The sequence below is a fragment of the Neopsephotus bourkii genome, unplaced genomic scaffold (genome assembly GCF_033783945.1).
Source record: "Neopsephotus bourkii isolate Nb327-2 ecotype Australia unplaced genomic scaffold, CSIRO-AGI_Nbou_v1 NB_1615, whole genome shotgun sequence".
Classification (NCBI taxonomy): Eukaryota; Metazoa; Chordata; class Aves; order Psittaciformes; family Psittacidae; genus Neopsephotus; species Neopsephotus bourkii.
The window spans coordinates 1,735,688-1,798,930 of NW_026902090.1; the positions used below are offsets into that span (position 1 = coordinate 1,735,688).

General features: G+C 59.7%; 6 protein-coding genes across 12 annotated transcripts; 2 read left to right on the forward strand and 4 right to left on the reverse strand.

The window, feature by feature from the left end:
* Positions 1-3,102: 3,102 nt before the first annotated feature.
* Positions 3,103-7,314, reverse strand: SFXN3 (sideroflexin 3). Its single transcript, XM_061372535.1, has 10 exons — positions 7,052-7,314; positions 6,629-6,799; positions 6,393-6,491; positions 6,063-6,138; positions 5,537-5,622; positions 5,000-5,127; positions 4,848-4,897; positions 4,690-4,739; positions 4,338-4,385; positions 3,103-4,046 (listed from the first exon to the last, which is right to left on the reverse strand). The coding sequence occupies exons 1-10, from the start codon at positions 7,276-7,278 to the stop codon at positions 3,950-3,952; spliced, it is 1,032 nt and encodes a 343-aa protein (XP_061228519.1). The 5' UTR covers positions 7,279-7,314; the 3' UTR covers positions 3,103-3,949.
* A 941-nt stretch (positions 7,315-8,255) lies between these two features.
* On the forward strand, positions 8,256-15,935 carry PDZD7 (PDZ domain containing 7). Of its 2 annotated transcripts, XM_061372536.1 has the most exons (17): positions 8,256-8,566; positions 9,029-9,435; positions 9,599-9,739; positions 10,140-10,314; positions 10,637-10,813; positions 11,031-11,178; positions 11,412-11,472; positions 11,894-12,319; positions 12,701-12,904; positions 13,098-13,139; positions 13,313-13,470; positions 13,645-13,736; positions 13,878-13,969; positions 14,062-14,133; positions 14,552-15,040; positions 15,270-15,370; positions 15,473-15,935. In XM_061372536.1, exons 2-17 carry the CDS (start codon positions 9,243-9,245, stop codon positions 15,620-15,622), a joined length of 2,721 nt encoding a protein of 906 aa, XP_061228520.1. In that variant the 5' UTR covers positions 8,256-8,566; positions 9,029-9,242; the 3' UTR covers positions 15,623-15,935. The 2 variants fall into 2 exon arrangements, with proteins under 2 accessions (XP_061228520.1, XP_061228521.1); XM_061372537.1 differs by lacking the exon at positions 13,098-13,139.
* Positions 15,936-15,949: 14 nt separating this feature from the next.
* On the reverse strand, positions 15,950-23,146 carry LZTS2 (leucine zipper tumor suppressor 2). The gene is made up of 7 exons (XM_061372387.1): positions 23,049-23,146; positions 22,219-22,363; positions 20,532-20,600; positions 19,084-19,551; positions 18,246-18,761; positions 17,519-17,788; positions 15,950-17,435 (listed from the first exon to the last, which is right to left on the reverse strand). The coding sequence occupies exons 1-7, from the start codon at positions 23,144-23,146 to the stop codon at positions 16,755-16,757; spliced, it is 2,247 nt and encodes a 748-aa protein (XP_061228371.1). The 3' UTR covers positions 15,950-16,754.
* Positions 23,147-23,715: 569 nt separating this feature from the next.
* On the reverse strand, positions 23,716-28,200 carry TWNK (twinkle mtDNA helicase). The gene is made up of 5 exons (XM_061372567.1): positions 26,830-28,200; positions 26,110-26,350; positions 25,425-25,529; positions 25,015-25,156; positions 23,716-24,398 (listed from the first exon to the last, which is right to left on the reverse strand). The coding sequence occupies exons 1-5, from the start codon at positions 28,079-28,081 to the stop codon at positions 24,123-24,125; spliced, it is 2,016 nt and encodes a 671-aa protein (XP_061228551.1). The 5' UTR covers positions 28,082-28,200; the 3' UTR covers positions 23,716-24,122.
* Positions 28,201-28,234: 34 nt separating this feature from the next.
* On the forward strand, positions 28,235-30,099 carry MRPL43 (mitochondrial ribosomal protein L43). The gene is made up of 3 exons (XM_061372565.1): positions 28,235-28,416; positions 29,136-29,242; positions 29,872-30,099. The coding sequence occupies exons 1-3, from the start codon at positions 28,286-28,288 to the stop codon at positions 30,084-30,086; spliced, it is 453 nt and encodes a 150-aa protein (XP_061228549.1). The 5' UTR covers positions 28,235-28,285; the 3' UTR covers positions 30,087-30,099.
* A 49-nt stretch (positions 30,100-30,148) lies between these two features.
* On the reverse strand, positions 30,149-58,670 carry SEMA4G (semaphorin 4G). 6 transcript variants are annotated; one of them, XM_061372556.1, is made up of 17 exons: positions 58,308-58,670; positions 38,192-38,420; positions 37,056-37,204; positions 36,513-36,575; positions 36,340-36,438; positions 35,120-35,213; positions 34,773-34,886; positions 34,413-34,579; positions 34,117-34,286; positions 33,814-33,958; positions 33,514-33,736; positions 33,314-33,429; positions 32,862-33,013; positions 32,607-32,668; positions 31,271-32,524; positions 31,015-31,132; positions 30,149-30,933 (listed from the first exon to the last, which is right to left on the reverse strand). In XM_061372556.1, the coding sequence occupies exons 2-15, from the start codon at positions 38,349-38,351 to the stop codon at positions 31,665-31,667; spliced, it is 2,574 nt and encodes an 857-aa protein (XP_061228540.1). In that variant the 5' UTR covers positions 38,352-38,420; positions 58,308-58,670; the 3' UTR covers positions 30,149-30,933; positions 31,015-31,132; positions 31,271-31,664. The 6 variants fall into 6 exon arrangements, with proteins under 6 accessions (XP_061228540.1, XP_061228541.1, XP_061228543.1 ...); XM_061372557.1 differs by lacking the exon at positions 58,308-58,670 and adding an exon at positions 48,918-48,952; XM_061372559.1 differs by lacking the exon at positions 58,308-58,670 and adding an exon at positions 41,188-42,246 and having other exon boundaries at positions 31,271-32,509.
* Positions 58,671-63,243: the final 4,573 nt, after the last annotated feature.

Below are 63,243 nucleotides of genomic sequence, written 5' to 3' on the forward strand. Positions count from 1 at the left end.
CCTCTCTTGCTGTTTGGAGCAGCCTGACACAGCTGGGATCCACCAGCCCACCCCAAGCCTGTGCAGCTCTTGAGGGGTTCTCAGCCACATCCCAAGAGCCTGCTGAGGGGACAAGGTCCCTCCCAGCTTCGTGCCAGGCAGAACCCGCACTGGGAAAGAGCCAGGCTCAGGTTTCTCCAAGCTTTTCCAGAGCAAATTCCTCCCAAGAACAAACCCGTCAGCAAATTCTTAGGGAAACGGTTGCAGCTGCGTGCAGGAGGGATGGGGGGCTCTCAGCCAGCCCCGAGGAGCAGTGGTTGGGTGGCAAGGGATGCTCCAGCCCCTAGGCTGCCATGGTGTCCCCAACCACAGCCTGCCGGGCCCCTTCTCCCGCAAGAGCCAGGGTCTGGCAGGACCGGATGCTTCCCTTCTCCTTCCCTGCTGGGATTTTTCCAGCGGCCTCATCCAAGAACAGCTCGTATAACCTGGGATCGGGAACCAAACAAGCAGGGGCTGCATTCCCAGGGATGCCCCCTCTCTGCCTGGTCGCCGGCTGACATGGCTGTGTTAACTTTGACACCTCGGTTCCCACCGCCCTGCGACATGCCGGGCTCCCCCCACATCCCTGACCCGCAGCAAACGGGAGCACCTCCTAAACGTCCCTGCCTGCCCCCCTCACTGCCTGCGGGGCTGACTCGGCAGAGAGGAGAGGGCAGGAGGTGCGGGCAGGATGTGCGGGCAGGATGTGCAGGCATGCGGTGCAGGCAGCAGGCTGCGGGGTCTCTGCTGCCACCTCCAGGGCACTGCTGGCCTCGTCGCTGTCCCCTTGCCGTGACACTGACCTGGAGCAACGCACGGCCACATCAGCCCCAACTTCCTTTTATCTCCCTGCACCCTAAACCAATCCGCCCCCCCCCTCAATGAACCCATCTTGGAAGCCCCCACCGCAGTGTAGTGTCCTGAAGGGCTTAGGGGCTCTCTGCTCAGCCTGCATAGGATGAGCATAGCATGATGCATAGGATGCATACCCCCCAGGTGGGGCATTTGCTCCAGAGGATGATGCCAGTTCAGTGCTACACTGTCCCCTTCTCCACAACCCTTTTCTCACCCTCCTCTAGCGTCAGCGGGGCTGGGACACAGCCAGGGAAGGTGACCCACAGCCAGTGCCCCAGCACCCGCTGCCACCGAGGATGGGAGCTGGGGAGGGGGAGCCTGCCTACCCCTCCTGTAAGAGGCTACCCATTTCCAGGCGTCATTAAAGAGCAATTAGCTGGAAATTAAGCTGAGAACAAGTATTGATTAGCTCATTAAGGCTGGGGGAGCCGGCTGCGGCGGTAGGAATTGCTGCCGCTCGCCCTCATTATGGGCAAGGTTAAAGCTTGCGGTCAGGCAGCTCATTAAAAATGCCAGGACCAATCGATGTCCCCAGCCCAGCGCTGCCCAGCACCTCTGGGGACACCCAGCTGCTGCCTTCTGGGGACTGGCCCATGACCTCTGGGATGTGCCAGCTCAGGAAGGGACTGAGCATCCATGCTAATGGGCTCCCCCACAGAGGCAGCCGTATTGCCCTTAGGCTTGTCAGCCCCCCAAAACTCTCTGGCCAAGGGGTCATCTTCCTCTCTCTACCAGAGCTGAGTTTGTCAGGTCTCAGCTTAGCAGTGCCAGCCTGTGTGGGTTGGAGACAGACCAAAGGAGATCCCAGGGATGGGATGAAGCAGCTGGGGACATGGCCACAGACGGTGTCTCTGTTTGGCTGAGTGATGCCATGCCACCCTGCTATGCACCCCAGTCCCACAATAGTGGGAGCTACTGGGGTGAGCCCAGGTTCTGCCACTCTGAGCCTCTGTGTCTCCAGTCCAGAGTCTCTGTTCCATCCAGAGTCCTTCCCATCCCCATCTCTGCCTCGACCATGAGCCAGGGCCAGCTCCCAGCCGGTGCATGTATGGAGGATGTCCCTGCACAGGCTGGTGGTGCGGGGGGAGGCAGGTGTCATCATTATTTTTGTTTTCTTTGCACTGCCATGGATATATATTGTATTCTCAGCTAATCCCGTTCAATTACACCACAATAAAACACATAATAAAAACGTAATTCATTTTTCCCGAGCGCTCCATCTCCCTGTGTCTTGGCAAGCTATTAAAAATTTGTCTTCATTTTTCTGGCAAGAGCCTTGTACCTTTTCATCTTTAATTTATGAGAGCAGAATAGCTACTGACAAGCCCTTATTGCGTGGCGAGGGGCTGCATTATTTATAAGCCGCCAATGGCTGGCTCAGGGGAGATACTTGCAATATGCTGGGGCTGGCAGGAGGCGGGGGACAGATCCCTGATGTGCTTGTCCCAGTCCTCTCCCCCACCCTGGGTGGGTGCTGGGTGCAAATGTTCTCCTGGGGGAGCACCCACAGCCCCTGCCCATTGGGAAGCTGCGGCACAGGGTGACTCTAGGCTGCTGGTCCCCTTATGTCACCCAGCTGCTGCATCTGTCCATCTTGGGCTTTGCAGCGACTCTTCCTCCTCCATCCTTCGGCACAGGGGTCATCGGAGCATGGCTGCCTCCATCCCTCCTCTCCCTGCGTGGACATCCATCTCTCCCGACTACCCTGGCTAGGATAGTCAGGACGTGGCAAGCCTGACCCAGGTTTGCCAGGGTGCCACAACAACAGCAATGTGCTCTCTGACAGCCATGCATAGAAAGCTGGATAAAAATAACCCCGCTGGAGAGACAGGCACAGGCCCGAGGCCAGGGTTGAAGCTGAGTGTCCTGTGAGCAGGCTGAGAGAAGGGGCGGGAGCACGGGCAGAGCCAGGGGGATGCTCTGCACTCTCCAAATCAGCAGCACGCAGGGCAGCAGCTCAGCAGAGCCCTCTGTGCAGCAGCGAGGTACAAAGCTGACTGTGCTAAAAAAAGCCCTCCTGACAGCTGGATAAGCTTAAGCACACACCAAGCCTGCCCAAGCTGCTGCAAAAGCAGCAGGGTGGAAAACAGGGAGCAGAGCCCAGCCCCAGGGAGAACAGGGGCACCCTGGCAGCCCTCCTTCCCTTCCCTCCTGCTCCCATCCTCATCCCAACAGCAGCCCCTTTTCCACCACGTACAAACTGGCAAGCACCATGCTTCTCTTTGCCTCTGGTTTTGTATGAACAATCTGCCTTTATTATTTGGTACATATAGGTATATGATATGTATATAAAAAATAACTAGAGGAAACCACAGTGCACTTAAAGCTATTTGAGAAGGTCCACCTGAAAGCAAAGCACTCCAGGAACAGGTAGGGTGGCCCCTCCGGGGGAGCCCAGCCCTGAACAGAGATGGCATTAAAATGAGAATAAAAAGAGGGACTTTCTGCTGGGATTAAAATGTGCCATTTGTTCTGGGGATGGAAGGAGCAGAAATCCAGATTAAATCCCTGGAGCAGCCAGGAAGAGAGCAGAGGGTGAGCTGAGAGCACAAAGGGGTTTGAGCCACTGCGTGCACTCGAAATCACTCACCCACGGCTATTTTGGGAATAGGGAGCTTTCCTCTCCCAACACTGCTCTGCCATTCCCCAGGCATCAGCTGCTGAACCGCTGGGCAATGCGGGGTGCCTGCAGAAGGATTCAGCCCCCAATGGCTGTAATTGTCTGCTGCCTCCTAAAGCTGGGGAGCACCTTTTTCTTCTCCACTCCACATCCCTGCTTACAAGGTGCAGCTGCCTATGTTACCCCATGTACCACACAGAGCTATGGGCATACACAGGGTGAGCATGGGAGCAGCACACCAGGGTGACAACCAGGAGATCTCCAAAGCAGCGCTAAGCCTGGCTATGGGAATAGGGTTCAGTCCAGTGCTGTGGGCACCCCAGGAAGCAGGGACCTATGGACACGCGATGGACAAGGGAAAGCAGCTTTGGCCCCAAAGGGATCTGAAGGGTGAAGCTCAGCAATGCCCTGGCCTGGCAGCTCCATGGCACATCTCAGACACCCTGGGACCCTGGTTCAGAGCCCTTTGTTGAAATAGACGGTCTCCAGCTGTGGGTCTTTCTCCCGTATCTGAGCTTGGACTTCAGGCTCCAGGCGACTCACTGGCATCGAGCTGCCAAAAAGACATGGATACAGAGGACTGAGGGGGGATATCCATCAGTGGCCTCAAACTGGGGAGCTGCAGCACCCCATGGGGACATTCCCATGGCCCAGCACAGACCTTTGGGTCTGCACCACTGTGTGCACAGGGACATGTGTGGACACGGTTTCAAGCCTCCGACTGCTCAAAGGAGCAAAAACATCTCTTGGGAGTCAGAGAGCACAAGGAGATCACAAACCCTCTGCCCGCACCCCATGCCCTGCCCCATGGGAGCCACACACACAGGCAAGGTGCTGACCTTACCTTTTCTGAGGGAACAGTGCACAGCACAGGGGGGTCGCGAACACCAAGCTGCAAGGGAAACACACCGAGAGAAGAGGGGCTGTGTAAATCACCTGCAAAGCCTGTCCCCATCAGTGTGGGAGAACAGCAATACTGAGCAGGAGCCCATGGCAGGCTTGAGAGACACTGAGATGGAGCAAAACAGCTCTCAGCCCTCGGACCTTGTATCCCATCCCATCTGTCTCAGGGGCACCACCTTGGCATTTCCCTGAGGAGCTTCGTGGTGGCTCTCACCTCCCTTGCCAAGCAGCACTGCCCCCAAAACCATGCTCAGTCTATGGGCAGCAATGCCCATCAGCAGAGGATGACTTACCAGAATCCCACCAGGCCAACCTGCAGCGGAGCGTTCAGGTACGGGTACCGCTGCCAGGGACAGGGAGAGGCTGTGTCAGTGGGGTGGACAGGGTGCCAGCACTGCGACAAGCCAGGGGTGCCCCCTGCCCACCCTCCCGTCCCAGGGCCACCGGGTACCTTCAGGAAAGCTCTCTTCTCCAGCGCGTTCATGATCACCGGGGGGATGGCTGAGGCAGAGGGGAAGAAGATGAGCTCCAGTGCTCAAAGCCTTCCCATGCTGCCAGGGGCTGGTTGCAGCTTCCAGACACAGGTAGAGAGAGGGCACTCACCCATGGCCGGGGCTGCCATGCCGACCCGGGACACCACCACCTGGAAAATGGCCTTCTGGGCTGCGGCCGTGGACTCGCCCAGGCGGTTCCCGTTCTCATCCGTGACTGGGATCCCCAGCTTGAGCTCCCTGCAGGGACAGAGGGATTGAGTGAAGCCCAGTGTACATGGGTGGGGGATCAAGGGACAGGGCAGGGATGCAGCACGTCTCCAAGGAGAGGTTGACATCCTCTTGTATTCCCCATTCCCTGCCTGCATAGGAAGCAGGGAGGGCCTCAGCTGATCCCACATTCCCACTTGAGGGGTCCTCAACAGGGCTGGATGGGGATGGGGAATTCACAGCCAGCTCAGCCAATAACCCCTTGCGATGCAACTGACTGCTTCCATCCTCAAACCAATGCCCCAAGGTGAGGGATGCCAGCAGGAACAGAAAGATGGGGTGCCCCTGCAAGCTCAGGGCACTGCTTCCCACATCCTCCACCAGTGCCTGGTGAACCCCAATGTGAGCCCAAGCACCCCATCCCAGCCCAGGGGCTCACCTCTGCCTCATCAGTGGGATGTTGATGCAGTTGGCAGCAGCCACAGCTGCAAAAGGCACGTACCGCCCGATGATGGCTGGCAAGTGCTGGGGGGGGCAAACAGGGAGCATGTCACATATGCTGGTCTGGGGGCAGAGCTGGCTGTCCCCAGGTCTGCCACCATCCCCCTGCAAGACCAGTGGAGAAAACCGTTCCCTCCTCCCCTGCAAGTCCCAGATGGTGAAAGCTGCACAGCTCAGGGGTTCCAGGATGTCCCATGTCCCCTCCCAGCCCTGGAGGGAAGCCAAGCGATGAAAGAAGCCTGCAGAGACCCCACTGGGGATGAAGAGGGGTTGGAGGAACAGGCCACCTCCAGAGTCATTGCTGAGATGGGCTCCCTTGTGTGGATGCCCCCAGGAAACACCTTTCCTACATATTCTCCCCTGCCCCATGTGCTGGAGTGAATCCCTGCTCAGCTCAGAGCTCAGAGAGACCCCACAGGGAGGGTCCCAGTGCCCCAGCCAGGGATGGCCAAGGGCCACCTTACCTTGGTGAGGGATTTGAGCCCCAGCGCTGTGACAACTGCCCCCGTGGTCGCACTCACATAGGCTGTCCCCAGCTGGCTGCAAGAGCAGGAGGTGACACTGACGAGCCAGGGTCCCCACATCCCAGGTATAACCCCCCCCCACAGAGGAAGGGACAGCATGCCCTTCAACAGCATCTGTACACCACTAACCCTGGCAGCCCCAGTGGTGTCCATCTCTGGCTGTGCCAGGTCCCCATCATCCCATCTCACAACTCCCCACCATTCAAGAAGCTATTCAAGAAGCTATGTCATTTTGGGGTGCCCCAAGGCACTGCTCAGAGAGATGCTTACCTGGGGGTGATGGGTGCATCCCCACTGCGGTTGGTGTAATTGACAACAGCATTGAAGGACTGGTTGACCCACTGCCAGAACAGCACGGCCGGCGTGGTTCTACCAGAGAGAGGAGGGTGCTGGTGGCACTGGAGGATACCACCCATGCTCCTACAGCATGGATGTGCTGTGGGGTAGGGGATGTGTGTCCCCATCTCACCCCAGGGCTAGGGGTGGGGGGAACCCCTCCACCCTACCTGTAGAAGGTCAACATGCATCCAGTAATGGTCATGTTCATGGGGACCTGGGCAGACATGCGTCCCACGAGGAGCATCTTCTCGCCCGTGTCCGGGTGGAAAGCTGAGTCGTAGATGTACTTTGCCTTCCAAAGCTGGTCCTCTGTCAGCCCTGGGGGTATCCTGCCCGCCCTGCCAGGTAAGGGTAGCACCTGTTGGGAGACGCTCTGCCAGCACCCATGTCCTGCCTGCCTTCCTGCCCCAGGTGGGGCAGCTGGGAGATGCCTTAGGGACCAGTCAGGCAACCTGGGGAGCTGGCTTTGGAAAGGGCAGGACAGCACCACTCCCGTTCCCACCCCGAGGAACAGCCCCAGGGCTGTATTCTTTCAAGGAGCCTGGGAGTGGTGTGGGGGGTACGCGTGGGTCATAGCCCCCATTTGGTACCTGTAGTCCTCCACCACCCGGCGGGCCTCCTCCAGCGTGGCCCCCGAGAGCAGCAGGTTTCGGGGGTCGGTCACCATGAAGAAGTGCTTGGCCCGGCCCTGGAAGGTGCTCTGGTCCCAGCGGGGCTCACGGATGTTGATGGTGGCAGGCAAGGACGGTGACATCTGGGGGTGGGAGGGGCAGCGCTTATGTGGGACGTGGTGCCCATGTGTGTTCCCCCAGTGCATTCCTACCGTAGCTCCGCCAACCCGCGGGGACACGGGGCAGGGAATGGAGACCCGCTTTGCAGTGGGAACCGCCCCCAGCACCCGGAGCAGCTCGTTGGTGCGGTGACCCCATCATGCACCGCCCTCACCCTGCAACCCGGCAGTGGGGACCCCCCCAGCTCCGCGCACACCACCCAGCCCGGGACTCCCCCACTCCACCAGGGCCCCCGGGCCACGGGTGAGGGACGGGGACCCACCGCTGCCAGTCGCGGGGGCGCTCGGAAGGGCTCGGGAAGGAGAAGCACCCCCACAGAAGGCACCAAACACCGCTCGGCCCCATTTCCACGCCCTTCCCCGCGACAAGCGGGGCTCTGCTCCCACCCCCCCGGCCGAGCATCCCTCCCTTCACGCACCCCCCCCCCCAACAGAGCGACCCGGGCCAGGGACCCCCCCCCCCCATAACCACTCACGGCTTTCCGGGAGGCGCCCGCCGTGCCCGCGCCGCCGCCGCCCCGCTCCCGCCCGGCGCGCTGACGTCCGCACCCGTCACGGGATGGGGAGGGCGGCCCCGCGGCGGGGATCGGCGGGGGTTACGCTGGACCGGGGCAGCCGCGGGATGGGTGGGGGGGAACCGGTACGTGCCCGGGCACACGCGGCATCTGCCCCCCCCCGCAGCTCCCCAGTGCCGGTGTACCCCGGGGGGGGGCCGTGGGGAGGGACCTGTCCCCGTAGGTTGGAGGGGGGGGCTCCCCCCGTCCCGGTCCCCGCCTCCCCTCCTCCTGCCACAGCGCATCACCTGAAACCGCCGCGGTGTCGGGTTCGCGCCGGCGGCGCCGGGCCCGGGTGGGGGGTCAAGGGCAGCCCAGGGTGGGCGCGATGACCCCCGGAGAGGGGGGCACGGGGGGACATCGGCTTGAGTAGCGGGGGTGAGCAGGAGGGGCGACCCGTCGTGTATGTGTGTCCCCTCCCCGGCTGTGCCTCAGTTTTTCCCCGTGTGCCTCGGGATGCAGAAGGGTCTCGGGGGGGCACCGCGTCCTGCGCCCCACAACAGCATCGCGGGGGATGCACCTCCGGACCTCCCCACGTCGTCCCCGCTGGGGGAGACACGCACGGGGCTCCCCCGCCCCGTTGCGAGGCCAGCCCTTGCCGCCCTTGATTGACAGCTCCCGCTCCCGATGGCCGCACCGGTCCCGCAGGGACAGCCAATCCCGGCGGGCGGGGGGCGGGAAGCCGTGCTGTCTCCCCCCCCCGTCCTCTCCGTTCCCCCCGCCGGCAGGTGTCTCTTTCACCGGTGGCACCATGGGGACAGGTGAGGAGGGCACGGGGCGGGGGGACAGGCGGCCGTGGCGGGGTCCGCAGCCCCTCTCCGGGGAGGGTCAGTGCCGGATGGTGCTGGGGAAAGGGGACAGCGGCGGGGTCGCCTTCGGGGGCTGGCAGGCGGCGGGGACACCGACGTATCCCCCTGGCCGGGCCATCACTTATTTATTGAGGTCAGGCTGGGGCGAGCAGGGGACGGAGCGGGGAGGACGGTGGAGGGGCCGTGGTGGAGTTTCTTCCACCCCACGCCTGGAAAATCCCCTCGGGAGCAGCATCCCCTTCCCCGCGGCAGCTCAGGGATGCGATTCCCCCTCCCCTGCTCCTGCTGCAACCCCTCCGCAGGGAGGGCGGTCCTTGCCCCATCGATGGCGGTACCCAGGAGCCCTGCAGCAGGGTCCTGGGGCGGGAGAGGACAAGGCTGGAGAGGGGGTCACGAAGCTCCTTGTCTCCCCAGGCTGTGCCGCTGCTCCCGGGACAGGTCCTGCCAGCTCCGGGCACCCACGCCAGCCGTCCCCGCTGTCGCGCTGCTAGGAGGGAGCAGTCCCGAGCCCGGGCATGTGCTGCTGGAATATGCCATGTCCCTCCCCGGCCGGCGGGCAGCCCCAGCCCCGTGAGGACACAGCCAGCCCCGAGCCGAACACCGGGACACCGGGGTGCCCAGCGCCGCCATGGCCCAGGGCTGGGATGCGGAACTGTCGGGGATGACGGCAGGCAGCCTGTCATGGAGCTCCAGCAGCGAGGCCAGCCTGGCGCCCCGCTACCTCCTTAGCAAGCAGAGCCGCCTGCTCAACGGGACCAGCCGGGGCAGCCGCACCGCCTCCCCCATGGGCCGTGTCATCCTCATCAACACCCCCATCGAAGGTGAGGCAGGTATCCAAGCCCTCTGCCCACTGTATGGCCAGAGGGTCTGGACGCCTGGGGTCCTGGGTCTGTGGGCAGGGAAAGGTGACCTGGGATTGGGGACACCCCCAGCAAGAGAAACCCCCTCCTGCTGCTGCTTGGGTGACCCATCCTGTCCCCACAGCCAGCAGCAATGAGAGCGACATCATCAACGCCATCACGGTGGAGAAGAGTGTGGATGGGAAGCTCGGCTTCAGCGTGCGGGGTGGCTCCGAGCACGGGCTGGGCATCTTTGTCAGCAAAGTGGAGGAGGGCAGCGCTGCTGGTAAGCAGGACAGGGTGAGGGGCACCAGTGGGGACAGGTATGTGCCAGCAGGACCCTCCTAGGGAGCTCCCAGGGACATGGTGCCACAGCAGTGATGCCACCCTTCACAGTGACAAGCCACTGTTTAGCCCTGCTGCCCCTGCCCATGGGATTTTCAGGCTTCCCACAGGGAACAGGACAGGAGAGAGCAGCACCATACTGATGGCTTTGAACTCCATCCCTGAGCCACAGCAAGGTGATAGTCCCTCATGCCTACCATGGCCTCAGTGTAATTGACAGGCATCCCCAACTCTGTTCTCTTGGGGTCCGGATCAGGTTTGGGACACATTTAGGGAGAGAACACCAAACAGGGGCATCTGCGTGGGGTCAGGTGCCCAGCTGAGCTGTGTGTCCCTCACAGAGCAGGCTGGGCTGTGCGTTGGTGACAAGATCACAGAGGTGAACAGCGTGAGCCTGGAGAACATCACCATGAGCAGTGCCGTCAAGGTCCTTACTGGCAACAACCGCCTCCGTATGGTGGTCCGGCGGATGGGCCGTGTGCCAGGCATCAAGTTCTCCAAGGAGAAGACGGCGTGGTGAGTAAGGCATCCCCCATGCCAGCAATCCAAAGCCCAGCCCCATGGAGGGCATCATGGGGAGGCTTGATGGTGGGGGACAGGGAGGATCACAGAGCTGGGGGACCCTCAGGGTGGGAGGGCATTGAAAGTATCTGACAAAGGTGGAGATAGCCCAGGGTGAGGGACAGGATGGGATAGAAAGGTCTGGAGCAGGCAGGGGAGGTGCAAGCCCCATCCTTAACATCACCCTCCTCCACTGGGTGATACCAATGCACCCATCCTGCTGGAGGACAAGAGCCTGTCCCCTGAGCTCCCACACAACACTGTGCCCATGCTCCAGGGTGGATGTGGTGAACAGGCGCCTGGTGGTGGAGAAAAGTGGCTCAACTCCATCGGAGAGTGGCTCCGAGGACGGGCTGCGGCGCATCGTCCACCTCTACACCACCTCCGATGACTACTGCCTGGGCTTCAACATCCGCGGGGGCAGGGAATTCGGCCTCGGCATCTACGTCTCCAAGTACGGCCACCCTGGAGGGCACAAGGGGGATGTGGTGCTCTGTTCCCCACTGTACCCATCCTGGGGCTCTGCCCCCCTCCCTGGCTACCACAGCCATCCTCGTAGGACTGTGGGTATCACCTCCGTGGGTGTTGAAGCATGGAGCCTGGAGGTGTGGGACAGGAGCGGGGCTCCTGTGAGGGCTTGGACCCATCCTGTCCCCCCTTCACTGCCCTAGGGTGGACCCTGGGGGGCTTGCAGAGCAGAATGGCATTCGGGTGGGAGACCAAGTCCTTGCAGCCAATGGAGTCAAGTTTGAAGACATAAGCCATAGCAAGGCAGTGGAGGTGCTCAAGGGGCAGACCCACATCATGCTAACCATCAAGGTACCTCTGCCTGGCCCCATGGGACCCCCAGGTGAGGTGGGGGGTTGGTGTGTCCCCATGCTGGCACGGCCCCAGCTCAGCCAGGCGCCTGTGGGGCTGGTGTGGCTGCCAGCTGGTTGGGTTTCAGGCGGGTGGGAAGGCAGGGGGATGCATTATTCATGGCTGGCACCAGATCGGGTTTGCCCGGGATGGCTGGTGTGTGCTGACCCCTCGTCCTCTCCCCCTGTGCCTAGGAGACAGGCCGGTTCCCTGCCTACAAGGAGTTGGTGGCCGAGTACTGCTGGCTCAGTCGCTGTAAGCACAACGCTGTGTGGGTACTGGCATGGGTACCGGACTGGGGGCCCCATACAAGTGGCATCTAGCCCCCATGGGGAGGGAGAAGGCCCACATGCCATGGGGTCCCACAGCCTTGGAGGGGGCATGAAGCTCCCTGTGGTATGGTTAGCATCCCACACTCCTCATGGGCTTGCAGGGGCCCTGTCCCCACTCCATGTGGACAGCAACCCCGTGGTCCTGGTGATCCTTCAGGGTCCTACACGTTCCCTGTGCCTGGAGCCTGCTGGTTCCCATAGCTCTGTGGGATTCCACATGTCCATTGTAGGGGTCCCAGGAGTCCCTGTGGCCCTACAGGTCCCCACATACCCGCTGTGCTGGGATGCAGAGCTCCCTGTGACCCCCCAACACGTCACCCCATGTCCCTGCTGTGCCTCCGCAGTGACCAACGGGCAGCTGCAGCAGCTCTCTCAGACCTCAGAGACCAGCTCCTCCATCTCTTCCTACTCCTCGGGGCCAGTGCCAGGGGTGGTGAACGGGCTGGGGACGGCCGCCCCGGGGCCCCCTGCCCGCACCGTGGACGTGGCCATCTCCACGGAGGACGGCCCGCGGCGGAGCTGGGTGCGGGACCGTGCCGAGCGGGCCATGCAGACCGAGCCGGCCGCCGAGGCGCTGCCAGAGATGCGGCGCACGGTGCGGCCCCCCGAGCTGCTGCGGGACACGGCCATCCGGGGCCAGGGCGCCCGCGAGCTCCCCGGCACCCACCCACGACGGACCTTTGCCCACTCGCCCAAGACAGCCCTGCTGCTGGCGCTGAGCCGGCCCCGGCAGCCCATCACACGCTCACAGAGCGATCTCACCGTCGCTGGTAGGTGCCAGGCCATGGCCCTATCTAAGGGTCTTGCCCCTAGCTGGGGTCCCCTCCAACCACAGCCTTGGGAGTCCCACAGCTCAGACCCTGTTCCTGCTCGACCATCCTATAACCCCTGACACACAGGCTCCTGGGCACTCAATAGCTCCCCCAGCCCATACTGATCTCTAGCCACCCCATAGTCCTGAGTAGCCCCAGCGCTGCCCTGAGGCTTGTCAGTCCGGACCCATAGCCCCTGAAGACCCCCTGCACCCCACAGCAGGTCTCTCTTCCAGTCAGTGCCCCCAGTAGCCCCTCCAGACATCCTCCCCAAGTTCCCATTAGGGGTGGGTGGCATCCCCTGGCCTCCCTATTCCATCCCTCTTTGTCTGTTCCCAGAGGAGAAGCGGAAAAAGGAGAAGCCAGAGGGACAAGGGGCCCGGGCAGGTGCTCCGGGGCTGCACCGCTCCAAAACCCTCGTCAACCTCTTCTTCAAGGGGGGCCGTGCCACCAGCCAGAGCTGGGCCCCCCCCAGCCAGGAGCCCCCCGCCTCCGAACGCAGGGCACGCACCAAGTCCCCGGGGCGCTCCGACGGGGACAGAGGTACCAGACTGGGGGACAGGATGGAAAGGGACCCGACCTTGGACTGGTTCCCCCTTCTGTGGGCACTGTGGCCTTACTGTGGTACCCCAGGCACGGAGGGGGGCATGGGGAGGATATGTCCATTCATGCAGCTTTGGCAATGGGCAGCGATGCTGCTCCCCCCAGCACTCACCCCTCTCCGTCTCCCTTGCAGTAGGCGCTGTGCAGAAGTTTGTCATCCGGAGCCTGAAGCGGGGTAACGGGGTGCCCGTGTGCTCAGGGGGTGCTGTGGGGCAGGCTCTGCATGTGCCTGCCCCTGTGCTGCATGTGCCTGACTGGTGTGGAGCAAGCCATTGGGGTGGGGGGCTTTGTGGGGTGACAGGGTGGTCCCTGCCCCTCTGGCCATCCCTCTTTGCTGTGCCCCCTTAGAGAAAAGCCGCCGTGCCAGCATCCTAGGCCCCACAGGCATTGCTGCCCTGCAGCCCAATGGCAGCGACCCCGAGGCACGACTCACGCACATCCAGGACACTGCAGCACGCCTCCTGAGCCCTGACGAGGTGACAGCCGTGCTTCGCCACTGCTCCAGGGTATGGCACCGCAGGCAGAACGAGCAGGGCAGTGCCAGAATGCCGGGATCATCCCCAGGCAGCTCCTGCATCCCAGGGGCATTGCCATCAGCACTGTGTGCCCATGTTAAGCTGTTAAACTGAAGCATGGGGGGGGTGGGCACCTGTCTGCTGACACCCCTCCTGCACCCACAGTACCTGCATGAGGGCAGCGTGGAGGATTTGGTGCGGCCACTGCTGGCTATCCTGGATCGGCCTGAGAAGGTCCTGCTGCTGCGGGATGTGAGGTGGGTGTGCTGGGGGTGTATCCTGGGGTACCCCAGTGCTTCCAGCTGGGTGGATTGACCCGGTTTCACATCCACTCCAGCCCTGCTCACACCCCATCCGAGAGGTTCCCACAACCTGTCCCCCCCTCTTTACCCCGGCAGGAGTGTGGTGGCTCCCACAGACCTGGGCCGGTTTGACAGCATGGTGATGCCCCTGGAGCTGGAAGCCTTTGATGCCCTGAAGAGCCGCTCAGGTACAGCCCGGTCCCCAAGGGACCTTGGCGGGGGGCAGCAGGCAGGGGTGGGTACCACTGTGGATGTGACCGGTGTCTCTCCTTGAGTGCAGTGCGCTCGCCTGCCCTGCGCCCGGCTCACCACGATGTCCCTCCCAGGAGACACCTCATTACACCAGTGCCTGGTGAGTGCCACCCCATGGGGGCTGCCTGGCCTGTGGTGGGGGTACAGGGGCAGTCTGCGGTGGGAGAAAGGGAGCTGGGGTGCTTGAGTGCAGGGGGTTGCAGGGGAGAGGGCATTTGGTGTCCCTAGATGGGAGGCCCCAGAGTAGCAGGACCTCTGGTTCCTGGGTACCAGGGGGAAGGAGACACAGTCCCTGGAGAGAGATGGGGTGCCTGGGGGCTCTGAGGTGTCAGAGGTCCTAGGGAGGGGAACTGGGGTGTCTGAATGTCCCTGGAGGAGGAAGATCTGGGGCGCTTTACACCAAGGAGGTCCATAGGTGGCAGAGGTCCCCAGGCTTTGGGGTTCGCAAGGGATGGCAGGGGTCCCAAAAAGCTGGTCTATGGGGTCCGGGGGGGACGTCTGAGCCCCTCTCATTGCAGACTATCGCGGCGGGTTCCTGCTGAAGCCAGTGGGGGCCCCAGATCTGGAGGGAGCCGAGGGGCTACAGGCGAGCCCGGGCCGGCCACGGGCTTCTGCCAGCCCCCGCCGGCTTCACCCGAGCACCTACACCCCGCTCCCTGATGTGCCAGTGGATGCCTACGCCAGCACCAGCCGCCCCCCGGCCCCTGCCGCCCCCCGGCCCCCCAACTGGCTGCTGGCTGAGGCCCCCCCGGGCAAGGGACACAGGCACTCACACAGCTCCCGGCACAAGGAGCCCTCCGGGATGGTGCCCGATGGGGGGCCCGGGGTGCTGGGGAAGGCTCGGAGAGCACGGCCCCCCCTTGCCCCTCTCTTTGGGGGGCCAGGGGGTGAGGCGGGAGCTGGGGCAGCCACCAATGGCCCTGGGGATGCTGGCAGAGAGGAAGAGGAGGAAGAGGAGGAGTATCACCTGCTTACAGTCACTCTCTCCAAGCTGAAGCACTCGCTGGGTAGGTGGCACATGGGTAGGAGCCTAGGGGTGGGACTCTCCTCCTGGTACCAGCATCACTGCCTTGTGGGGTACCCCATTTAGGGGGCAAAGCCCCAAGCCCTCCTCCAAAATAGAAGGTGAGGAGGTGCCTCTGCCCCAGCCCCTCATTCGTGCCCAGGGGAGGGTGTCCCATGCCTGGGCATGGATCACAGCCTACCTGGTGTGAGGGCCTCTTGGCTCCTTTGCAGGGATCAGCATCTCTGGAGGCATCGAGTCACGGGCGCAGCCGGTAGTGAAGATTGAGAAGATCTTCCCTGGAGGAGCTGCCTTCCTCAGTGGCATCCTCAAGGTATGGGGGGCACTTGAGAGCACCCAAACACCCCCATCCCATGGCACTGGCACTCCAAAAGCAGCTGTGCTTCACTCCACTGCCTCTCCTTATGGGGTCCAGGCCGGTCAGGAGCTGGTGTCAGTGGATGGACAGAGCCTGCAGAACGTCACCCACCAGCGGGCTGTGGACATCATCCGCCAGGCCTACCGCAACAAGGCCAAGGAGCCCATGGAGCTGGTGGTGCGGGTGCCTGGAGGTGCCCCAGAGTGATGCTGTACATATCCCCCTCTTCAAGAAACCATCCTGTGCTCCAGAGGAGCTGGATGGATCCTTTCTGCACTGAGCTGTGGCCAGTCTCAATGCAGCCAGAGGGTGCAAGAGCAAGACCTGCCCCACAGGCATGGGGAAGCTGCTCGCAGCAGGACCTGAGGTGGGGCACAAGTGGTGACGTGGAAGGAGGACAAAGAGCCCCTGACCCTGCTCTGGACACACAGACACAGCCCTGAAAAAAACACAGCCAGGGGCTTGCTTTTAATCAGCGTTTCTGGGTGGTACACGGGTGAGGAACAGCACACTGCTGAAATAAAGAACAACACCCCCCTGGAGCAGGGGGCGACCAAGCCAGAGCTGGGCACAGCCAGGCTTTTCCTTTGGTTTGACCCTGCTGGGTCCCCCACCTCTGCCCACCCTGGCACTGTGCCCCTCTCCCTGGCAAGCTGGGCATCACAGGGGCATGGGCCCAGCTTATTCTGGGGGGAGGAGGAACAGGGGGATGCTGGGGGTGAGGGTATGGGAAAGGCACTGAGGGCAAGGTTCCCTGTGGCAGGGGTGATGAGGGCACAGACAGGTGGGGTGTGAGCTAGGAGAGGGTGATATGTTTTGGTAGGGCCTATAAAAATAGAGTTATTTCAAATGGCACAGAAATGAATCCCCTGACACACACACACACACGGGAGGTGAGGGGGAGGCTGGCATGGGCAGGGATGGGGCACACACCATCTCCTCTGGAAGTGGCTGGATGGCAGTGCTAGTAGGGATGAGAGGGAGGGAACAAGTCAGCCCTCCCTCTGCCCAAGGTGACCCTGGCTGAAGCCAGCGCTGCTAATCCCTGTGCACTAAGAGGATCAGCATGAAACAGCTCTGGATGGCCCCAGTGCCAGGACTCGGCACCCACCTGGTTTCACATCTCACGAGCACCCCCTCAATGCAGTGGGTGCCAACCCACCCTCACCCCAACACCTCCATGCAGGAAGGGGGCAGCTCCTTCAGTCCCCTCTGCCCCCTCCCAGTACCAGCAGTCTCTGCAGAGCCAGAGGGAGAGCAGGGATCACCCAAGCTCCTCAAATCCCAGGAGCTGGAGCCCCCTCACCCCTCCGAGCACGGGGTGAGGGCAGGCAGTGTCTCAAATCTCTGTGGCCGTGATCTCCTCAAAGGGTGGGTCAGGGCCAGGAGGGTCACAGTGCTCAGGTGGGGGTTCTTCCCCCTGGAGCCGGAGATGCTGGAGCCGCTGCTCGAGCCGCCGGTTGCGGCGGTACATCTGGATGTAGCTGTACTGCAGCTGCTTCTGGTAGCGGATAACCCGCTCCTTCTCACCCTGCCATGTACCGCGCTCCTGCTCGAAGGCATCCCGCTGCTCCTGCCCGCGCCTCCGCTCCAGGGCCACCTCTGCCCGCAGCCGCTCCAGCTGCTGCCGCAGCCCCGTGCTGCCCCAGGGCTCCTCACCAGGCTGGGGACACCCCTCAGCGGGCGGTGGGCACCCCTCGCCGGGTGGAGGGCACCTCGCGTGGGCAGCTTCCCGCAGCCCCGCCAGCTCCTGCTCCAGCCGCCCGGCTTTGGCGCGGAAGAGGTCGGCCTCGCTCTTGCGGCGCTGCAGTTCGTTGGCGCACACCTCCAGCTCCAGCGCCTTGAGGCGGGCGGCCTCCTGCAGCCCCTGCGCCCGCCGCTCGCCAGCCTGCAGCTGCGCCCGCGCCTCCCGCAGCTGCGCCCGCAGCCCCAGCAGCTCCGTGCCGCGCTGAGCCAGCTCCGCCTGCGCCTCCTTCAGCTGCTGCTTCAGCAGGGAGATCTCCCCTGACTTCTGGCACACCTGCAGGGGGACAACGGGGCTCAGGTGCCGGCTGGGACCCCCACGCCCGCACCCCTGGCTTGCCCGGCTGTGAGGCAGCTCACCTCCCACTTGGTCTCCTCCAGCCGGGGTGCCAGCTCGGTGCGCTCGCGCTGGAAGGATGCGCAGCGGCGCTCCAGCAGCTCCCGCTCCTGCAGCAGCTGGGCCAAGTCCTCCTGCAGCTGCTTCTTCTCCTGCTGCAGCTGCAGCACCTGGAGCTGCAGGACCTGCTGTCCCCGCTGCGCCGCCTGGGCCGCCTGCCGCGCCTGGGCCGCACAGCGCTGCCGGAGACCCTCCAGCTCCTGCTCACAGCGCCGCTGCTTCTCCTCATACACCTGGGGGGGGACATGGGACACATGCACAACATTCAGCTTCCGCCTGCTGCAGGATGGGCACCCCACTCCATACAGCGCATGCCCCCAAATGGAGGAGGGGTACAGGAAAGGTGCAATGTGGTGATGCCCCCCACTTCAGGCTCTCCCACATCCCTCTTGCATGCTGGCTCCCCCATGTCAGCACCCCCAGAATCTATAGGGCTCCTCCAGCTCCACCACAAGCAGGGAGAAGCTGCAGGTCTCGGGCACATTCAAAAAGGGCACCCCAAGATGAGGCATCCCAGTCTGTACAACTGATCCCCAACAACCCAGGGACTACATAAGACTACCCACCATTAGGGAAAAGCCACCAACACACAGAAAAAAGCATCCTCATATAAGGGTCTGGAGAGGGTTCCCAAAGGGTGTCCCTGCCTTCCACCCGAGGGAGGAGGCCAGGGGGACACCAGAGGCATACCTGGCAGATGGCCACCTCATTCTCATCCAGGCTGTCACGCAGGAGCTGCAGCTCGGCCTCCCTCTCCCGCAGCTTGTCCTCCAGCTCCCGCACCAGCATGGCCTCCTCGCCGGGCAGGGGCGAGCGCCCGCAGGAGCCGCTCTCGGAGGAGGGCCGGCCCCGGCCGCTCAGCGAGCCCGTGCTCTTGCTGGAGGATGAGCGCCCGCTGTCCGAGTTGGAGGGGCGGCAGCCCCCCGCCGGGTCAGGGGGACCATGGGGGGTGGGTGGCAGGGCTCCCACCTCGGGGTGCTGGCTGCAGCCCGTGCTGTAGGTGGGCAGGCTGGAGAGGGAGTTGCGCCCCGAGTCCGAGAGGGTGCTGGCACGGCAGCTCAGGGAGCCGGGCTTCTCGGCACCCAGCAAGTGGGTGAGGCTCACCTGGCTCTCTGAGAGCCCAGGGCGCACCACTGTCTGCGCGCTCCGGAGCTTGGGCACCACCGGCTTGAAGGCCATGGGGCGGATCAGGGTCTTCTCCACGTTCTGCCAAGGAAGAGGGGAAGAGTGAGGGGGGGCTGGGGAGGACCCATCACTCTCCCATGGGGGGGCCACGATGCCTTCCCACCTCAGACAAGGACCAGCTGCTGTCTGCTCCATCCCCCCTTCATGGGGTACCCAGGTGGGCTCCCACTCACACAACCCTTACGCGAAAGAAGGAACATCATGGGCATGGGACCACCACCTGCCCAGGGACACCAAATAGGTAGCAACACGGCCCCAGTTAGCCGACAGTCCCAGTGTGGCATAGGGAGCGAAGCCAAGATCCTGCGCACACCCACCCACCCCGCTGCTCCCCCCTTCCTACCTCCTCCAGCTTGCCAGAGACAGGGACAAGCTTAGGGGGGGGCCCCCGGAGGTGACCACTTGGGGCTTGATCATCGCGGGGCTCATCCGAGTCACTGCAGGGGCTGGTGGGAGACGGGACGTCGAGCCAGTCACCGCAGAAGCCTCCATTGGCATAGGCATGGGTGACACCAGGTACGGCCGGGTGGGACTCCTCGGGAGATGGGGGGTCCCGCTGGGTGGCCCGGAGCAGTCCCTCCTGCTTGCGGAAGGAGGCGGTGGGGGGGTCCCCGTCGCCGGGCTGGCTGGCACGGTCATGACGGGGCCGGCCGGGCAGGAGGCTGCCGACGCTGCCCATGGTGGCAGGGGGTGAATGGGCAGCAGCACGGAGCTGTGCAGCCCCCTCAGCGACGGCCTCGAGGGGCACTGGCAGCGTCTGCACGATGGCCATGACGGGGGGAGCCCCGGCGGGCAGGGGCACACGGGCAGCCTGCAGGCAAGGGAGAAGAGGGCATCAGAGCTGTGGGCACTGCTGGACATGCCCCACTGGCTACCACTGTCCCCAGTCCCATGGCTGCAGGCTGACCCAAGGAGGGGCTGGCCGAAGGAGGTGCCAAATGAACCAGAATAAAACCAGGATTAGCCCGGGAGGGTGGCAGCAGCACCCCCCCAAGCTGGGCTCAGCACCCCAGTGGAGCATCCTGGGGCTGTGGGGTGCTGGTGGCACCCTGGCGCAGTGGCATGTGGTCCTGCCCCCGCCATGCCCTGGTATGACCCTGCTGCAGGAAGTGTGCCAGGGCTGGAGGCAAATCCCAAGAGGCCCACAGAGAGCCAGCTCCTGGGCAGCCTGCCCGCCTGCCCCACGGCACTGCCTGCCCCACAGCCCCCACAGAGAGTGGGGGGCAGCAACACACACTCGGGACAGCCACTTCCCTGCCCCACAGCCCCCACCTCCCTGTCAGTGACCCCACTGTAGGTGACCCCCACACTCAACCATCCACAGTGGGGTGCAGGGTCCCCCAGAAAGGGCCACTTAGGGGGCAGCTTCCAGGCTGATGGGTGCTTCAGGATGCAACACAAGGCTCTTTCCCAGCCCCAGTGCATGGGTGTCCCCTGTTCCCACCCCACACACTCCCCTCCAGCTGGAGGGGGCTCTGCCAGTGCCCCCATACCCCAACCCAGGCCATACGCCTGCGTGACGGGCGCCAGCCTATGGGCCGGATCCATCCCCTGCTGCCTCATCGCATCTCGCACATGGCTGCGGCTGGCACCGGGTGCAGGCGGGGGGGGCACTGCCCGCAGAGCTGTCACCTGAAATCAATCCTCCTGCCAGTGCCCGGCATGGGGGCGACAACGGTCGAGAGGCAGGCGAGGCAGAGCTCCCCCCGCCACCAGCACCGCTACCAGAGCGGCATGCCCATGACACCCCAGGGTGGGAAGGGGGGTGACCCCCACCACGGCTCCGCTCACCTCGCCAGCCGCTGCCCATCCGTCCGGTCCACTTGGGCCCCCACACCACGAACACAGCTCTACCGGCTGCTGAAGCGGGAAGGAGCAAGAGGAGGGGGTCAGGGTGCTGAACGGCAGCGGAGGTCCCTGCGCCCCACGCAGCCCCCCACCCGGAAGGAACAGGGGGAGCAGTGCCAGCGTGGCACGGAGGGTGGCAGGGGAGCCTGGCAGTGGGTGCGCTGCTCCAAGCACCCAGGGATTGCTGTGGACACCCCGGGAGGGGCGGTGGGGACCACAGCCCTCAGCATGGACCTGCCGCTGCCGGAGGGGGACAGGGAGCCCCCAGAGGGACACCTCGGGGGGACAGACGGAGCCGCAGCCAGCGATGTGCGCAGCACCGCATCCCAGCGAGACTGCCCCGGGACGTGCGGGTCAGGGCACCCCTAGGGACACCGGGGGGGACACCGCCACCGCCGGGGCCCCGCGCTGGGCGGCGGGGGGAAGGGATCCCGTTTTCTCCTTCCCGCAATCCCCCCCGGCCCGCAGACAGGGTCCCAGCGCCGCCCGAGAGGGAGGTGGCAAGGGGCCTGGAGGAGGGGGGGGGAGCAGCTCAGCCGGCAGCGCCCTGCAAAACATCCTCCAGCCACCCAGTAAAACCAGTCAGCAACTGGGGCGGCGTCACAGCCAGCTGCTCCGGCCGGAGCGCCGCGGAGCCGCATCCCACCGTTCCGACCCCGGAACGGCAAAGCGAGACTCGGCCCCTGCTCGGCCAGACCCGCACCCAGAGCTGATGGGTGTTCCGGGGGCTCCCGGGCCTCGCTGGCACCGCAGGACCCCCCACACCCCCCCCCGCAGGGTAGGAAGGATCGGCCCCTCATCCCTCCCCATACGCACCCGGTACCTGTGGGGTCGGAATCCTCCCTATGCGTAGCTGTGCCCCCCACCATCCCGAGGCACCCTGGGTGGTGCTGGCCCCCGTGACCACCCCATACCCCCCCCTTGCCCTCCCACCCACCACACTGCCCCTTATAGCCCCACAACACCCAGCCTGCCCAGCTCCACAGCACCTATAAGTGTTCCATGGCATCCCAGGGCCCCACTGCCCCACAGCTCCCCACAAGTGTCCTACAACATGCCTAAAGTTCCCCATGACACCCCCAAAGTGTCCTACGGAGCCCAGGGGCCTGTACAGCCCCACAACACCCCCAAAGTGCTTCACAGACAGCCTGGGTTTCTGCTGCCCCACAGCTCCCCCAAATGCCCCTAAAACATCTTCAAAGTGTCCCGCAGAGCCTCAGGGCCTCTGCTGCCCCACAGCTCCCTTTAAGTGCCTTTAAAGCATCCCTGAAGTGTTCCAAAGCACCCCCAAATTGCCCCACGGCACCCCTGGGCCTGCACTGCCCCACAGCTTCCCCAGAGTGCCCCTAAAGCACCTCAAAAGTGCCTCACGACTCCCTAAACTGCCCCATAGAGCCCTCAGCCTCTGCATCTCCAAAGCACCCCCAAAATACCCCTGAAACACCCCAAACCGCCCCACAGCCGCCGCTGCTCCCAGGACCCCCCTCAAAGCGGCCCCCCCCAAACCCCCAACCCTCGGCTGCTCCCCCAGAGCGCCCCCCAACCTTCTCCTCCGAGGTGCCCCCAGGGGTCCCCGCGCCCCGGCGGCCCCCTGGGACCTCCCCGGCCCGGCCCCAGTCCCCGCACTCACCGCGGCCCCGCTGCCGCTCTCCCGCGCCGCGCCGCGCCCCGCCACCCCGCCCCCGCCACAAGCCCCGCCCCCAGGCGTGCCCCCGCCCCTCGTTAGGCCACGCCCATCCCACGAAGCCACTCCCCCTCGCAGGAAGGGGTGGGGGCTGTGGGGGGGCACGCACCGGTCACCCTTAGCCCCATCCACTCCGGGTGATTCCCAAGCTGGCGGGGGGACACAGGACACACACGGGGCTTGCCCCCTTTTTTGCACCAGCCGAGCCCCCCCCCCCCTCCCAGGGGGTCTCCACCCCCAAACCTACAGGATGAAGGTTGTGCCGGATACGGCCCCCCCAAATTACTCCGGGAGCTCAGCAGCCTGCCAAGGGGCAGGAAGGTTCTGCCTCGCCTGACAGCCCCCCCCCCCCCCCATCCCTCCCCGGTGAGATGTGTTACTGCCACCCCCCAACACTCTGAGAGCCCCAAACTGGGGGGAAAGGGAGACAGAACAACCCATCAACCCACCTGCAGCCCGGGGAGCTGCAGGTACCCCCTGCCACCTCCCCTGGGTCGGGGATCACACAGGGTCTGCCCCCCCCAGGCTCAGCTCCATCACCCCCTCTCAATCCCAGGGAGGGATGGGGGTCTCAGGGTTTCCCGCTGCCCCACTTCCACCCCACAGCTCCATGACAGCAAGACATCAGGGAGCCAGGGGGGACTGAGGGGGTACAGAACACCCAGCCCCGGGGGCCTGGCTCCCACTGCCACCCCCCCCCCCTTACCTCTTCTTCCCTGGTACCCTCCTCTGCCATCACCCTCAGCCTCCCCTGCCGGTATGGGGGGGGGCCTCACATCTGCACCGACAGCACCCACGGGTGCTCTCGGGAGAGCCGGTGCACCCCGGAAACCCGGGGCTGGGTGTGTACCTCCCGCACACCCCAGCCCCTCATTATGGCTCACGTTAAAACTATGCCCAGTGCGCAGGTTGGCGGTAACTGTGTGCCAGGGCAGGATGCTCTGCACAGCGGGGACAGCCTCTGCGGTACCCCCCAGCCCCAGGGTCCCCCAGTCACAGGGACAGCAGCACATCACCCTTATGCTTTATTAAAACTATAAAGAACTGAAAGGGATTAGACCAAGATCTGGCCGAGGACTTGTCCTACCACAGGTAGGTCACAGTATTTGCTGCACAGAGCCCGAGGCCACGGGGATGGCCACCCCCTAGCCCAGCAGAGTGAGGCAGGGCTGCTCCTCCTGAGGTTTTACTGCTGGTGATGTCCCTGGAGAAAGGAGCTGGTGAAGACTCTGAGCAAGAAAGGGGCTAGGTTGTGGGCAGAGCTCAGCAATGCCTGCCACCAGTCAAGAGTGATACCCTGGGGGTCCAGCTCCCACCATGTCCTATGGACAGCAACAGCCATTCACAACCTCCCACACTTCCATCTACCACTTTCCTCTTGCTGGCTCCAACACACAGCATCCATCCCAGAGACCCCAGTCTGTGACAGGGGATTCAGCCATCTGCAGGCCCCTGCACAGTCCCCCCCAGTCAGTGACAGTCATGATTTCAGCTCCGTTATACCCACAATTTAACGACCTGTCCCAGGTCTGGAGACCCCCCTCCACACTGCCCGTGCTGCCTCCACTCCCCACCACGCTCCCAACACTCAGCACCAGTACAGCACAGCCAGCATTTGCCATTGCACCCTTGCCTGGCTGCTCTTCTCTGGGATGAGCCCAACCTTCCCTTCTTGGTGGCCCCACATCTCAGACACCACGGTGGTGGCCAACAGGCTTGTTCTTGCAGGAGAAAGGGCCACAGCAGTGTGTGGCTGCTGCTCCCTTGGGAGGGGGGCTGGTGTACCCCAGCCCCACGCTCCTAGCACCAGTCCTCATTCCTTCTGACAGGCTGAGGAAGACCTGATGGGCTCATGGCTTCTTAGAGGCTCCTGAGCTTCCCCCTGGAGCCTTCTTGGCTGAAGGAGCCTTTGCAGCTAAAGGCGCCTTCTCCTTCTCCTCCTTCACCTTATTCACCTTGGCCTTGCTTTTGCTGGAGAAGGTGAGCGAGGTCTTGCTGAACTCCAGGGGGAAGACACCCACGTCCCCATCGAAGCGGTTCTTGGACACCTGCATGTAGCGCTTCCCTGGCCCTGACACCAGCTTACGGTCCTGCAGGATGAGGACGTTGTCAGCCTCCTGACTGGCCTGCGGGAAGGAAAATGACTCCAGGAGGATGCTGGGGATGCATCCAGAGGCAGGGGTTCCTCTGAGCCCTGGTACGGGGCATCCCAGGCCATGGCAACTCCAGCACTTCCCCGACACCAACCCCTCATCTACCCCAGGGCCACCTCAGTGACCTGCTGGGCACACAGGCTTGAGCAGCATGCCCTGGGAAACAAGGGAGCACTGTGCACATTCACAGAGGACCTCCTGCCCACAGCTGCGGGGCCACTCAGCATCCCAGCAGAGACTGGGCCACTTAGAGCTCATCCCTCCACCCTCCCTGGCTCCTTCTTTAATTACCTTCTCCTACATCCCACTCATATTCAATGAGCATTAATTAACTGCACGTAAAGCCCCATCAGCACTTTAGCTGGCAAAGGATTTGCTCTCTGCCTGCATCTCCCTGGCCAAACTGGGACTCAGCACATCCACAGCAAGTGACAGGAATCCTGGGGACATTCTGCCCCACACGACACTGGTTCCCCAGTGATGATCCATGTGCTGGTGGGAGCAGGGGACAGCTGCCCAATGTATCCCAGCCCCACTTGGGAACACACTGTGCCTGAGGGACAGGAAAGGCCACCCCAGCCCAGCTCACCTTGGCAGAGCCAAAGATGGAAGCTGTCTGCAGCTCCTTCTCATCATCCTCCTTGCGGGGATGGATGACCAGTGTGATGTGACAGTTATTGTCCGTGGCAAACTTGCGGAAGGCACCAACGATGTAGTCCTGTGCAGTGAGCCTGCCATGGCAGTGAGAACGGGGTCAGGGGCTCACTCTCCATGAGGCTCTTGGGCCCATGTGGGAAAAGGGATGGGACATGACAGGGATCATGGCTAACCAGCTCATGCTTTCCCCACCTCCTCCTCTGCAGGGCATTGATTGCCCTACAAGGAAACGGGGCTGCCAGACAGGACTAAAGCGAACAGCCCCTGTCGTGGCACACAGCAGGGCCAGCTCCAGCAATGACAGTGGCAGAGGAAGGAGGGGGCAGCTTGGAGAAGGGCTACCTGTCCACAGTGAGCTCATGTCCCATCATGAACTGGAGGTTGTCGACGACCACATGGGTGATGTCGTACATGTAGACAGCGTGTTGCATGGTGTCAATCACAGCCCTGGGTAGAGGGAGACTGACATCAGCGGAGGCAGGGATGGGGATGCTGAGCCACGCATGGGGACGTGGAGAGGCTGAGCTGTCTCCTGGCACATCCCACCTCCACATTCCCTCCGCTGCAGGACAAGCACAAGCCTCATTCCCGTGCCTCACCCCACAGGTGAGGGCAGCAGGATCAGGAGAACCCAGCCCCTACCCACCACCCTGTGATCCCCTCCAGCCCACAGGGGATGTGTGCAGGTGCCACAGCACCTGGTGAATAGAAGCAGCCAGAGGTGCCTGTCTTGCTCCTCAGCAAACAGCAGTGCTGCCAGTGAGCAGGGTGTATGGGGGACACATCCTGCCACGGGCAGAGAGGCTGATTTCAGAGCAGCCACCCAGCACAGGAACAGGTCCTCTCCCTTCACCCCCATCCCAGAAGAAGGCTGAGAGTCCCCACATGCCAGCCCTGGGACTAGAACAGCAGCAACATGCCTCCTGCTAGCCCCAAACCTGCAGAGGAAGAGCCCCAGCTCCCCAAGGCCCCACAGCACACACTCTGAGGGATAAGTGCTACTGGGGATGAAGGTGTGGGATCATACTTGATGTTCTGTTGGCCATGGAAAGTCATGAAGTAGAGCGGGAGGTCCTCAAAGCGATCGGCCCACTCATCATACAGCTCCAGCTTGTCATCCAGGCGCTGGGTGGCAAACTGCGTCAGCATGATTTTGGCCAGGCGGATGTTGCTGATCTCAAAGCTGCCCCACAGCGTGCACACCCCCTGCATGCACAGGTCCAGTGCATACTCACTGATAAAGGTTGTCTTCCCGCTGCCCGTCGGGCCTGGTGCAAGGACAATGACAGGAGGAGTTACCTAGGGGAAATTACCTGACCCATCCTGAACATGTAGGGGGGCTGTTCAGAGGTGGAAGTGCCGGGGAGTCGGATAAGAGCAACCCATCCACAGCACTCCCACCATATACAAGCAGCATCTCCTGCTTGGCTGCATCTCTGAACACACACAGGTTGCCTCCAGCAGCCAGCGGGTCCCTGTGGGGTGTGGGGAAGGGCTGGCATAGGAAGGGCTCAGAGAAGAGGTGGCAGCTGGAAGCAGGGGTGAGGGACACCCCAGGATTTCCTGTGCTGCCTCGGGCAGTAAGCCCATCACCACACTGGTGCATTCAGCCCCACTGCACCCAGGACGGACTCAGCCAAAGCCACAAGCAGAAAGGGACCTGAAAGATTTGCAGGGCATCACCCCCAAGAGGTGAAGCACCCAAGAGCCTCCTGCTCTCCCCATCCAGCAGCAGTTTGCCCATCACCTGTGAAGACAGTGAGCTCCCCTCTGCGGTGCCCTTTGAGGAGCTTGTTGAGCTCGGGAAAGCGCACCCACTTGACGCCAGCCACCTGCTCGCTGTTGGCCAGCTCCCCAAACACCTCCTCACGCAGCTGCCGGAAGGACACGATGGATTTGTGGCTGGCGGGCAGGGCGGCACGCAGGATCTTGGTGAGGTTCAGGCCCTGGTTCAGAGCCTCCAAGGGCCGCGGCTGCAGGTTGCCGGGGCGCACCAGGGAGCAGCGCTTGAGGCTCAGCTTGCGGGCAAAGAGCTTGGCGGCTTCCCAGGAGCGCAGGTCCTCACCCAGCCACAGTGTGATGCGCTTGAACTGCTCCAGGTAGGGGAGGAGGGCGGGGGGCAGGCAGGTGGACCCCCGCGGCAGGGCCAGGCTGGCCACCCCCGTGGCTTGGTGCAGGGCTAGGGCATCCAGCTCCCACCCCGTTAACACCAGCTCTGTGTCTCGGCTGCTGATCAAGGGCAGACCAAAGAGATTGTGATAGGAATCGAAGCGGGGTAAAGTATCTTCCGCATAAACTATCGCATCCCCCTTCTTCTCCGCCCTCAGAAGCTTCAGGCCTTTTAGGGTGGCATCACGGGGACTAAACCAAGGGAAGACAAGGGACTTGGAAGTCCTCAGATAACGCACCCCAAAGCGTTTCAGGGTGGCATCCGTTACCTCGTTGATACCGAACATGGCCTTGGTCTCCTTGGTCTCATCCTTATCCAACAGATCAGAGAGCGGCAGCGCCCGCTCCCAGATGCAGCGGGCAGCCTCACGAGCCTGCCACATGCCCTCCTCTGCCTCCTTTGAGCCGTCGGGGGGAGCATCGCGGTGCTGCAGCTCCACGTTGGCCTGGAAGTCCTGCCAGGTGCCCTCGGCCAGGGTGGCCGTGCACAGGAAGCTGCCCGTGGTCTTGTCAATGAAAAGCGTGTAAGGGGCGCTGGCGGCCGGCGGCTGCTCCTCCCGGCCGGCGGTGAAGAAGCTGGGGGTGTGCAGGCAGCTGTACCCGTCGCGGAAAGGGATGCCCTGGGCGCGCAGGTACTGCCGGATCTCGGTGATGGTGACGCAGGGCACGGGCCCCTCGGGCGAAGGCAGCACGTCCTTCTTGTAGCGCCGCTGGGTGAGGCGGCCCGGCACGCCGGGGCTCAGGGAGGCTCCCTTGCTCCTCGCCCCGCAGCACAGCAGCGGCAGGAGGCGGCCGGCGGCTCTGCAGGGCCGCAGGGGCACCACCGCCATCCTGCCCGTCGCGGGCGGCTGCCGATCCGCATCGGCCGCTGCCCCACGGACCCCTCCCGGTTCCCTCCCGGTTCGGGCACCGCTCACGCCGCCCCCCCCACGTGGAGCTCCGCGCCAGCCGCGCTCAGCGCGCCACTTCCCGAAGGGCCGGATACGGATGTGCTCCGCTCCCGGCGCAGTTCCGGTTCCCGGGGAAGAGGCGCCATGACGGCCCGCGGGTCACCCAGCCGGTTCCTCACGTCCGTCCTGCACAACGGCGTGGGCCGCTACGTGCGGCAGCTCCAGCGCCTCCAGCTCCTCTTCAGCCCCACCGCGGCCGATGCCCGCGGCGCCAGGTACCGCCCCGGAGCCCCGGGGGTGGGAGGGGGGGTGTAGTGAGAAGGAGAGGAAGAGGGAGGCTCGGTGACCCCTGATCTCTGACCTTGGGGGGGGGTGGCTGGTGAGACGGGTGGTAACAGCCTGCATGGGTGTGTGTAATACAGAGCTGATGGTGGTAATAACAATGGTGAGGGAAATAACAAGGGAAGAGAATACAGCCGCTCACCACCCGCAGACCGATACCCAAAGCCCGACCCCAACAGCGATCCAGCCCTTCCGGGTGACTGCCCCCAAGTTTATATAGTCGGCATGACAGTGGTATGGAGTAATATACCATAACTATTCCTCTGGGTAGTTTGGGTCAGGTGTCCTGTGTCTGCTTCCTCCCGGCCTCCCGTGCCCCTCCTCACTGGCAGACCATGAGACTGGTAAGTCCTTGATCAGAGTAACCATTACTGAACAACAACTAAAACATGGGTGTCATCACCGTTGTTCTCAGACTAAAGCCAAACCACAGCACTCCACCAGCTACAAAGAAGGAGAAAACCACTGAAAACCATTACAGCTGAAGCCAGGGCAGCAGGGAGAGAGAGGGTGCTGCTGAGCTCTGACCCACAGAGGTGGGGGGCACTGCTGCCCCTCAGCACAGAGGCAGGCTGGTGGTGATCTCTGCCCTTCACCACGGGTGGGGGCTGCAGTGAGCTCTGACCGCACCAGACCCCCTCTCCCCCCACAGGCAGTTCGTGGAGGAGGTGGCACTGGACTTTGCGCGGCAGCACCCCGATGTCGTCCTCTACGTCAGGCCCTGCTCCAACCCCACCCCGGTGCTGGTGGCTGAGTACTGTGAGTGCAGTTGGAAATAGGGGGATGTGGGGCAGGATGATGGGGTCCCTCCCACCCTGGTGCTCCCCCACCTCTGCCCTGCTGCGGACAGCACTGGGGATGGCTGCTCTGTGGGGCAGGGGAACAGCAGCCACCCCCCAGGAGGAGTGTTGGGGAGGAAGGAGGGGCCTGTTCCAGTGGAGGACCACGAGGATGCTCAGAAGTCTGGAGCATCTCTTATGAGGAGGGACTGCAGGAGCTGGGCCTGCTCAGTCTAGATAAGAGAAGGCTGAGAGGAGATCTCATGAATGCATATAAATACCTCAAAAGCAGGTGCCAGGGGGATGGTGCCAGCCTCTTTTCAGTGTGCCCAGTGACAGGATGAGGGACAATGGCCATAAACTAAAACACAGGAAGTTCACCTCTTCATGAGGAAGAACTTCTTTATGCTGAAGGCAGCAGAGCACTGAACAGGCTGCCCAGGGGGGCTGTGGAGTCTCCCTCTCTGGAGCCATTCAAAACCCGCCTGGATGGGTTCCTGTGTAAGCTGCTCTGGGTGGTCCTGCTGTGGCAGGGGGGTTGGACTGGGTGATCTCCAGAGGTCCCTTCCAACCCTAATGATTCTGTGCTCCCTTCCTGCTCTGCCACAGTGAATGGGACAGTGCGAGAGGAGCTCATCACCAGCAAGACAAGTGAAGAGATCCTGCAGCTGGCCACCAAGCTGGCCGGCCAGTCCGGCCTGGACATCATCCGCATCCGCAAGCCCTTCCACACCGACAACCCCAGCATCCAGGGCCAGTGGCACCCCCTCACCAACAAACCCTCCATCCTCACTGTGCGGGGCCCACGGCTCCAGGCCCAATAAAGCCTCAGCCCCACACCCTGTGCCTCTGCATCCGCCTCTCCTGCCCACAGAGAAAACATCACTTCTAGACAGAGCCGTGTTTATTGCCAGGGGGCACATGGGGCTGTGCATGAGGGGTGCCAGACACGGAGAGTGATGCCCCTCCTTGCAGAGGGTGGGTGCTTGGGGGTTGCTTGGTCCCACCTTGCAGCAACACCAAGGGTTGGGGCAGGATGGGGGAATGCAGGTGTTTGGCTCTTGACTTTTTCCACTGCACCTCACCCTGCTGGGGCAGGGGGGCCTGGGCTCCAGCCTGCTGGGGACGCCAAGGGCTGCCACCCTGTTCCTGTCCCCCTGCTGGGCTGAGCTCCAGGTGATGTCCTGATCCTGGAAGTGCCAGCAAGGAACACAGAAGGGAGGTCAGGCACCTCAACAAGTCTCTCCCTTCACAGTTTCTCCAGTGTCACAGACCTGTCCCCACAACGGGACATGCTTTTGTCACTCCAGTTCCACAGGTTCCCCCAGGAGGTGGCAGGAGAGGTAGTTGGGGGGATTTAGGGACAGTGGCTGCCCCTTGAAAGTGCCATGAAGGGCAGGAGGCCCCAGTGGGAGACGCGTTGTCCAGGACTCCTTGCTCTGTGAGGATGTTTCCCTTCCCACATGTTCCGTGGTGGACAGGGCTGTGCCTGAACCCCAGTTCTCCAGCAGCACCACGCAGGAGGGCAGAAACGTGGGGCCGCAGAGGCACTGCAGACGCTGTGGGGAATGTTGGTGCTGCAGTAAGTCCCCTGCTACACCGCAGGCCGTGGCTGCCAGTCCTGCTGCCAGTGTGTCCTGCTGCTGCACCCTGCTCTTCCTCCGCAGCGCCCTGGGGAGAGAGGGCAGAGCACTGTCAGGGTCAGAGGTCCCAGAGGAGCTGCCTCCCCCAGTCACCCAGCCCTGTGTTTACCTGTATCCTCCTCACAGCAGGCACACATCGCTCCACCAGCTGCTCCAGGACATTCTGGACATCAGCTTCCTCACCCAGCTCCAACACTCACTGAACTGTCCTCTTCCTGGAGCCATCCCTGGAGGCAGATGTGGGAGAGCGGGCAGGGGCTGGCAGCCACCAGGGCCACCCCCAACAGTGTGACTTGTGTCCACAGCCCCTCTCCTGTGAGCAGGAAGCTGAGGAGCCCCCAGCCCCGCTCCTGCTCCTCACCCACCTCTCAGCAGCCAAGGGACACCCAGCAGGGCAGGCCAAGTCCATGCGTCCACAACAGCATCTCTCCCTCACACCTGGACAGACGGACAGACAGAAACTCTCCCTCCCCCCAGGGTCCACCTTCAGCCAGGTGCCAGCTCCTGCCTCCAGCTTGTGGCCACCGTCAGTGGGTTTTTATACATAAATAGAGCTCCAAATTTAAATAGATTCTTTGTTTTTTCTGTATAGCGAGTCTCAAAAGTCAGAGAAAAGCCACAGGAATGGCCAAGCCCAGGCCTGGCCTGGCTGTGCCATCCAGGAGGTAGTTTTGCCTGAGTCTTGTAACACTGCTGGCAAGGGGTGGGAGAAGGGGCTGGAGGGGAGGAGGGTCCCGCTGGCAGGACCCCTCCCAGCCCCTACACGGAGCTCTCGTCCAGCTTCTCCACCAGCTGCGTGTGTTTCCGCTTCTCCAGGATCTTGCTGAGCTCCTCGGTGAAGGATGCGCTGTAGAGCGGCGAGACCAGCGGCTCCTCCTGCTGCTGCAGCAGCATGTAGCTGTTGCCATTCATCTTGCGGAGCACGTTGGGCAGAGACCCCACGCCGTTGGTGAGCTCGGCCGGCAGCGGCGGCGGCAACGGGGGCACAGCAGCCGGCAGCTCCTTTACCGGGGATGTGGCAGCCGTGGGTGCCTCCCCAGGGATGATGCGCAGGCAGCCATCAGGGTAGGCGAGCTCTTCCTCCTCCTCCTCTTCCCGGTGGCCCTTGCGCAGGCAGTTGGCTGAGACGGTCTGCAGCTCCACGCTGGCCGGCCGTGGATCCCCCAGCACGTACTTGCCTTTGCGCTTCTCCAGGCAGGACACATAGAGGAGGACGGTGCTGAGCACAGCGCACAGCACCACCAAGGCGACGATGGCGGAGACATAAGCCACCTTCATGTCGCTGGCTGCTTGGCTGATAGCATGAGGCCGTGAGGCAGCCGTGGGGCTGCGGGGCAGCTCGGGCAGCACGGTGAGGCTGTAAGCAGCCAGCAGCGTCCGGAGACCGCGCTCCTCGCCGTAGCAGCGGTACTCGCCGCTGTGCTGCGGCAGCGTGTCTGTCATCAGCAGCCCATCCACCCCGATGCGCAGCCGGTCCTGCCCTGCGTCCAGCGCCTCGCTGCCGTTCAGCAGCCACACGGCTCGTGCCAGGTTGGAGCGCTGGTCACAGGGCAGCAGCACGTCGTCCCCCTGCAGCACCGTCCGGTTCTTCCATGGCAGAGAGCCTGTGGGGACAAGCACTGCCTTGCACCATTCCCAGTCACCCTAAGGGATGCCAGACACCAGCATCCCCTGTGGTCGCAAGGGGCTGCACAGACTCACCCCTCCCAGAGCTGCTCCGGCATCCCTCGTTGCCACTCTGAATGTCCTGCACCAGCCCTACCCTGCAAGACACCAGGGCTTCAGCCATACAGCCCTGACTGAGCCCACCCTTATGGGGTCACAGCCACCTGGCGGATGCCAGATCCTTAAGGTGGCATTGGGGTGACTGTGCCACGGGGTAATGTGCAACAGCATGGGATGGGGCAGGTGGAAGGCTCACGGGGACCTCACTGGGGACGGGCAGCCTGTCCCTACCTGTCTGTGGTGGCAGTGGCACAGCAGGACCTGCCATCCCAGGCGCAGTAGGGGTCCCGGGCGAGGATGCAGTCATAGCAGGAGGTGTACCTACTGCAGGAGGCCAGGGGCACCTGCAGGATCCCAGTGGCTCCCCCCACGTACAGGCTCCTCTGGGGAAAAAGGGCTGGCTCAGCACCGACCTGGCATGGTGCGACTGGGCTATGGGGTGCCCCATGCTGCCCAGAGATCCAGCTCTCCCTTGGTGCGGTGCATGCGGGAGGGACCCCAGCTCCAGTCAGTGCTGAATGGCTGCAGCTGGAGGCCAGACTGCTCCCTTTCCTTAGGCTCTGGCATGTATCCCAAGCTGGGGTGACCCACGAGTCATGTCCCCCGCATTCCACAAACAGCCCAAAGGCTGCAGCACAAACATGCCCCATATGTGGTGTCCCCCCGCTTCTTCCACCCCTCACCTGGGCATGGGAGATCACCAGGCTCTCCACAGGCTGCGGGTCCCTAAACACCTGCACCTCCTCCACGATGTGGATGCCGGAGCTCACCACCACAGCCTTGTGGATCCAGCCGTCCCCTGGAGAGCAGAGCAGGGGGTCAGGAAGGAGTGTGGGGTGTGCTCCCTGCCTGCAGAGACCCCATGAACTCATCCCGTGCTCACCCGTCCCCATGAAGAGCACATCATAGGAGCGACCATCAAGGGCCCGCACCCTGTCCACGGCCAGCCGGCTGTACACCACGCTCTTCTTCACCAGCAGCGGCTCCCCGCCAGCCGGCTTCACCTCCTCAAACATGAGTGGGTGCAGCTTCACAAAGTCCAGGACACTGTTGGGCAGGTCCTGCGAGGAGTTGTAGCCCTTCCTGCGGGAGTGGTCCGTGATGCACTGCCCAGGGGAGACGGGGGTCAGGAGAGGATGCAGCTGCCCTGTGTTCCCCCATCTCCACACCCGCAAGCACTCACGGAGCCAGGTCGGGGCTCAGGCACCGCACCGTCGTAGCGGGACCACTTGCGAGCCGAGTCCTGGTACTCCATGTAGGGGCCCTCGAAGGCACGCTGCACTGCTGAGATGCTGTAGCGGCACACGGCAGAAGCCTCCATGGTCCTCCTGGGGGATAAAACCCCACCTGAGCCCAGGCAGATATAGGGGTGCTCCCCACCACTGCACCCCCAGGTGCTCAGCACCAGCCTGCGTGTCCCCTTGAGCATCTCTGGTCTCCCCCCATGACTTTTAACTCTAGCTGCTTTGGCTGCTGCCCTGCTCACCACTGCGCCGAAAGCGTGAAGGCGGCATAGAAAACGGTGCTGGCCCAGCTGCCTCCATCCAGGCTGCAGACGCTGCGCAGCACCTCATAGTAGGGGATGTAGCAGACCAGGCGTGCCTTCATGAAGGATGTCCACTTGCGCTGCAGGATCTTCTTTCCCCCCACATCGCTCTGGGAGGGTGCAGGGAGCATTTCTGCACAGGCTGATCGGGGGGTGCATGTCCCTCTGCCCATGCCTCGCTTTCCCCCAAGCCTCTGTCCCAGTGCTTGCCTCCCCGTGGCTGGGGACATACCTACCTTGCAGACACGGGCCACTCGGGCTACTCGGGCCACCTGGCTCTTGTCGAAGAAGGATGTGGTCTCCTCGCCTGCCCACTCCGTGAAGAAGTAGTAGATTTTGTCATCGTCACCCACAGGGCTGTCCTTGCTCTCCCGGACCAGCACTGAGGCCACGAACTCAGCATCTGGGGAGCACAGAGAGAAAGCTGGAGGCTGGGGACCCACCACGGGATGGAGGATTGCTCCCTGACTCAGTTTCTTCATGGCAAACCATACAGGACCCCAGGGGTACCCCCACTCCTGGTCCACGCTCCCCAAGGCAATGCACAATATCCCACAGCCCATGACACTGGCCCCAGGGGACCATAGCGGTCTCACCGTTCAGCCAGTGCAGGGGGGATTCCTCTGTTTTCAGCGGCCGCTGGTGCAGGTTCCTCCGGATGTCAGGGAGGCTCCGAAACTCGTAGCGTGTGGCCGTGTACAGTCCACCATCTGGGCAGGGCAGGCACCATCAGCATGGTGCTGCTCCCCAGGGATAGCCCCAAAAGCCACCAGCATCCCCATGCTCCAAGTGGCAAAGGAGGAGGAGGACCAAGGCCTGACTGGCTAAGGCCCTTGCATACAGAGCCCACCCAGCTGGGGAACCCCATGGGGGCACTGGGGATGGGGCGAGGATCAGTGGCATCCCACATGTCCCCACCAGCCCTGGCAAAGGTGCTGCTTACCCACGATGAGGCCAGTGTAGCCACGAGCAGGGTCGTAGGGGCACTTCTCCTTGCCCTCCTCGAAGTGTGATGGCAATGTAAATCTGTTGGCATCCTTGAGGGGGACAGGGGACTGGGTTACATGGGAGGCGACAGACCCGCCTCGCCTGCCAGCCCCTAGCTCTCTGCTGCTAGTGGGGACAAAGCAATGCCCATGTCCTTGTCCAGGCAAGACAAACCCTCCCTGCGCCCTCTAGCTGGTCGGAAACCACATGGACAGCCAGAGCCCACAGCCAAGAGCAGGGCAGAGGGCTCAGAAGGAGCCCCAGTGCCCCACGTTGGCATCGTGTGGGCACCAGGCAGGATTTGGCTAGTGCAACCCACGTTCCCAGGCTGTGCCTGGCCAGCAGACGCTGTCCAGCCGGGCTGGCTCCCCTGGGGGATGTCCCTGTCATGGCAGGAGTTATTTTCTTTGGGGTTTGTAGTTCAAAGCGTGTCAAATAATGACCGGGCCCTTCCAGCTCAGCGGCTGCTCCGCCTGACTCCCAGGGCGTGCGACAGCCAAACCGGACCGGTGACACGGGTGTGGGAATGGGCACGGCTCCCCCGGGATGCCCTGGCCGTGCTGCGGACATGGTCCCAGGAGGCCCCTTTGGTCAGGGAGGGAGGTGGGCAAAGGGCAGCTGAGTCCCCAAGGAGCCACCACATAGGGGTGAAAGTCCCACTGCTGGGAACGTGGCTGCCCCAGGCCTCTGCTCTGCATCACAGCCACACGGGGACCCCTGGCCTGGCCTGGGAAATCCCTAGGGATGGGCTGCTGAGACAACCCTGCCACCATCACCCCTCCTGCCATCGCCACCCTTCCAGGCATGCTTGCCACTGGCCACCAGCCAGACTGCAGCCACTGATTTGGGAAGGGACCCTCCAACAGCAGGGGCTGGGGACCAGCTCCAGTGATGGCACATCCCACCCCACTGGTCTCACTGAGCCCACATGCCCCCCCTCCCGTCACCGATCCACCTCCAGCCATCTTGCTATGGGGTCTGAGTCTAACCCCAGTGCTGGGGGGGACGACTGTGGGTGTCTGCATCACGGTGCTGCATCCCCAAATCTACCCACCCCAGCCTGGGGGTCAGAAAGGGAGTTAGGCTGTAGGGGGAGATGGTGGGAGCGTGCAGGGGCTGCACCACGCCAGGGTGACATGGGGACAGGGGACAGCCGTGGGGCTGAGCAGCACTCACAATGGCAGCGCAGAGCGGGTGGAAGGCGTAGGTCCCGCAGGCATAGAGGTGGGTGCTGTTCAGCCTCTGCAGAAACCGCACGTGGTTGAAGCACTCGGTCTGTGTGTGGGGGGGAGGCGTTACAGTCTGGGGAGGCGGCAGCAGCCCCCCCAGCACCCACCCACCGGCTCTACCTTGTTGTTTTTGCCCTTCTGCAGGCAGTCCATCTGCTTCTCTGGGGAGGCTTCCCACTGGATCTGCAATGGGAAGAGGAACTTCCCCCATCACCACATGGTTCCACCATCACTGCAGGCTCCAGCCTCTGCCAGAGCCTTCAGAGGTGCTAAAATCCTCCGCATGAGATGGCATCCCTGCCCACATCCCCAGCCCAGGGTGAGAGTGGTTCTAGACCCTAACCCACAGGAGGAATTTTGGGGTATCCTTCCCAGTGGGAGCAAAGGTGTAATGCATCCCCCCTGCCCTTCGTCCTGATGGGGTGTCCCTGAAACAGGCAGCTCTGAGCCTGGGGGCACCTCCCACCACTGTCCCCACACTGCCTGGCTAGGGAGAAGGTCCAGATGCCCACAGGGGACCTGGGGACAGCACCTCCAGGCAGGACCTGAGGTGGGGAGAGGGAGGATGAGCAGGGACAGGGTGGCCACAATTCGGGCAGGGAGCGGGCAGAGTGGGACGGGAGAGGACGAGCAGCTGATGACGAGTATGGGGGCCAGGCTCACCGTGCGGTGGGAGCCGTCGGCCACGTCGCTGGAGTTGAGGGCGAAGATGGCTCCCCTGGCCCCCACGTAGAGGATGCCGCGGTCATCCTCCAGCAGCAGGGTGCTGTAGTTGAGGGTGCGCGCTCTGAAGCGCCGGACGCCCAACAGCTCTGCAAAGGGAACAGGGGGCTGAGGGGGGGACCCTGGGGCAGGCACGGTGCGAGCCACTGGGAAAAGACAGAACGGAGCTGGGAGCGGGTGGAAAAGGACCACCCGAGGTTACTGGGCTGATGGTGCTGGCTGCCAGTGGTCCAGCATGGGCCTGCAACGCTGTTTGGAGAGCAGTCAGAGGAAGCGAAACCACACCAGCAGTGACCCAGCCCGTTCAAAAGGATGCACAAAACCTGACCCAAAACTGCTGTGCAAGGGGAGGGCTTCTGCAGGCAGGCTGGGTGCTCCCTGCCCACTGAGCCAGAGAAACCATGCAATCTGGGCTGCTGAGAAGTGCCCTGGCCATTGGAACCCCAAGCCAGGAGGCTCAGACCCTCCTGCCACAGTAGGAGAAAGTCCCATGGGGCTTGGGACCCTGGAGGCAGCTGGGGAGGGAATGACCTGTAAAAAAGGAGGCACTGTCTGAAAGGATGAAAGGGCACACCAGTTGCAAATGAACCACTGTCAACTGCTGAGCTGGGCTTCACTAAAGAGGTCAGTGAAGTCATGTGGATGCCCAGGGCACAATGACACTATGGGGCTGGCTGAGGCTGGAGGCCAACAGCCTGGTGGCAATTAGAGAAAGCCATGGAAGGAAGCTCCCTGCTGACTATTTGGGTGTGATGCCCAGCTCAGGACACTCTTCAAGGGCAGCTGGGCAAAGCCAGGGTCTGGCCAAGGCTGGCTCCCTGCACATCCTTGTCCTCCTGAACTGGCTACTGGGGAGATGCCTTTGCATCTCCACTGCTCCATCCCTCAGGGTACATCAACTCCAGGAAGCCAACAATAGAGACCCATGCATTGATTGCTAGAGCCCAGGGGACCCTCTGTTGCCACCCACCATGCCAAGCTTCCCACTCCAGAGGCTGGGGAAGTCTGAATGCAGTCACAATGCAACAAATCCAGTGCCGGCAAGATCTGCACCACCAAGACCCACAGCCCCTTACCCTCAAAGGTGACTGTTGTCCTGGGGGTGGCATCCAGGTCGGTGGCAGAGCGCCGTGATGGGTAGCCTATCACTGCTGTCACCGCCATGAAGAGAGCCGTCAGGAGATGGGCTATGCCTCTGCTCATCTTCCCACTGCCCCGCTGAGGGCAGCTGCCCATCCTGCGGCACAGCCAATCCTTGGGACGCGCTCCCCAGCTCCCTGGGATGGGGATGGCTGCCAAAGCCTCCTGAAACACAGAGCACCAGGTCAGACGCTCCTGCTGCCCCCAGCACCTCACCAGCAATGGGCTGGCTGCACACATGCAAGGATGCTTGACCAGGCATGGACAGCTTCAGGGAAAAGCAAACCCTTGTTTGCCACAGGGGAAACCGAGGCACGGTGCAAGGCATTGAGCCTGCAGGGAGCAGAGCCTGAGCAGAGCCCCTGGCTCAGTGTCCACTCCATGGCAGCCACTTGCTGAGTGCTTGACTGGGTTGCTTGGAGGTTCGTTTTCCTTCCAGTTTGCCCCAGGCTCTTCCCTCCTTCCCTCCCAGCCATCCTCCCCTGAGAGAAGGATACCCTTTGGCACAGACAGCTGATCCCCCACTGCATTTTCACACCCAAAAAGCAGGCACAGTTACCCCCAAAAGCAGAGAGCAGGGCTCAGGGCTGAGCCCCTCTGAAGGTCTCTTTGGCACACTGGGGTACCCCGAGCACTGCTCCCGGCTACAGCAGGAGGGCTCCTGGGGAGCCCAAAGGCTCTGCTCCTCCCTGTAAGCACAGCTGATGGTGAGCAGGATAAGCAGGGATAGAATGGCCACAATTCATGGCTCCTGACATGACTTGTCCCCGCAGTTTTGCCCCTCCTGAAACAAGATTCCTGAGCACAAAAGCAGGGGGAAGGATGCTACAGGCATGCAGCGATGCAAGATAAAGGAAAACCCACACAGGAACCACTTGGCATCTTCATCAAGTCTTTCCAGGTGAGAACGGTTTTTTCTCCCCAGTGTTTATCCATGAGATTTCAGTTCCTCTTTCATCCCAAGCTGCCTTGAAGCTCAGCATCTACCTCAGCTCTCACTTTCATGCATTCAGTTCCTCACAATAACCCTCTGCCTCTCCTGGCTGCATTGAGCAAAGCCACTGGTTCATTTTACCGGCACTAAGGAGGAAGATGCCTGGCTATCTAGAGCAGGAGAGCTCTCCATAAGCAACCAGCACCTACACGTTTGCTTAGTTGTTGGGGGCTTTTTATCTATATAAAGCAAATACCTGGCCCTGTAGAGAAGCTGTCCAAACACGCTTGCTGCAGTTTCCCTGAAGCAAATACCTCACCGGGTCTCAGGCAGAGGGGAGATAAAACCAAAGTGAAACGGAAGTGAAAAGGGCTTTGGGGCTCAAAAGGAGAAGTGAGGAGCTGGCTGTGGGATCCAGCTGCAGTCCTGGATCCTGTGTTAAACGGCTGTTTCCTTTGGGGGAGTTCAGACACAGACCTCACATCTGTATTGGCTGCTGCCCTGGAGCATCCCAGGAATGGGGCAGAGGGGAGATGACTCCCCTGCTGCTCCCTCCTCTCTCACTGCACCCCAGACACCAGCCCAACACAGAGCATCCGTAGAGCACCCAACCCTGGGTGCAGGCAGGGTGCTGCCCACAGGGCTGAGCTCCCTGGCAAACAGAGGACGATGATCCAGAGCACCATCCCATCAGGTAACTTCTGTTCCCAGGACAAGCCCTGTCCAGACCAAGGGTTTGCTAGTAAATGCCTGGCAAGATGATGCAAGGTGAGTGAATGGGGATGGAGGTCAAAGAGAAAGTAGTTGCTTTGATGGCACCATGAGCCAAACCCACCAAGCTATTAGGGCAAAGCAAGTGGTGGGGTAACACGTGGAGCACCAAAGCAACCAAAAGCATTCCAGCCAGCCCCACGCTGACACCTCTCCATACTGCCAGTGGGACTAGGGCCACTCTGCTGCAGGGACCTTCCCCAGGCCTCTGTGTGGGGGCATGAGCAGGAATCATGCACAAGCCACCAAAGCTGCCATACACCTTGCTGGGAAAGCAGAGGGGAGGAGAAACCTCCTTACAACAAGGCAAACAAGGATCTCTAATAAATGAGTAACAGCCCTGCAAGCTGCCTGCACACTGCCCTGCATCCTCGCCTTATCTCCCTGAACAAGCACTGAACTTTGCCTGCTGCTTGGCTCCAGACGGGACAGGGATTGGAGCTGGGAGCATGGCTGGGCAGGGAGGCAGGGATGGTGCTTATCACAGGGCAAGCACCACGATGCCAGCCAGCCCTGGCTAACGTTTAACCAGAGTCAGCATCGAGCCAGCATGGGGGGGGTGAATAAAAACAGTGAATTAAGGTGTGGGGCTGTGCAGGGTTCCCAGGCAGGCAGGGGCAGTGGGGAGCAGCCTCCCCTGCTGCCAGGGCTGGGATCCTCTGTTTTTAATAGGGGAGAAGCTCCACTCATTTCCAAAGGCTCCTTTCCTTGAGATCAGATGTAACTTTGTCCTACAGGACGTTTAATCAGCTCTATGAGCCAGTTAATCTTTTACTTGAAGGGAAGGGCTGCTCTGAGCTTCTCTGCTTGTGTTTTTTATACCTAGGATGGAGGAGAAAGAGCAAGGAGGAACTGAAACCATCCTTGACCCCGCTCAGATCGTCACGCCAGACTGCTGCCGCACCAAACACCCCCAAACCCATCATTCCCCTTGGGAGGGTACAAGTTCAAAGCTCTGGGTGGAAGCGAAGGTCAGGGAGGGAGGTAGAGGAGGTCTCGGTCCGTGGGACCCACTGGTAGGGCTGGCGGCAGGTGGGTTGCTCAAGCCCAGCACTCCCATGGGAAACAGGAAAAAGCCAGGAGGAGAAACACCACAGTTTTCCCTGTGGGAGGTGGGGAAAAGAGGCTGAAAAGCAGCAGCAGCTCCAATGGAACCTGAGGTTTAAGAGAAAAAACACCCAGGAAAGCCCATCCCACCCCAAGTTCCTGATCCCCGTGGCACCTCACCTACTTCCCAGCGCAGGGGGGCCCGACATAGGACCTGCAATCCAGCCCCAAATCCTGCCCTGGCCAGCAACGCTGAAGGAGAAGGGTGGCAGAGGCAGGATCCAGCTGCAGGGCTGACGGCCCCCACGAGGAACCAACCGCTCCGATCTCAATGTGCAACATCCATGGAGGCCGAAGCCCCGCTCCTACCGCCGGCCACCGGTGCTCCTGCGGGATGCAGCCGCGGCTCCCAGTGCTGTCTCCCGCTGGTGGAACGGGTTTGCTGGGCTCGGCGGAGCACGAGGAAAGCAGTGCGGCAGCAGAGGCAGGCAGGCGTGCGTGAGCGTGCAGGGGAGCGAGTGAGCCCCGGTCAGGTCTGACTGGGTTTACTGGGTCACGGCGGAAGCTGTGTGAGCATGACTGTGCCGGCCCCAGCCTCCCACCAGCAGCCAGGCTCAGGGCACAGCACAGCACAGCACAGCACAGCACACCCAACCCAGCCGGCCCAGGCGGCACCTCCTTCAAATCCCCACGACCAGCGTCTCTGGAGCCTTTTGATGAGTGAACTTCCCAGCGGCAGCTCCCAACAACCTGGATCCGGCCAAAGCTGCCGCACCCCTCAGCAGCCGCTGCGCCGGGAGCTTCTGCTGCGCATGGTGGCCCCTTCCTGCTGCCCCGTGGTCCTCAAAGCCATAAGGCAGGGAGCCCTGGGAGCCAGAGCCGCTGCATGCTGCAGTGCGGGGAAGCTGCGCTGTCAGTGGGGCTGGCAAACATGGAGGGACCTCAGCCAGGATCTTACAGGCTTCCCATGGCTGTTTCCTTGGCAGCACGGCCAAAAATGATGCTGGTTGTTTAATTTAAAGGGGAAAAAATGGAAATGCTGGGTGGGAGCTGCCCTTCTCTGGCTCACCCCCAGCATCCACCCTGCATGGCAGAACAGAGAGCTGCAGAGTGGGATGGGACACTTCCCCATCCCGCTACTCCAGGGACAGCTTGTGGTTGCTCCACAAGGCTCTAGTAAAGCCCGAGCAGGCTCCTGGACCTTTCTCCCCTCCTCATGGGTTGCCCCCACCTCGGCATCACGCACCCCTACCAGCAAGCACTGCTGGCTTCCCAGTGGATCTCCTCCAGGTTACGGAGATGCAAAACAGCCTCAAGAGAACTCCTGGTAGGACTGCGCAGGGAGACAGGGTTTACATTTACACCTTGCTTTATCACAACAGCCCAGCCCAAGCACTCCAAACCCTGTGCAGCCAATTCAGCTTTACCTATCTGACACCCCCCACCCCCCCCAGGTCCCTTCGGCTCCCCACTGTGTTCCCACTGGCCCAGCACCATTTTACACCTCCAAGGACCTGTGTGAGTTGCCCCCGGGTTCAGCTGAAACAGCCAGACCCGTTCCTGGTGCAGGGAGAGGGGGAAAGGCACCTGCCCTGGGGGATGAGGTGGGGAGAGCTCCCAGGTCCCAGGCGTGGGAATGAGCCAAGGAATTACAGGAAATGAGATATCCAGTGAGAGGCAAGCCTGGCCCCTGCATGGCTGCGAGCGCAGTGTGCTTCAGGCTCCCCTTCCCAGGAGCCAACAGACCTTGAGTGGGAAATCCTGCGAGATGTGGGAAGAGCCGGGATGGAGGTTGCCAGGCAACTTTAATTCAGTCCTTGATGAACTTCCAGCACTTTGCTTTTGCCGCAGAGCCCAACCAGCAAATGATAAAACATCAGGTCCCCCTGGAGCTCATGGTGTCCATCCATCCATCCATCCATCCATCCATCCATCTATCCCAAGGGCTTGCTCATGGCCACAGGCCCAAGTTGCCCTGCAAAGCAATGGCTGCCTCCCCTTTGCGCCCCCAGCAGCATCCCCAGAGGCCAGCCCAGGACAAGCGGCCCTTCCCAGCAGAGGTTTGCAGGCAGGATCTGACCCGTGGGACTGGGCTAGCACTGCCGCATGGATATTTCCCAACCAGCTGGGACTTTTGTCAACAACAGCAAGAAAAAAACCCCCAAACTTGCTGGAAGCCCTCAGGGCAGAGGGGACCCGCGCTGGGCTTGGGGGCCGGGGAGGGAAGGAGCACAGTGACCTCCTGGGAGCCCCTCACCGAGTTTATTTTAGTTGCTCTCTTTAAACAAAACCATGCTTGACCCTGGGGCGCTTCAGCAGACACGCACAAGAGCTTCAGCGATTGGGGAAGCAGATATATCCCTCTTTTACCCAAATTTGGGATTCAAGCACAGAGGAGAGGGGGAGCAGCAACATCGCCTCCTCCCAAGGAGCATCCTGCCCTGTTCCCGCTGTAAAGCCCCTGCTCGCAGCACAGCCACTGTGGAGCCAGGCGGGCCATGGGAATGGGCTCTTATTCTCCCCGGCATGACACAGCCCCATCCACCACCAGCAGAGCCCTTGTACATCCAGTACAAGAGAGCGCCCAACCCTGATCCCACAAAGGTCATGGCAGGGAGAAGATGCACGATGGAGCAAAGTGATGGATGGGAGCGCAACAGGAGCCAGTTGGGGATGGGGATGGGGATTTAAAGGGCACCAGTGCTGGCAGGAGCCAGACATCTAAACATCCCGAAAAGACAAGCTGATGTATCAGCAATGAAACTAACAACAGCCAAATATCCGACAGATTCACCCCACTGCCTCCAGTGCCATGCCTTTATCTCCATCCCCCTGCAGCATCCCTGGGGAATGCCGCCTGCCCAGCAAGGGGCAGGGACCAGCCAGGGTGTCCCCCTGCATAGCTGCAGGGATCGGGGTGTTTTAGCCTCTCCCCAGCTTCCTGTTTTCACTGATCTTACAAGAACTCGTTCCTCTCCTCCATCTGGTCAGGTCTGATGTGGAGCAGGAGGTTCAAAGGGGCTGTCAGGCAGCAACGGAGCTCACTGCCAAGTCCCAGGGAGAGCTCTCCTGCCATTCCCATCCAAACCCACCCCAAAAACCCCAACTGGGAGAATAAGGAAAGCTGCTCTGGCCTGTGCCATGGGCAACCATCACCTGCCTGCAGCCACCTGCCAGGCATAAGGATGGCTCTGCTCCAGCAGCTCCCGGCATGCCACAAGCAGACGGCAAGAGCACGATGCCCAGGATGGCAGGACAGAGCACTCCTCTGCTCCCCGTCTGTATGGAAAACCCAGCTGATGAATGAAACACTTCCTCACCTGGCTCCATCACCCCAAAAGCCTTGCTCAGAGCTGGAGCTGGAGCGAAGGGTACAAGGAGGGGAGGCTGAAGGAGTCCCATGACGGGATCAAGAGCTCTAAGGGATGTCCCAGACAGCCCAGACCTGGCACCCACGGGCAACACAGCAAATCTCCCCTCACAGAAGCAATTCCCTGTGTGCCAGAGGCCATTTGGCTCTTGCAAGCTCTCAGTGAGAACACAGTACCTGCGGCTCTTCCCTCCCATGCAGCACGTCTACCCCTGCAGAAACCCCACCGGAGCAGCCCCAGGCTGACCCTGCAGCCTGGGAGCACCGGAGCGCCCAGCCAGGAGCCACGCAGGAACTGGGAAGTGGAACTGGATGATGCTGAGACTCTGACCTGACTCTGACTTCATCTATCACCAGCCCCAGGCCGCTGGGGAGGCAGAATGCAGCCACCAAGCCCCAGGATGCGGACCCGAGGCTCCCACCTCCTCCATCACATGGAAGAAGCATGCTCGGTGCTAGCGACACCACTCTCAAACCACCACCTTCTCCATCCTTCCCATCTGCGGCATGCCAAGCTTTGCTGCTTGCCTGCAGCCCCTTGGTGGCTGGATAGACAGAGAGAGAGCTGGACAGACTCCCCTCCACATCACAATGAATTTTCCCAGCAAAGGGGATGTTCACATCCAAGTAGCTCAGCGCTGGATGGGCTCTGCAGTTCAGCCTTCAAAGGCTTTGTGGCTGAAGCACATTGTCTCCTCGGCAGAAGCAGGAAAATAATTGTAGAATTAAATTCCCAGGAACAATTAGAAGGAAAATGAGGAAAAAAAAAAATAATCCCAACCCTACATGTAAAGGGATACTTCAGAGCCAGCAGATTTTGGGACTTTCTGATGCATTTGAATCCACTCGCTCGTCCTCATGGTTGCACCGTGTTTCATTTCACTGGGTGCATACAATGCAAGACAAGGCATTAACTTGGGTGTTTGTTCAGAGCCGGTTTGTCTTCCAGTTCTTTTTCCAAAGCCAGGTTTGAGTTTCAAAGACGTTTCCTGGCAATGCCTGGAGTTCCCACCATCACCGTGGCGCGGGACTTCCCCGAGGGGAAACTGAGGCTCAGAAACCATGCAAGACCTGGCATCCTCTTGGAAGCAGGGGCAAGAGCTGCAGCACAGCCCACCTTGCCTTGTGTGAACGTGGGGCTTCCTGCTGCAAGCCTGGCCCTCTCCCTTTTATTTATTCCAAAGATAAACTGTTTTCTTTCGCAAGTCCAGATGACGAGAGCGGCTTTTATGGCTTCCAGCTTTAACAACCTCCTGTTTCCTTTGCTTTCCCTCTGACAAAGCTTCAAATCTGGGGTCAAACCCGATTTCATGTTCAGCTTCGCGTTCAAACCTGCACAGCGCCAGGAGCAGCACCTGGCCTTTCCCACAGTCGTTTGCATACCACCAGCTTTGCCGCCCCAAAATCAGCTCCCCGCCTTATTTGCATGGGCTGGGCTTTGCAACAGGCAAACGAGAGCCCTCCGTCAGGTAACGGGAGGTGGGGTTGTTGCTCGGGGGAGCTTTTAAGCAACAAGAAAAGCAGAACCCACAGCACAGCCTGAATGGCCAAGCTGCCTCCTGGCCCTGCTCGGTAACACAGTGCCTGGAATCCTCTTCCTTCATCTCTGAACAGGGGAGTTTGTGCCCCAGGAGGAAGGAGGGGTGGGTTTGGTGATGACCTTGGTACAGCAAAGCCCTCGTGCTTGTAAATCACCAGGAGCTGGGCAAGGAGGGACACGACAGCGTTTCCTCCTGAAGCACCAGCGGGGCAGGGAGCTCTCACCTTTGATCGGGAACAGTCACCAGCCCAGCAGCCAGCCACTGCCTTTCATAGGGGAACATCAGAAACCGTGGGGGCATCGTTCCCTCACTCCCTGAGAGCCAGCGGATCCCCAGCACTGGTTTCCCCCCACCAAACCACCCATCACATGAGCCGCTTCCCAACAAGTCCCATCAAGATGCCAAGCCAGAAGGCAAGCACAAGGAGGGAAATTCCCCGCACACGGCCAGGCAAGGCTGGCACCGTCTCCATCGCATCCACTGCTGCCCAGTGCACAGGGAGCCCGCAGACCCCCCTCGCCAGCCCTGCCGAGCACACCTGGATGCTTTATCCCAGCACACAACCTGCCAGATTTGCTGAATAAACCTCCCGGCTCCGGCAAACCCACTGCATTCCAGCGGGGAAAGCGGTGAAAGGTTCAAATGGATGTTGGAAAAGGCAGGGGGGGAGAAACAAGCCTACGACACAAAGCCCTCATCTGCAGGCACCGAAAGGGTTGTTGGGGTTTTGGTTTTTCTTTCCCCTCCGGTTGCAACACAAAAACAAAGCCAAGATAGGGATCTCAGCGTGCTGGGGGGGCAGCTCCCTGCCCTTGTCCCTCCAGGCAGAGTGAGCCTGGCCAAACCCAGATGAAGCCGAGACGTGTCCTGCAGGACACGCACACGGCATCACCACAGCTGTACCACAGGGGTTTGGGGTTCAGATGGGGGGTCCCAGCCTGTGCCCATCATAGAGGGAGGCAAAGCAGCCGGAGCCCGCGGTGGTAGGCCAGCTAGCACAAAAATGCCACTGCTGTTATTAATAATTTCCCTGCCTCTGGGGGGATCTGCACTCCTCATCCATTTTGGGCAGTCTCTTTGTCTTTGGAGACTGCTTTTCTTGGCACCTGAAGAGCCCTTTCATGGTTCCCCCCCCCAACATCATGCTCTCAGTTCTAAAGGCCAGGCACAAGGCACTGGTTCACCTGGGCACTGATGAGGAGGGCAAAGAGACCCCTGAATCTCAGTGCTGCCTGGCTGCACGGCAGGTCCCTTCTACCCTTGGATCAGGACGGAGGTGCAGCTTGACCCCAAACACAGACAAGTCCCCAGCATAAGCCGGTCCCCTCTGCCCAGGGGCACCCAGAGCTCCCACAGCAACGCATCCCAAGGAGATGAACCCCAAGTAGCCAGGGCTCAGACAAGCCACATCCCGTGTGCCCCTGCCTGCCGAGGGGATGGGGGGAGGCAGGGATTCCGCTGCACCACCTGCATTGGTTTAGTGTCTCGTCCCAGCCAGCTGAAACACCAGCTGAAACCCGGGTAACACTCAGCCTCCCCAGATACCACCAGCAGCCTTCATCCTACAGCCCCCAGATCCACAGGGGAAGGGAGGGGCTGGATGTAGCCCCCCCCCCCCCCAGGAGCTGCTGCCCTGCCTGGCTGCAGTTCCCACCATCATCTTCCCTCGCACCCTCTGCATGTCCCCACGTCACTCCTGCCCAGCTCCCCCAGCCCCACCTCACCACACACCCCAAAGAAAGCGACCTGCACTGCCTCCAGATCCTGCATATCCCCACCTCCCCTCCAGCATGTCACCCCAAATCCATGTCTGCATCAGACCTCCCCTGGTCTCCTCTCCATCCTGTCCCCAAGACTCTGCCACCCCGTTTCCCCCAGGCACCATTCCCTGTATTTCCACCCCTGCTCCTCCTCCGGTGGACCCTGCCCGTGTGCCCACCACCCCAGATCCTGCCTGGGAACCCAGCACCCCAAACCCCTCCTGCACACTCAGACCTAGACCCACACTAAACGCCTCAGGCCCTACCAAGGGACTCAACACCCAATCCAGCACCCCAGTCCAGCCTGGGGACTCGGCACCCAGACCCAGCACCCCCAATCCTCCCTGTGGACCCGGACCGAGACCCAGCACCCCCAACCCACTCCCCCCGACCCTGAATCCGAATTCAGCATTCAGACTCAGCATCCAGCCCCTGCATCCAGCACTCGGACCCCGCAACCAGATGCAGTTTTCCGGATCCCGCGAGCAGACGCGGACCCAGTCGCAGCCCTCCCGGACCCGCACCCCGGACCCGGCTGGCGCTGTCCCCACTCGCGTGTGCCCGGCACTTGCCTGGTGCGGTGCGGTGCGGCTCTGGTCGGCTCTGCTCTGCGGCGCAGCAGGTGCGGGCGGCTCGGCTCGGCTCGGCTCGGCTCGGCTCGGCTCGGCTCGGCTCGGCTCGGCGCAGCCCCGGCGCTCACAGCCCTGCCGCGCGTGGCCCTGCCGCACCGAGCCGACTGTACCGAGCCGCGCCGCCCGCACCGCGCCGCCCCGCATCGCACCGCCCCCTGGCGGCCGCCGCCGTGCGCGGAGGCGGAGGCTGAGGCCGAGGCCGCGGTGCCCAGCCCCGGCCTGGAGCCCGTTGGCCGCCCGCAGTTAGGCCCGCAGAGGGCAGGAGCTGGGGCTGCCCCTGCAGCACGCAGGAGGCAGCACTCTCCTATGCAGAGCCGCAGAGGGCAGAGATGCTGCAGAGTGAAGCCCAGGGACGCTGTGCTTGTGCTCAGCTACCCCATGTTTGGGTTATACAGCCCCAGAAGGGCCTCTGGTAGAGTGGTCTGTGTTCAAGCCCTTTGCAAGGCGAAATGCTGCTAACTTGGGCTTGTAACGATAAACAATTAAAAAGCATCACCGAGCTCAATAGGCGCCATCCAGCTCTGCCAGCAAAGCACACGGCGCAGTGCCCACTGAGCCTCCTCACTCCCCATAGCCACCCTGGCTCCTTACATCCCGCACCGCACACCTGAGCTGGGCCCGTGCCCCATCTTCTCCTTCTGTCAGCACTGAGCCTGCCCTCACCCGTGGTGGAAGCTTGTGGTTTCTCTAGGGCCCTGTGTGTGGAGCCCTTTTGTCCTGGGTGGCTTCTGCGGCTCCTCCCCACGGGCAGCGGCTGCCAGGTTCAGGCCTGTGTTTGCTTTCCTTTCGCAAGCTTCCAGCTCCCGGCCAACCCTCCCTGCTCACCCGTCACAGCGCAGGCCTTCTAGCGCGAAACCCCGAGTGCTGTGTGTAATCAGCAGGTTGGATCTAGGGCACCTGGAAATCAGCTGGCGCGGGAGGTGGGGAGATGCTGTACCTGCACACGCCGGATTACAGCTCCCAAAGCCCGGTGATGCCAGCCCATGGTTACAAACCCATGCGGTGCCCACAACCCTCAATGTCTCATCCCCTCCACTCCACACCAACCCCCTTCAGGAAGGGGACAAGGGCCACCCTGACCCCACACCCTGCAGACCTGGAGCCAAACCAATGGTAGGGCTTAGCTGAGCAGGTTGATGTGGATGAAGGTCAGCCCCCCCTGAGCTCTCATCACCGCCTGGACCTTTCAGGGTCAGGGGGGCAGTGTGCTCCCATGGGGAGCATGGCTAATGTGACAACCTTAAGGCCTCTGCCAGGATGCTGCCTCTTGAAAGTACCGTGGATGTGAGGGAGAGCAGCAGAGGCTGGAGTCGCCCCAGCCCTCATGCACTGATGGGTCTCAGCCAAGGAGGGACCCATCTGGGTGCTCCTGTCACCCTCACACCAAGCAGCCACCATCCCCTTGCATGAGGTGCTGGGACCCTCGCTATCCCCACTCCCAAGGGACCCAAGCAGGTACACTACCCACCTCCTCCAGCGCTCCCCGTGCTCCTGCCCTCTCCTCCCGTATGCTCCAGCTCCTCATTACCATTTCCTCCTGTCCTTGGGCAGAGCCGCAGCGCCTCCTCCACGCCTCGCCTCGCCGCGCCTCTCCACCCACCCTGCGGAAGTGGGATGCCCACACACCGGGAGCCAGGCTCACCCGGCAGCAGGAGGGTAGGCAGAGCAGCAGGGATGCTTTTGCCCAGCCTGTCTTATCCGGGGATGGGGGGTCCAGGTGCTGTGAGATGGATGTGCCCCGTCATCCACCCCAAACCCCATCCCCTGCCTTGCTGGAGGGGTTGGTTATGGGGAGAACCGGTCCATGAGCACTGGGGAAGGGGGTGCGAGGCTGAGGCAGGGCTGCTCCCTCCCTCCCTCTCCAGGGCACTGTGTGTACATCCAGTCCTGCAGCAACGCTCCGTGCCCGAGCGGGCAGCACAGGCAGGCGTCCCCCCACGTGGCTGCCGGCCCAGCCAGCACACGGCGGAGCTGCGTTAGCTCCTGGCCTCGCGGTGGGGTAATGAGTGCATGAGCAACGAGCGAGCGGAGCCTGGCACGGCGCAGGCACAGGCCCGAGCTTGCGAGGCTTTAATCAATGAACACGAGTCATGGGCAGCTGGAAGCGGAGCTGTGCTCACAGCCGCCGCCTGCTCTGCTGCCCCCTGACATTAAACTGGAGGAATTTAGGGCCCCGCGAGGTTGAAGGCCAGGGCCTTGCTCTTATCTGTGCTGTTTCCCCAGCAGCCAGAGTGGGATACAGGCAGCAGCAGGCAGGAGCCGAACCAGACCTGTCCTGCTCCTGCATCCATCTGCCCCACAGAGTGGTGCTGTGGAATAGGGAGGGCTGGCTTGTGCTCCAACCTCAGCCCAGAGCCTGCAAGGTGCTGGAAGGGGAACTTCCCACTGGAGCAGCACTGCAGCCCCCATCCAAGCCCAGGGGACAGCCTCTGGAAACCACCCTCCCCTAAAGAGATTTTATCCCTAATGCTCTTTCCCAGAAAAGAAGATGCTTTAGTGCCCTGATCACCAGTCCATGGGCTGGTTACTGTTTAATTTCTCCTTGTTGTCACTTAAATATGGTGTCACAGGGAGAGAGGACTGGGCAGAGCTTGTCCCACATCACAGCAGGGCCAGCTGCCCTTTGCCTGTGCTGGCAGCTGCCCATCGCAGTACACTCAGCGCACAGCAAAGCCAGGTGGATGCCCACGCTCAGCCGGCATGTTTCGGTTCACCCCTCTCTGTCAGATACCCCTACCCACGGCAATGGGTAGAAATGCCCACAGCCAGCCCCTTTCACCCCTCCGACACCCAAGAAGCCATGGCGAAGCTGGCGTGTTTCACTTGGCACCGCACCGCCGTCCCAGCCGGCACACCAGATGATGTGAGGAATTATAACAGGGCCACAGCACCGTGAAATATTGATGGGATTAGCGCGGATCAGCTCTCCCAGCACACGTGCTGCGCTCACCCTGGGCCCGTGAGCCCGAGACCTGCGTGCACTCATGTTGCAGCTCAGCGCCTGGGGCAGCAGTGCTGCTGGATGCTCCCTGACAGCAACACGGCTCCAGCCACCACCAGCCTGCTGCCTTCTGGGGGGACATGTGGGACCCTACTGCAGCACAAGACATGCATCAAGTTGCTTAACACATGACGCAGCTCTGCTGGGGTGAAGAGTTGTCTGGTTTGGTTGCAGCTCTGCACTCACTGCCACCCTGCAGCCCTGAAAGATGCCAGCCTCCATGCTCCATCTCCTCCAACCCCATCTCAGGTTCATCCTGCATGGAGCATAGGGGATGCCCCATGCACAGGCATGTATCCTGGGTGACTGGCAGAAGACCCTCACCCTCCTGGCCATCGTGGGTCCCTGCTCCCACTGTGAGAACAAGGTTTGGCCAGGAAAAGGGTTTCATTATGGATCACAGCAACATAAGTACAACTTAGCTAGTTCAAAGCATTAAACTGGAAATACTCTGGGAGGAGCATGTCACAAAGCACCCAGTTTTAGGGTTGCAGTGCTGACGGTGTGTTGGTGCCTGTAACACCCAAGGGGCTGACCACGATCTGCAGCCTTTGGTAGGAAACTGCTTCCTGGGGCAGCTCTGGCTCCTCCCCAACGATGCCTGCAGCCTGCCTTTCCATTGCCCCCAGCAAGAACAGTGAGCTAAAACCCCAGCATGTGGGGTTTGGTTTGCCAGCCTCTGCGGTCCGAGGGGCAGCAGGCAGTGACTGTTTCAAGCTGCTCTGCAGACTGGCCACCTTGGAGTTACAAAATCACAGCACTTCAGCAGCTGGGGATTTATGAAACCCACAGAGGAGTTGTGAAACACATGCTGAAGCTGTGCCAGCCCGCACCGTGCCAAGGGGCATGTTATAATATCAGAACCACTAGCGGAAAAATGGGTACCTTTCCCTTTTGACATGAGAAAGCAACAACGAGCAAACCAGCCTTTCCCTGGGCACCTCCATCCCTCAGTTACACTGTGAGACTGGCATTGTTGCTTTGCCTGCCTCCGTGGAAGAAAAGCCCAATGGGAAGCACACCAGCCCCATACCATGGGATTGGCTTCACTGCTCCAGCATCCATGTGGTCCTCTCTGCCCATCCCAGGACCAGCCCCAGCCCTGGGCCAGGAGTGCTGCATGAAGCAGAGGAGCAGAAAAGTACCCACTGGTGATGCCTGGATCATGGCAATGGCACCCAGGGCTTCCCAGCAGCTAAGTGCACGCTCACCAGGCTTGGCTTTGTTTCTTGAGAGCGTCATGGACTCGTCAAATCAAGCATGATGCTCTGCAGATTAGCCCCAGGAAAAAACATCTTCCAGTGGGCACAGAGCATGAAAGCCTCTTCCCTTGGAGTCACTGAGCAAGCTTTCCAAACCACTGTTTCTTTGGGCTGGGAGCCAGAAGGGAAAATTACAATTGCAGAAGAATTTGTCTGAGAAAGTTGTAAAGAGCTGGAAAAAGGCATGGGCAGGCCAGAAGGCAGCGGAACAGCCAACCCATGCTGCTGCCACACTACCCCGGGGGTTGGGTTTGGGTAGGGACAGGGTTTTACCCCCAGCTCAGCACAGCGGCGGAGTTGCTGCCCCAGCATCCCAGAGGATCAGATGTTGGTTGCTCCCCTGTAAGTGGCAGTGGAAATCGGGGTGTTTTGCCCAGGGCCATTTGTCGATGAAGGCTGCCAGCCCCAGCCGCAGAGCCGAGCGTGGTGCCAGGGTGGATTTTCTCAGGGGAGAAGGCGCTGAGTCAGAGCAGCCTCCGATGTGTTCCCACAAGCCTGGCTGCGAGATGCGCGGGAGTTCACCACGGACAGGAGCTCGAATGGGGAGCAGCCGGGGTTCGGGCTGCTCGTCTGCAAACCGATCCGAGGCAGTGGAAAGCATCGCCCTGGCTCAGGATCTGTCAGCACTGCACCTGGTTTGTAGGCTGCAGGAGGGCAGGCTCCTGACCTGCCTTTCAACCAGGCAGGGCTGCTTCAGGATGCTCCTGCGGCATGGGGGGCAAACACCAGCAGGCATTGGGAATCCTGTGGGACAAGCAGGAGTCGCGTTTCCAGGCTTGACACAAGGTCTCATCCTGGCTCTGAGGCAGAAGCAGGATCAAGGTGGTTGCAAGCAGGGAAGGGGCAGACTCATAGAATCATAGGAGACCAGGTTGGAAGGGACCTTAAGGATCATGTGGCCCAACAAAGCAAAGCATGACCTGGACTAGATGTCCCAACTCCCTGTCCAGACAAATCCTAACAATGTCCAGTGTTGGTGATCCACCACTTCCCTAGGGAGATTATTCCAAAGGCTGGTTGCTCTCATTGTGAGAATTTTCCCTCTTGCATTCAGCTGGAATGTCCCTGGGAATAACTTGTGCCCATTCCCCTTTGTCTTTTCCATGTGACATCTTGTGAAAAGGGAGTCTCTATCTTCTTCATAACCACTCTTTAAATACTGGAGCATGGTGATGAGGTCTCCCCTGAGCCTTCTTTTCCCTAGGCTGAATAAGCCCAGCCTTTCCTCCTATGGCCAGGTCCCTGCCACACGCTGCAGAGAGCAGCAACACACGTCCCTAGGGTTGCACAGGGGCTGGGGCAACACCAGTGGCTTTTAAGGGCTTCCCTTTCGTGTGACCTAACCTGCACACCCCAGAGCTAAAGCCAGGAGGTGCCCCCAGCATCCAGCCCCTGAGCCAAGCCTCCAGCCAGGATCCACATCCCCACGGCTTCACCTTCACCATCTGAGCCCTGGTGCTCAAGTGACCTCTCCCAGCCCTGCCTGCTCCAGCCCAAAGCTGGGCTGACACATGGGCAGCCTGCCCCTGCTTCCCAGGCTCCGAACCCCAGTGCTGCCACCGCAGAAGGAACAACGGGAGCAGCGCAGTAAATAACCCCCCGCACGCAGGCAGAGCAGAGCCAGGCGCATCCATCACTCTCACAGTTTTTCTTCAGCTCTGACACTTTGATAGGGACGAGGGGGTGGGGGAAGGAAAGGAGCTTCCAAAATTTATGAGCTTGGATTTAAAAATACATCTCCTGGAAGCGCTGCAAAACCCGGAGCTGGCGAAGGCGAATGGCTTAAAAGCTGCCTTAGGGAATGAATGCGAAAGCTGTGCCTGCCTCGGGAAGAGGGATCTGGGAGACCTGCGTGGATGATGGCGCAAACTGTGTCCCCACTGGGATCGTTTGGCGAGCCACGGCTCTCCGTGCCGTGCATTACAAGTGAAATGAAAGGTAGAGGTAACAAATGACAGGTTAAAATCCCTCCAGCCCTAAGGTAATGTCAGCCTTAGCGTACATAGGATTTGGACTGTCACCTTCAATCTCCCAGAGTTTCTCCTCTGCATCCATGACCTCCCAGTGCTCCACGCATAAGCAGCCTCTCAGCCCCATTTAGAAATAGATCCCCTTATGCAAAGAAAAGAGCTCGTAGCTGTGAATTTAGCTGAAAACGCCTCTACCACAGGGAATCACATCTCAAATAATAAAGCCAAACGAGTGTCAGGAAGAATAACCGTGATATCAGAGTCCTGGGTCTTTACAGATGGACTGTCCCCCAGCAGGGTACCTCAGAATGAACAGCTGAAAAATGTTACCCAGTCATTAAAAAGAGCTAAAAGTAATTTAGCCAGAGTGACAATGACGCTCAAAGCAAATTATTTGTCTGCTGAGATAAAAGGAGCTATTCCGAGCTTGCCTTTTGTTGTAGTTTTCTTTTAAAGTCAGAAAGGACTGAAAAACGCTGAGCTAACAGCCTGGCTGTCAGAGCCCTGGTTCTGCTGCAGCAGCATGGTGCAGGGAGCATCCCTGCGAGCCGATCCCTTCTGCCATCCTGCTCCAACCTTCCCTGGAAGGATGCTTGGAACGGACTGCGAAGACGGTCCCCAGGGCCAGCATCGCATCTTTGCTGAGTTACAGTGCCATTTATGATCATGGTTTTGCCATGGAAACATCTCCCTCCTAACAACAGATCTATCAGCACATGTCCTAAAAGCAGCCTGGCATCCATTACATGGTAATTTTTGCTTCCCTGTGACAGGGGCCAGACTCTGATCCTTTCCATGCTTTAATTAAAAAAACCCAAACCCAAACTTATGGGTTAACCCCATCAAAAGCATGACACAAGAATCCTCAAAAATCCCCTCTGAAGCAGGCTTTTGGTGGGCTCTTTAGACACACAGAGCATTTCAAATGCCCAGTGTTAAATATTTCAGGGGAAACATAACTCTTGTAAGTGCAGCCAACCTTGCTTGGAAGCTCTAAGTCAGTGCAATTTCTCCGCAGCTTTCAGGAATGGATTTGCTTCTTGCTGGTGCCTTCTCCCTGTACAGTTCAACCGAGTTAATGTATTCCAAAACTGCATTTTATGTTTTCTCCCCCTACATAATCAGATTTTGGGACGCTGCAGTGCGATGCCTTACATGCAGTTTCTGTCCTTAGGTGCTTTCTGAGAAGGCTGCATCCATCAGAACCTGGTGCTTTAGCACATCTCTCTACAAATGGTACCTTCGAGAGTCAGCTGAATTCCTCTGATTCATGTTCCTGCATATCCATACAGGTAATTTACCTTTATTAAAAATAAACCAGAAGACAGAGCTATTAAGAAGGACAGTGTCAAGGCCAGCAGAGCGAGTGCTGGAGGGCCAGGTTAATGAGCTGCGCTGCTGCCCAAGCACCCAGGCTGGCTGGAGCCAGGAGCTGCTGTCCCATCAGGGCTGACTCAGTCCTTCATCAGGCAGGAACAACATCCCACATCCCTCTTTTGGGCAGTTCCTGCTCTCTGGGGACCGTGGTTAAACCCACTCACTCCAGCCTCCCCTACCAGTGTTTTCCCTGGGGGCTCCTGTGTGCACTGGGCTTGGTCCAACCCCAGTATCCAGCCCCAGCTGCATCCCTGTGCTTCAGGGAGAAGGTGAACCAGGAGTACGGACGGATCGATCTGCCCTCGCATCTCACACTGGGTAAACCCATTGCTTCCTCCTCTGCCTGCATCAGCAACATCACCGAGCTGCTCCCTGGCAAGGACACTTCCAAGGCGAGGGAATGGGAATTTGTAAGACACCCGTCATGATAGTTTATTCTTGTCATTTCTGACCCTCAGGGTAAGAAGAACATCAGAGCACTGCAGGCATGAAACAACAAGCTTTGTAGGTCATATCAGTGTGTAAAGTACCATTAGGAACCACAGCACGAAGCATGAATAATGCCTCCTTTATTCCACTGTATACCTCAACGCCCTTTAAATAAAGGCAAATGGTTATTTATGGACAGGGTTTGTATGAGACACCTGCTCAGGAACACGGGGCTAAAATCGAGCTGGAGCAGGAAGTTTGCTCTCTTGCCTATGTACAAGTCAGAGCAGCCACAGCACTGACTGATAGGCATAGTGATAGGCCAAGGGATCCCAGGCAAAAGAATCATAGACTGGTTTGGGTTGCAAGGGACCTTAAAGCTTATCCAGTTCCAACTCCCTGATGTGGGCAGGGACACCTTCAACTAGACCAGGTTTCTCACAGCCCCATCCAACACAGCCTAAAGAGCAGGGGCACCACTGTAAATCTCCCTCAAACAGATTTATGCTGTATCCAGTAAACCAGAGCTGCAAAGCACATGTCCCTCCATGGCACCCACCTCTCTGCGAAGGACAGCAGGGCAGGAAGAGCTTTGAAGGACCCGGAGGCGGGAAAGGGACCTTCAAGAACCAATCCCATCATTTCTGAAAAGCCTTGAACAGTCAACCTCGAGGGCTTTCCTTAAATCCTTTCAGCAAATAATGACCTCGGTTGCCAAAAGGGATCTGATAATGCAAAGTCAGGGGGAGATGTGCAGTGAGTCATCCACTCGAAGCATGTTGAGCTCCGTTTTAGCAGTGGCAGGAGCCATGCTCCCAGCTGGAGCAGGGTGAGGTTGCCCCCAAGAGGCAAATCTGGCGAACTAGAGAGGGAAAAAGCTGAATTCTGTTCTGAAGGGATCGCATAGGGAGGATTTTTAAGTCTCCTCCTATGCTCTTATTTTCAGTTCTCCCCAGTTTAAAACATCGATGGATGGGGTGGGAGCAGAGAGTAAGAGCTTTGGTGTGTGGCTGGTTGGGTGTTCCTGTGTTCTGCCAGAGCTCCTGAACCACACGACTTGTTTTCCTGGTCTCGCTTGCGGTGTCATTAGAAAGATCAAAAAGCAGTCACAGGGTTTTCTTCATAGACTCACAGAATGGTTGGGGTTGGAAGGAACCTGAAGGATCATCCAGTTCCAGCCCTGTGCCATGGGCAGGGACACCTCCCACTAGACCAGGTTGCTCAGATTGATGATTTGATGCCATACATCTCCCTAGGCTCCTCCAGAGCAAGGGCTGGCAGCACCTTCAACTGCATCTCCTGTCTCAGGAGTGGAGGGAGAGATGCAATCACAGACACAACAGTTTGGAAACCGGTTGATGACAGGGCACGAAACCCCTCAGCCATTCACATCGAGCACACGCGCAGAACCAAACTCCTAGCATCTTGCCAGGGGAACAGGAGCAGGATGGACACCAGGGCTACCTCCCCAGCACACGCTCCACGGATCAGCAGCATGAAGCTTTTGCAGCCAGGGTTGGTTTCACAGACCCTAATGGATTTTTCTGCTGCAAAATGCTCTTTGAACCTCTACACTTTTAGCATCTACAACATCCTGAGGCAAGCAGATCCCCAGCTCCTGTCTCCTTTTGTTTGCTTTGAGCCTTCCTGCTAATAAAAGAACTACAGAGTCTGAGGCAGAATTACAGAGTACCATTGAATAACTTCTATTTACCCCTTTTTAGGCCGTTTGATTGTCAAGCTCACCATCTTACTTTCCAACACTACAACTCTTTCCGAGCTGGAGAGACGCAGCCGGCTTAGGGCCACTGCAATTTATTCCTGTTCTGTACACACACATGCAGATGCCCTCCCAAAGGACTAAACCTGTGATGTAACCTGGAATTTCACACGCCTGGAGCTGCTTTTCAAGAGGACAGAGTTTAAACACCCATCTGAGATGTACCCAGGGTACTCACTGCTCCTGCGCCAGGCTCCTTGTGGGTCCCTCTGCCCCGTTCAGCCAGAGAACATCCCCGCGTCCCCAGCACCGAGCCCTTGCTGCAGCACCCCGGCTCCCTGTCAGCTCCAAACTGGAGGCGTCATCTCCAAAATGACTGTTGCGTTGGCTCCTGCCAGACTCTTAATTACGAGGAAGGCTGACACAGATTCTCAGCGAACGGCGTTCGCGTACTGCAGGGGAAAACAGAATGAGGGCAAGAGGAAAAATGGGCTAATAAGAGCAAATCAACTGGAGGGGAGACGCCACGTTGTGCTGTGCAAACCTGACACAGCGACAGGGCTGGAGCCCAAAATACTGGGAAGAAATAGGTTAGTGCACAGGGGAAGCAGGCAGTGCTCCACAAACATGGAGGAAGAGAGGATGTGCAGCACAGCATCTCGGCACCCTCGTCTGGAGGTCTCTCTCCCCAGCTTGGGTCAGGGCAAAGGGACAGGTTCAGATTCAGATTCAGAACCTTTCTATGGTTCTGATTCCAGCACACAGACCAGTGGGTGTCTGAGAGCCCAAACGGTGCTGTCTGAAGAGCCCAGAGCCACCCTGCATGATTTACACTGCTTTTGTAAAAGCCTGAAGTGTGAATAAAGCATGAAACTTAATGCCCAGCCATCCTCTCCCTGCAGCTGAGCCTGGCAGCTTTAAGCTATTATTATTCCAGCTGCAGCCTGGTGGTCAGCCTGGAAAGGAAGGGGACCCCCTGCTCCTGCCTGTGCTGTGACAAGCCAGGGCTTTCACCTGCAAACACAGTTTAGGAGAAGAGAGCCTCAGACCCAGAGGTAAAGCCATGGAGCCCGCAAGCCCAGCTCACAGCACTCACTGCCCTAGTGAAGGACATGCCTGGTAGCACACACGCAGCAAAAATAAGCTATTTACCCTTTCTGCCTTGCTCTGCAAGAGGGAAGGAGCATCACTCGCCCGGCTTCAGGGAGCTGCAGCAGGGAGTGCAAACCCAAAGGGAAGCACTGGGAGAAGGGCCAGGAGCCCTCCCCTACACACCACACAGGCCAAACCTGCCTTGAAAAGCTTCGGGTGTACCCTCAGGCTGATGGCAAACACGCCTTGATGACAACAAGGGGAATAATCCTGGAGTTTCCATCTTCTCCCCTGTGACCTCCCTACAGAAACAGGGAGACAACCTGAAGGAGATGAAACATCAGCAGCAACTCACCACACAGCAACAGGGGAGGCATTCAGAGAAGTTCAGTGTATCCGAATGCCACTTGAAAGTCACCTGAAAATACATCTTAACCAGCAGCCTCAAGTATAGGGACCAGCTTTCAGCATCCACACTGAAATACCAAGACAGGAAGAGGTGAATGTTTTCCTTCTCTCACCACTCAGCCCTACTTCGGATACTAGATAAAATATTCCCTTTCAAATTCCTTACTGCAAAGGCAAGGAAGCGCTGGCTGAAAAAAGCAGCAGCCAGGCAAAACTAAAAGCACCTCCACAAGGAGAAGCCCTCTGAGGAATTTACTTTCTCCAGGATCCTCCCCATCAGCAGCCCACACCGCTGAAAGCCCTTTTCAACACTAGATAAGAAGGGGCCCCACCAGTAAAGCTGGCAAAACATCCACAAGGCAAAACATCAAGGTATTTCATAGCCCGGAGGGAAGATGGGAAAATGGCAATTTGAACATCATTAAGAACGTTCTGATAACTTAAACCACAAGGAAGGAATGAGCTAAATCCACTAATAATTGTCTGCCCTCTCCTCTTTGGAGGATTCCACAGCAGCTGCCTTGGCTCCTGCAAGCTCACTGAGCCTCTTCCTTGCCCCACATCAGCCCGTCCCGCAAGCCTTTTCTCTTCCTCAGGATGCAGAAACAAGCACTGATGTGTCAGTGCCAACAGCTGCCCCTCGCACGGTGGGCTGTTTCCTATGGGGGAACTCTGACAAGAAGTTGCTCAAGAGCTCGTAAGCTCAAGGACTGAGCTCCCAGAATTAGGAGGCTCATCTCCAGCAGCACCCTTTCTCATTTGCAGTGGAACACACAGTCACCTAATCAGTAGAAGAAAACCAAGCGAGATACAAACCCAAGCCAGGGATGCTATGCTATACATAGGGTTCTCCTGGGAAAGAAAACTAAACACACAAGACCATTAGTAACTGTGGCTTGAAGTACTCCTGCTAGTGACAAGGTCAGCAGAATCCTCTTTGTACCCCAGCCACCCAGAAGTGCTTGCCTGAATCCCCCCCGAGACATCGTACTCCTGCTGTCCTCCCCTGGGACAGGCCCCCCTCCCAAGCCCAGAGCTGGCTGCCGGACGATGCTACCCAGGCACAGTCACCTTTGATGCACAGACCTGCCTTGCCTGCGCTCAGGACATTAACACTGCAGTACCCATGCCTCATCATTAAAAAAAGGCATTTTTCCACACTGAAATGCTACCTCTAAAATCCCATCACAGCCATCTCACCAGCTGGTCCCCCAGCGGTAATGGTGCTGTTCACCTACTTGTTCCAGTCATCTGCTTTTCCCTATGATATTTTCAACTAAACTATCAACTCCAGGGACTTCAGAGAGTTCCTGCAGCCACTGCATCAATGGAGCATACCCGTCCTACTGACCTTCAGCCAGACCTACCTGCAAGTCATTAATCACTTCTGAAATCCCCATCCATTACCAAGTTCCGCAACAGGAACAGCGAGAATAGGAGAAGTGCAAACAGTTTTGCTGGCAGGTTTCTTCAATTTAAAGCCAGAAGCTGTTGAGTGCATTTGGGGTTTTTTAAGCCATACAGAACCTTGTGAGGACAACGGGGGGGGAAAAAAAGGCGAAAGAGCCACAGGTGTACATTTTATAGTCAGCCTTTAATTTTTTTGCCTGTGATGACTGCAATAAAGTGCACCTAATTTCACATGAAATGAGATAAGATGGCTCTTAATACAGCCAACATAACATCAAAAGATAAACCTCAGTGCAAAATGCTTATCTGAAGACAACCAAAGCAGTTAAGACATTGACTGTGCAAACAGCCTTTTCCAACACACGTAACTTCTGGCTGGGGGCCAGTAAATGAGTTGGCAAAACACAACAGGCAGCAGGTTTGCCATTTCGCTTCCCGACGTCCTGAAGCAGGTCTCAGCTCAGCAGTCCCTTGTCAAGGCTCTGCAGCAGTGCTTTGGGATCATCTCTGCGAGGCTACTATGAGCTCCAATTTAACCCACGTCTAGACTTAAGCAACTGGGGAATTACTACAGCTACAAAACAGATGGAGGAGAAGTCCCGACAAAGCAGGAGGGGGAGACAGGGAGAACGGCAGAATGTATACACAGGCATTAAGCATGAAAACACAGGACTGGCTGAGCCAAGAACGATTTCAAGACTTTCTCCATTTATAGCAAGCTAATCAGCTGTGAACTTAAGGATTGCAACGTGTGCCCTAAGACCAAAATAGGCCCTGCAGCCACTTCTTGTGAAACAGAGCCGAGGCGTGCCCATTGTATCCAGGGCCACGTAACTAGAAAAGCATGTCTGGTTCTTTATGTCATTGTGTTAAATAAAAGTAAATATCAAAGTGGTTAATTTATCTGGAAAAAGACCTCAGCAGTTTCAATGTGCTTTGAACTGCAATACAAAAGCTGTTAATCTAAACCCCTCCCCTTTCCTTCTCCAAAATATACAAGACAGCAACTTCAACTTTACAGGGTAAGAAAATATATACACACTACATACATAAGTAAACTTACTCTGCAATTTATACAACATTAGTGAGAAAAAATATAAACATTAAGAAAATTACATACAATATATTAAACAGAATAAGCAACTGCTATCAGAGGGAAGGCTGACACACTATCAAAGACAGGCGGAGGAGCAAAGGATGATGTTGCTATTCCCATACAACACCGAGTAATTCTGTTTAGCCTAAAGCAGTTCTTTTGCCAAACAAAGATACCCTTTGAGGTAGATTCTTCCAATTCTTAAATAACATGTTGAGATTTTTTAAAAAGGGATTTTCTTCCTCTCCCCTCCCTCCCAACAATGCCACGAGCGTAACTTCTGTTTGAACAAAGCTAAGCTGATTATCCTGTGAAGGGCACAGAGAAGCTGCAGTCTTAGGCTAACTCTCTAACACTTGAAATGAAAGACAAAACATTTAGCATGAATTTGCAACTAAAATACCTTCCCGCAAGACATGTGTCCATTCTATAGCAGTTCCTTTACGGGTAATATACATACTTAAATGTGAAGGTTGGTGGTGGTTTGGGGAGGTTTTTAGCCTTATTATACATTCTAATCTTGGAAAGTTGTAGGGGATTTATGATACAAGACAGAGCAATCTACAAAACTTAAAAGGAAACAGTATTATAAAACGCACATGTTGATATTGTTAAAAATCTCACTTGAGGGAATCTCCGTTGGTGCTTCTACCCAATACCTTAACTTTCTCTTCATACATACACAGATCCTACAGACAAATCACAACCTAAGATTTAAGCGATGGCATTTGCATGGAGAGCACAACAGGAGATCACCACTTGACTACTTCACAAACAGCTCCTGGAGCTTTGTGACCACACTGTGTGTGCAGCAGGACTTCACACAAAGGAATTCAGACCTCCCGTGGCTTGCACAGTTTTCACATGGGTGGACCAAATGCTCATCTCTCCAAATCTCCACCGAGCTGAGATTGTAGGATTAGTATGTTCTCCATTTAGGACAGTGCTGAAGCCAGATAACAAGTATGTATGTAGGAAACAAACATACTCTTTTATAAAGAGCAGTACAGTACTACTGGTGTAATAAGATCTCACCTATAACTTGGTCTTACAGAAACACCTCCCTTGCAGTCACATTCACTGCATAAATAAATTAATACCTGAAGATGAGAAAGTTAAATTAATGTATCACTAACATAACAAATCCCACTTTGTTATTTGATAAAAC

Coding starts and splice junctions, on each gene's coding strand:
- SFXN3 (XM_061372535.1), bottom strand. CDS start 7,278: ATGCACTGGGGGAACACACATGGGCACCACGTCCCACATAAGCGCTGC. Junction 6,139..6,392: donor GATGCACCCATCACCCCCAG/GTAAGCATCTCT, acceptor CTGCTCTTGCAG/CCAGCTGGGGACAGCCTATG. Junction 4,740..4,847: donor AGAAGAGAGCTTTCCTGAAG/GTACCCGGTGGC, acceptor TGTCCCTGGCAG/CGGTACCCGTACCTGAACGC.
- PDZD7 (XM_061372536.1), top strand. CDS start 9,243: ATGGCCCAGGGCTGGGATGCGGAACTGTCGGGGATGACGGCAGGCAGC. Junction 12,320..12,700: donor GAGCGATCTCACCGTCGCTG/GTAGGTGCCAGG, acceptor GTCTGTTCCCAG/AGGAGAAGCGGAAAAAGGAG. Junction 14,134..14,551: donor CCTCATTACACCAGTGCCTG/GTGAGTGCCACC, acceptor CTCTCATTGCAG/ACTATCGCGGCGGGTTCCTG.
- LZTS2 (XM_061372387.1), bottom strand. CDS start 23,146: ATGAGGGGCTGGGGTGTGCGGGAGGTACACACCCAGCCCCGGGTTTCC. Junction 22,364..23,048: donor TGGGTGCTGTCGGTGCAGAT/GTGAGGCCCCCC, acceptor GCCCCCCCACAG/CCCCCACCCCTTCCTGCGAG. Junction 18,762..19,083: donor TCTCTGGCAAGCTGGAGGAG/GTAGGAAGGGGG, acceptor CTTCCTTGGCAG/AACGTGGAGAAGACCCTGAT.
- TWNK (XM_061372567.1), bottom strand. CDS start 28,081: ATGGCGGTGGTGCCCCTGCGGCCCTGCAGAGCCGCCGGCCGCCTCCTG. Junction 26,351..26,829: donor GGAGCTCACTGTCTTCACAG/GTGATGGGCAAA, acceptor TCCTTGCACCAG/GCCCGACGGGCAGCGGGAAG. Junction 25,530..26,109: donor CATGGCCAACAGAACATCAA/GTATGATCCCAC, acceptor CCCTCTACCCAG/GGCTGTGATTGACACCATGC.
- MRPL43 (XM_061372565.1), top strand. CDS start 28,286: ATGACGGCCCGCGGGTCACCCAGCCGGTTCCTCACGTCCGTCCTGCAC. Junction 28,417..29,135: donor GCCGATGCCCGCGGCGCCAG/GTACCGCCCCGG, acceptor CTCCCCCCACAG/GCAGTTCGTGGAGGAGGTGG. Junction 29,243..29,871: donor GGTGCTGGTGGCTGAGTACT/GTGAGTGCAGTT, acceptor GCTCTGCCACAG/TGAATGGGACAGTGCGAGAG.
- SEMA4G (XM_061372556.1), bottom strand. CDS start 38,351: ATGGGCAGCTGCCCTCAGCGGGGCAGTGGGAAGATGAGCAGAGGCATA. Junction 34,287..34,412: donor GAGTGGCCCGTGTCTGCAAG/GTAGGTATGTCC, acceptor GCACCCTCCCAG/AGCGATGTGGGGGGAAAGAA. Junction 33,430..33,513: donor TGTGCTCTTCATGGGGACGG/GTGAGCACGGGA, acceptor TCTGCTCTCCAG/GGGACGGCTGGATCCACAAG.